Source organism: Stenella coeruleoalba, assembly GCF_951394435.1.
Source record: "Stenella coeruleoalba genome assembly, chromosome: X".
Classification (NCBI taxonomy): domain Eukaryota; kingdom Metazoa; phylum Chordata; class Mammalia; order Artiodactyla; family Delphinidae; genus Stenella; species Stenella coeruleoalba.
In genome coordinates this window covers 37,601,844-37,673,932 of record NC_137152.1, presented here as the reverse complement: position 1 = coordinate 37,673,932, position 72,089 = coordinate 37,601,844, and the positions used below count along the sequence as shown (strand labels likewise).

General features: G+C 41.1%; 2 protein-coding genes across 3 annotated transcripts; one reads left to right on the top strand and one right to left on the bottom strand.

Moving 5' to 3' along the window:
- Positions 1-29,100: 29,100 nt before the first annotated feature.
- LOC307180562 (sperm acrosome-associated protein 5-like) lies at positions 29,101-31,573 on the bottom strand (the record flags this gene model as incomplete). Its single annotated transcript, XM_079910948.1, has 4 exons — positions 31,380-31,573; positions 30,564-30,722; positions 29,234-29,316; positions 29,101-29,133 (listed from the first exon to the last, which is right to left on the bottom strand). The coding sequence occupies exons 1-4, from the start codon at positions 31,555-31,557 to the stop codon at positions 29,101-29,103; spliced, it is 453 nt and encodes a 150-aa protein (XP_079767074.1). The 5' UTR covers positions 31,558-31,573.
- A 5,019-nt stretch (positions 31,574-36,592) lies between these two features.
- ZNF182 (zinc finger protein 182) lies at positions 36,593-64,968 on the top strand. Of its 2 annotated transcripts, XM_079910485.1 has the most exons (6): positions 36,593-36,704; positions 36,920-37,105; positions 37,997-38,053; positions 57,602-57,728; positions 58,040-58,135; positions 62,177-64,968. In XM_079910485.1, exons 3-6 carry the CDS (start codon positions 38,039-38,041, stop codon positions 63,805-63,807), a joined length of 1,869 nt encoding a protein of 622 aa, XP_079766611.1. In that variant the 5' UTR covers positions 36,593-36,704; positions 36,920-37,105; positions 37,997-38,038; the 3' UTR covers positions 63,808-64,968. The 2 variants fall into 2 exon arrangements, with proteins under 2 accessions (XP_079766611.1, XP_079766612.1); XM_079910486.1 differs by lacking the exon at positions 36,593-36,704 and having other exon boundaries at positions 36,819-37,105.
- Positions 64,969-72,089: the final 7,121 nt, after the last annotated feature.

Here is a 72,089-nt window from a genome sequence, read left to right as displayed (position 1 = left end):
ACGTGCTAGAACCCAAAATTCTAATATCAGTGATTAAGAACTCATTGGAAGGCCTTAACTTTAGATTGAACACAGTAGAAAACAGGAATAATGAACTAGAAGACAGGACAATAGAAAATATACAAAAGTAGCAAAAGAGAAAAAAGAATAAAGTATAACAGTATAAAAGACATAAATGAAAGAGAGCTGTGGTGGAACAGCTCCTCCACAGTGCCCCGGTGACCTTGTATGTATCCACATAGGCCACATAGACAGGGTTGGAACTAGAGCTGAATCTATGTCTTGGAAGAATGACTGTATTGTTCCTAGAAAATGAGAGCATGAGAGGCTTGTGAGGAGCTCCTATAGGGTCATTTCCCACTTGCTTCCCTATCTCCTCTGGGAGGTCACTTCTCTCTTGCCGCAGGTTCTAATGAGGTATGAAGTTTTCTGCCTCACTCCCTTAAGGTAGAGCTGCAGGCTATAAAACTTCTTAGCTGCAGCATGGCTATAGATTTCTCAGTAACAGAGTGTCCTATCCTTCCTGTTGCAGTCATCAGGCCCCTTTGTTTTGGTGCTGCCCTGCACAGGGTCTTAGGGAGCTGTAATCTTTGGTTGATCCTTTTGTTTGCTGTCTAAGTAAGTAATAAACAGTCTGAATCTAGAAGGGGCTCATTGTTTCTTTACAGGCTGAATATGTCAGGGCTTGGCCTTGCCTTGCCTTGTGCTTGACAAGAGGATAGAGAGAATGGGGACAGAAGTAATATTTGTAGAAATATTGAGTATTTTCCAACACTAATGGAAGTCATCAGCCCACAGTTTCAGGAAGCACACCAAACCCTAAGTACTAAACACAAATAAAACTACATCTAAACACATCATACTCAAATTGATGAACCCCAAAGTTATAAAGAAAACCTTAGAAGCTGTCCTTAGAAAAAAGGACAAAGGAAAAACAGTAAGATGAATGGCTGTTTTTTTCAAGAGAAATTCTGGTAACCAGAAGAAAATGGAATGATATCATTGAAGTACTGAAAGGAAACAAAAATCTGCCAACTGAGAATTCTATACCCAATTCTATACCAGTAGTCCAAAAAGGCAAGTGAAATAAATACAAATATTTATTACAAAGCTTACTACAAAGCTAAGAGAATTCATCACCAGTAGACTTATACTACTAGAAATACTAAATATTAATGTTATTTAATCTGATCCCAAATGGAAGCAAGAAACATAGAAAGGAGTGAAGAAGCACAGAAAGGCTGAACATAAAAAAATGAAAAAATATATGCAAGGCAAACACTAATAGAAAGCTGTTGTAGCTATAATAATAGCAAAGAAAGTAGGCTGTAAGGTAGAAGTAATGCTAAAGATACAGCGGAAAATTTCATAATGATAAAAGGGTCAATTCAAGAGAAGATAGAACAATTCTAAAATTTTAATCTACCTGCATTATTAATTTTTGTTGCTGCTGTAACAAATTACCACAAACTTAGCTGCTTAAAGCAACACCCATTTATTACTTCACAGTTTCCATGGGGGCAGAAGTCCAGGCAAAGTGCGGTTAAGCTGGGTTCTCTTCTTAGGGTTTCATAAGGTTGAAATTATGGTGTTGGCAGTGCTGTGTACCTTTCTGGAGGCTCTAGGGAAGAATCTACTTCCAAAGTCATTCAGTTTGTTGTCATAATTCACTTCTTTTTCACATGGTCCCCTCCATCTTTAAGCTAACAATAGCATGGCAGCTTCTTTCTGTGCTTTGAATCTCTGACTTTCCCTTCTGCCTTCCTCTTCCACCCCCGCCCCCGGTATCTGCTTTTAAGGGCTCATGTAATTACGCTGGGCCCATATGGGTAATCTGAGATAATCTCTCTAAATTAAGATCAACTGATTAATAATCTTAATTACATCTGTAAAGTCCCTTTTGTCATGTAACAAAGCATTCACGTGCATGGCAACTCATCATATCATATTTAGTTTCTGGGGATTAGGACAGGATATCTTTGGGGGTCCATTATTCTGCCTACTACATCACCTAATAACATAGGTTCAAAATATATAAAGTGAAAGCTGATAGAATTACAAGATGAAATAGACAAATCCACAACATAGAGATTTTAACACACCTCTCTCAGTAATAGAATAAACAGGAAAAAAATCAGACATGTTATAGAAGAGTTGAACATCACAATTAACCAACTTCATATAATTGGCACAACTTCATATAATTACTACACCCAACAACTGAAGAATTTAGTCTTTTCAGGTGCACAAGGAACATTTATCCAAATAGAACCCATGTTGGGGACTTCCCTGGTGGCGCAGTGGTTAAGAATCTGCCTGCCAGTGCAGGGGACACAGGTTCAAGCCCTGGTCCGGGAAGATCCCACATGCCATGGAGCAACTAAGCCCGTGTGCCACAACTACTGAGCCTGTGCCCTAGAGCCCGCGAGCCACAACTACTGAAGCCTGTACACCTACAGCCCATGCTCCGCAGCAAGAGAAACCACCGCAATGAGAAGCCTGCGCACCGCAACGAAGAGTAGCCCCTGCTCGCTGCAACCAGAGAAAGCCTGTGTGCAGCAACGAAGACCGAACGCAGCCATAAATAAATAATAAATTTATTTTAAACAAAAAGAACCCATGTTGGTCCATAAAGAAAGTCTCAACAAATTTCAAAGGATGAAGTTATACAGTGTATATTCTCTGACCACAATGGAATTAAACTACATGTCTATAACAGATAACTAGAAAATCCTCAGATGTTTGAAAATAAGTCACGCTTATTACCCAACTGTGTGCTGCCAAAGGCCCTAGATCATGGACATGATTTCATTCGACTCCTCTCCGTTCTCCTAAAGGTGAGCCTTGGCTCCTTGAGGGCAGCCCAGCTGGGCCCTGCGTCCTCTCCCATCCCCCACAGCCAGCACGGAGTCCAGAACTACCGCTCCAAAAGTGTTTGCTTAAAATGGACAAACAAGCAGGGGCTGTGCCCACTGTGCAGATGAGGAAACTGAATTCCAGACAGGACAGGAGATTGCTCCCCCATCACGGCTTTTAGTAACAGAATGAGAAGGAGCCCAGGTTTCTTACCCTAGGGCAGGGCATGCTGTCTAAGAAAGGGGAGCATGTCTTATTTGTCTCTGTCACCCAGGCACCTAAGATGTTGTCTGACACGAACTAGATGCTTAGCAAATGTGGAATAAAATGAACGAATGGAGCTGGGTGGCATGCGATGTGGAGAGCCCTGGCCCCCCATTCTCGCTGCATCTACCACGGAGTCCCTGCGGATCACTTGAGCCACAGTCACACTGAGCTACTTGCTGTCCCCATCTGTGCCCTTCACTTCCCACCACTTGGCCTTTGTACTTGCTATTACTCTTCCCTGTCATCTGCCCCTGTTCCTCACAGTGCAAGACAGATGACACCAGTTCTGTAAAGTCTGGTCTTATCCTTCCTGGCAGAATAAACATAAACACACGCGCACACACACACACATTCTCTCCTGGGTTCCCAGCACACTCCGCCCTAGTAGCATACTGATTAAGCTGCACTATAATTCTTTGCTTGTGTGTCTGTCTCCTCCATCTTAGGACCCCTAGGTCTAAATACAGAGTTGGTGCAAAGTAGAGGCTTCTCATAAAAAATAAGAGCTTCTATGTATCAGATGGTGCTAGGCTCTGTGCTAAGTTCTTTCTATATGTCTCATAATCTTTGCAACAATCCTGTGAATCATATGTTATTTTTACCCCCACTTTAGAGATGAGGAAATCAAGTCACAGAAAAGTGATGTAACTTGCATAGGGACACCACCTACTGAGTAGCCAAGGAGGAACTCTAGCCCAGGTTGGTCTAGCAATCAGTAACATATGCTTAACCACACCATTAGGCTCTGCCCTGTGGGAGGGTTCCGGGCTGGATGCACAGGACCCAGGCCATGTGGACAAGAGGGCTTCTGCCACAGTGTTTTCCTGGTGACTCAGAGCTGGTGACAGAGTCCAGTAGGGCCGTGTGTGTCTTTAAATGGTGACTTTATAAACTCTCCTCTTCCCTTTCCACCTTCCTTTCCATCACCCACCCCCTCACCCTGGCCCAGAACAACTGACAGACCAGCTTATAACTCTCTCTATCAGGTCTGACTTGTTAGAAATATGACAAGGGAACCGAGATGTCTGTTGGTATGGGTACCTGTGGAGGAACTGGAGTTCTCAGTGAGGGTCGGAGCAGAGACCGAAAAAAGAGGAAGGAGGCAAAGATGAGAAGTAGATTAAGACAGAGACAGAGAGTGAGGACCAGAGGCAGGAAAAAGAGCAGACCCAGGGAGAGAAACAGAGACAGAGAGCGCAAGCTTGATATAGAGGTGGCAGAGATGAGAGGCAGAGTGAAAGAAATGATAAGAGATAAAAGGGAGAGAGGGATCCTGTGGTCCCCTCACCCCATTACATTCCCTATTACAGATGGGGAAACTGAGGGTCAGAGGGAATGACACTACTTCCTGGCAGATGTCTCTGTCACTTTTCTAAACACCATTCATTTAGTTCCTCTCGTGTCCCCAGATACATACGAATGCCTCCTGTGCTGGCCCTGAGCAGCACGAGTTGGACTGTAGTGGAGGGTTCAGGGGGATGCTCATCAGAAGAGCAAGAGGTAAGAGGAAATATCCACGCAGGATTGACCAGGGAAGGCTCCCTGGACAAGATACGACTGAAACTGGGCCACAACAAAAGGTTTATAAATGACTTTATTGAGGCATGATTTATGTACAATAAAACACATCCAGTTTGAAAAAAAACCCATGTAAATAACCCATGGATCAAGAACAAATCACAGTAGAAATTAGAAAATATCTTGGATCACATGATACCATCTCACTGATGTAGAAAAAACATTTGACAAAATCCAATATCCTTTCATGATAAAAACACTCAACAAACTAGGAATAGAAGGGAACTCCCTCAACCTGATAAAGGGCATTTATAGAATACCCACAGCTACTGTCGTACTCAATAGTGAGACTGAAAGCATTTCCCTAAGATCAGGAACAAGACAAGGAGGCCCACTTTTGCCACTTTTACTAAACATTGTATGTGAAGGTCTAGCCAGAGCAATTTTCAGTCAAGAAAAAGAAATAAAAGGCACCCAAATTGGAAAGGAAGTAGACCTATTTCTATTCCCAGATGTTATGACTTTATATATATGTGTGTGTGTGTATTCCTAAAGAATTCACAAAAAACCATTAGAGCTCATAACTAAATTCAGCAAAGTGGCAAAATACAAAATCAACATATAAGAATCACTTTTATTTCTATACAGTGGCAATGAACAATCTGAAAAGAAAATTAAGAAGCATAATTCTATTTATAATAGGATCATGTGGAGAAATAGGAGGATGTGGAGAAATTGGACACCTACAATGCTGATGTGGAATGTAAAATAGTGCAGCCACAGCAGAAAACAGTTTGGTTGTTCCTCAAAAAGTTAAACATAGAAATACCATATGATCCAACGATTCAACCCCTAGGTATATGCCCAATAAAACTGAAAACAGGAGTTCAAACAAAAATTTGTATACATATGTTCATAGCAGCACTATACACAACAGCTAAAAGGTGGAAACAACCCAAATATCTATCAACTGATGAGTAGATAAACCAAATGTTGTATAGCTCTACAATTTATCCATGAAAAGGAATGAATACTGATACCATGCCATCACATGGATGAATCTTGAAGACATTATGCTAAGTGAAGTAAGCCAGAAACAAAAGGCCACATAGTGTATGATTCTATTTATATGAAATATCCAGAATAGGCAAATCCATAGAGACAGAAAGTAGCTTAGTGGTAACCATGGGCTGGGGGCAGAGGGGAATGGGAAATGAGTGCTTAATGGATACGGGGTTTTCTTTGGGGCGATGAAGATGGTCTGGAACTAGATAGTGGTAATGGTTGCACAGCATTGTGAATGTACTAAATGACACTGAATTGTATACTTTAAAATGATTAAAATAGTAAATTTCATGTTATGTGTATTTTACCACAATAAAAAAGGTGTTAACTCTCTCTCCCTTTCTCAACCATTGTGGTGTGTGTGCAATTGATTCTGTTCCTCACCATGTCTTTCTTCTCACAGACTTTCAGGATCAAGTGATTCCCGGCCAAGAAACAGAAGCAGAATAGTCCCATTCCTCAATGGATTCGGATTAAACTGGTAATAAAATCAGCTACAACTTCAAGAGGAGACAGTGGAGAAGAACCAAGCTGGGTTCTTGGCACACATGAGATGGCACACATATTTATGCTATATCAAGGTCACTAGCATCTTATATCAAGCTGAAAACATCACTGCTCTCTGGACATTTGGACGTGTTTTATTAGAAAAGTGATTTTTCTCTTTGTTTCTATGTTCTCTTTGGTTCAGTAATAAATATGTGAGAACTTTTGTTTGAAAAAAAAGATATTAATATGAGGTACAGTGTGTGTGAATGGTGGCCATGAAGCAGAGTGAATGGAAGTGAATAAACAGTGTGATTGAATGGAGGAAATCTGGGGCACAGTGGGAGGGAGTAGATTTGAATGATTGGTAGAGGAAGGAGGAATGGAAGCCATGAGGGGCAGAGTGAGCTGGAATGGAGGTGACTGACAGTGTTGCACTTTATATCTGAGGGAGGCCTGTGCTTCTGGAAAGCAGTGATAGTGAAGAAATCCCCCTACCCTTTTGTGTTCCAGGAAAGGGAACTACAAAGGTCCCTGTATTAGTCGATTCAGGCTGCCATAACAAAATACCATAGACTGGGTGGCTTAAACAACAGAAATTTATTTCTCACAGTTCTGGAGGCTGGGAAGTCCAAGATCAAGGGGTGGTTGATTTGCTTCCTGGGGAGAGCTCTCTTCCTGGCTTACAGAGAGCCACCTTCTCACTATGTCCTCACACAGCCTCTTCTTTATGTAGTTTGCTTATAAGGGTGCAAATCCCATTCGACCTAAGCCCCACCCTGGTGAGCCATCATGATGGTTCATGATGCCATCGAACCCTAATTACCTCCCAAAGGCCCATTTCCAAATAATATCACATTGGGGGTTAGGGCTTTAACATATGAATTTTAGGAGGGACACAATTCAGTTCATAGCAGTCCCCAATGCTTCTGCATATTCCAAGATAAGACCTGTCCTCATCCTTCCTCATGACTCAACTATGACTCCTTTTTTACCTGCCTCTATAAAACCCCAGGTCCCCTTCCTTGCCTTTATCCCTATTGCAATAATCTCCTTCAGTATCACATGCATTTTGCCTTTCACATGCCCAAGTGGTAGAGTGTGATTAATATGGTAGAGTGTTTAAGGTTCAGAACCTGAGCACTGGTTTGTCCCCTGTTTGTTCCTCTAGGCCTCACAGAGGCCCAGAGCCCCTCGCCTGATACCAGAGCTCTGACCCTGGTATCTTGGTCACCCCTCATCTTTCTGGGGTAGATTCCCAGGAGGAGGATGTAAAGTGGGCCTGCTGGGTCACCATCAGGTCTGGATTCTCACCTAGTCTCCGATTAGGACCCCACCTTGCCCCAATTCTCCCTGGGCTTCTGTCTCCAACTCTCTCTGCACTTATGTTTACCAGTACCACTTTCTTCACACATCTCTTTCCCTGAGTACAGAATTGTACCCTGTACCCCCACCCACCATCTGCCCCAGTGGTACCTCTCACAGAGGAGTGTACCAACCCGGGCCTTCACCTCTCCTAGCCCAATAGTATCTATGCTTTCCTCCATCTCCCTAATGTTATCTTCTGGAGAGGACTACCACCCCATACTTTCTCCCCATCACCCCAGTGGTACCGATCTCTTAGGAAGAGCAACTGCGCATGAGCAGGAAGAGTGACAGACTGTACCGATGGTGGGGGTCAAGGGCCAAGAAAGTAGTTGTTGGAGGAAGTTGTGACTGATTCTGGAAACACCAGGCGGACCTCGCCAGAATAAGAATTCGGTTCTTAACATCAGAGCAGGGGATGAAGGACGATAGAGGGTTCACTCAGAATGGAAGTGAGACAGGGCTGGTGGTCTGCGGGCAGAGTGAAACGGGTGAGTGTGGGCTTTGTAAAGATGTGAATTTACTGGGTGATTATTTGGAGGGGTGGTCTGAGATGACTAATAAGAGTCTCCAGGGGTACATGATGAGAGGTCCGTAAGCTGAGTGATGGGGTCTATGGAGTCAGTGACTGGGGTTGTGGTGTCTGTGACGGGGGGCTGTGGGATGAATGATAGGGTCTGTAAGGTAACTGATGGGTGTGTGTGCGATGGTGCATTTGTGGGGTCTGTGATGGGGGAATCTGTAGGGTGAATGATGGGAATATTTGGAGTGATGGGTGGGTTCTGAAGGGTGTGTGATGGGGCGTGGGTCTCTGGAGTCAGTATTGGGTGAGAGTGAGTGTTGGGAGGTTTATGAGGTCTGTGATAGGGTGGTGCTGTTGAATGATGGGGATCTGTGGGAAAAACAAATGTTCTTTCCCATTTTTCCTGGCTACAGCACGGCCACTTTACCAGCTGGCATTTATGGATTTCTAGCCTGATGATTTGGTGAACTTTCGATATGGGTTTTCCATGCCATCCCCGACTCTTCTCTTTTCTTCTCCCCGCCTCTCAATAGATCTGCCTTTTTAGGCCACTGCCCTCGCTCCACAAGTCAGACATAACTAAGTTCCAGGTAAGTTGTTATTTGTTCCTCTTCCTGCGACCTAGGTTAGGACACTTAGAAGCAAGGAAGCAGTAGTAGTTAAGAGCACAGACGCTGGAGCCAAAATGTCCTTAATAGCTTTGTGAGCTTAGGCAAGTCTCTAACCTCTCTGTGCCTTAGTTTCCCTGTCTGTAAAATGGGGATGATGATGATGATGATGGTAATAATAATACCTACACCTTTATCATTGTTGTGAAGATCAATTGAATTAATATTAAGTGTTTAGAATAATGCCTGGCACACACATAATGAGCCTTATATCTTTAGTATATTATTACTTATACCATAAAATGTATCTGTATAAACACATAAAAAGTTAGGACTAGGGAAGTAGAGCAAAACTAAAGCAAAATTGAAATGTGTATATGTAGATCATAGGATCCTTCATAATTATGTTGAGCTATAGTTATTTTTCTGAGCTTTCTGGAAGCCATGACATAAAGGGAAGGAAACACAATCATTTGCTTTATTTATCTCACCCATATAGAGAAAGTGAGCCACTTCTCAGCAGCAAAGATTTCCTGACGTTGATGTTTCAAGACATTTCTCTGATGGGTTAGCCATGTCCTCATCAGCGATTCTGTGATAAATACAGGGATAGGATTGCTCTGTGTGTGGCATAACATATGTCTTCATGTCAGCCAAAGGTGTCCTGCTGAGGCAGAACTAAAGGGATGCACTTCTTCAGGAAACAAAAGCCATGACAGCACAAGGGGCTCTCTTATGTTCTGGCTCAATTCAGGGAGAAAACTGTGATGATCAGGAAGAATCAGTAAGCCCCATGCCTTTCAAATTATTTTCCAATACATTTTTTTCTCATCTAGGACTTCAGCACAGCCTGAGCAGCCCATAGGTCTGCCCTTCTCCTTTTCAAGCTTGGAATTCATGATGCCCCTGACTATATTCAGTTCTTTCCCTTCTGCCCTTTCAAAAAAATCTTTATTGTTTTGTCACTTTTTCCCCTCTCATATGTATCTCATGATATAGAAGTGGCACCATAACTTCAAATTCTTTTAGGAATGTACAACCTGAAAGGAGAAAATATCTCATGATCTCACTCATCCTAAATAACCAGTTCTATGGAATATTTGCTTAATTTCCATCTATATACCTCTCTCTCTCTCCCTTGTTCTTTATATTTACATACATATATAGTTAACATACGTCTTCCTTTTGCTAAATTTTGCTCATGATATACAAACTGTCTTGCAACTCCCTGTTTTTACTTTATGTAATAATCTTGATAATGGTAGTAATAGTAATGATAATGATAATACAGATGATGATCAGAATGATAATATTAGTGGCAGTAACAGGGGCTAACATATAAAGAGTCTACATTGCACCAGGCACTGTACTAAGCACTTTATATGCATGACCCCCTTAATCCTCACAATCACCCTAAGAAGTGAATACTATTAGTATTCACATCTTACAGATGAGGAAACTGAGTCCCAGAGTGCATAAGCAAGTGGCAGTGGGGTTGCACAGCTGGTCACCGGCATAGCTGAGATAGTCCCTACTCAATGAATACTTGTTGATAGAAGATATTTCACTTTTAGGACATAGCGATTATATTTTTATTGAAGTATAGTTGATTTACAATGTTGTGCTAATTTCTGCTGTACAACACAGTGATTCAGTTATACATATATATACATTATTTTTCATATCTTTTCCATTCTGGTTTATCAAAAGATATTGAATATACTGTAGTTCCCTGTGCTATACAGTAGGACCTTGTTGTTTATCCATTCTATGTATAATAGTTTGCATCTGTTAACTCCAGACTCCCAATCCATCCCTTCCTCGTCCCCCATCCCCCCTTAGCAAGCACAAATCTGTTCTTTAAGGGACATCTATTTTGTTTGCTCATGTTTGAATTCACTACATGGATCCAAAAGTCTACTTACTCCAATAAAAAAAAGTCAAACCATGCCTGTAGCTACCCTTTTACTTTGACATACAAATATTAGCAGTTAATATTTACTGAAAGCTTGTTATGTGCCAGGCAGTAAGAAGAGTAACTTTTATGATTAAGCTCATTTAATTCCCCCAATAATCCAATTTGTTAGGTATTACGATTACTTTTATTTATAGGTGAAGTTATCAAAGGTTAGATAAATTAATTAATCATGACATCTAATAAATGGGAATGCCAATATCTGAATTCAGTTCTCTCTGAGAGCAGAGCCTGAGTTCTTAAATACGAAACTATTTACCTTGCATCTTTACCTGGCAGGGAAGGCAAACAATACTTATTGATATCTCATGCTAGACATTGTGACAAATTCTTACACTTAAGACATTATATTTAAACCTTGCAACACCGTGTGTGCCAGGTATCACTGTTGCAATTTAAAAAATTCTTACTATCAAAGTAATTTGTGTTTAAACAAAAATTTGGAAGACTCAGGAGCTGAAAAGAGATTTTTAACAGCTGCATATTTTCCTCTTGTATGCGTATGACATGACTTATTAATCAGCCCCATTTTTGAGGACTTCTGTGTAATTTCTGTCACACCATGGCAGTGACCTTTCTTGTCATCTATCTTTATATACTGTGGTGAGCATTTCTAAAATTTCTGGTTCAAAAGCTGGGTACATTTTGAGTTTTCATATACATTGCCAAATTGCCTTTTGAAAAGTTAGTGCAAGTTTATACTTCCACTAATAATGAATAAAAATACCCTTCCTAATCCTTTTATCATGTTTTTAATCCTTGCCATTGGACAGTTGAAAATATCTCATTTCTTTTGTTTGTGTTTATTTAATTATCAGTTAAGGTTGAGTATCTTTTCATATTTTTTCCTTTTTATATTTATTTTGTGAGTTGTTCTTTTATATACATTGTCCTTTCTCCTGTGGGTTTTTTTTTTTTTGCGGTACACGGGCCTCTCACTGTTGTGGCCTCTCCCATTGTGGAGCACAGGCTCTGGACAGGCAGGCTCAGCGGCCATGGCTCACGGGCCCAGCTGCTCCGCGGCATGTGGGATCTTCCCGGACCGGGGCACGAACCCGTGTCCCCTGCATCAGCAGGTGGACTCTCAACCACTGCGCCACCAGGGAAGCCCTCCTGTGGGTTTTTAAATCTTTGTCTTACTATTTTAAAAACCTTTTATGGAAATATAACTTAGGTAAAAGTCTTTTGGGATGGACATTTTATTGAAGCATAGCATACAGAGAAAAGTATATAATGTATATATTTTCATGAATTTCTACAAATTGGAAACACCTGTGTAACCAGTACCTGACTCAAGAAACAGTAAATGACAAGCCACCCAGAAGCCTCCTTCATGCCCCTTTCAATTGCTATCCCCTGACTCATGGGTAACCACTATCTGATTTTCACCATCATAGATCATTTTTGCTTGTTCTTGAATGTCATATAAATGGAATCATATGTTATTATTCTTTGGGTTTGGCTTTTTTTCACTTATCATGATGTTTTTGAGACTCATTCTTGTTATTTTATATATCAGTAGTTTGTTTTCTTTCCATTACTGTGATTCTATTATATAAATATATTACAATTGTTTATCCATTCTACTGCTGCTGGATGTTTCCATTTTGGCTATTACAAATAATATTTCTATGAATATTCTTGTTTATATCTTGGTGAACATATGTGCTCATTTCTGTTGGATATTTACCTAGGAGTGGGATTGCTGGGTCCTAGGTTAGGGGTATGCTCAGCAATAGTAGATTGAGTTACAATGTTTTCCAAAGAGGCTGTACCATTCTACTCTCACCATATACGAGAGTTCCAGTTGTTTCACATCCTCACCAACATTTGGGTTTTTGGTCTTAATTTTAGCCATTCTGTTGGTATATAGTGGTATCTCATTGTGGTTTAAATTTGTAATTTCCCTGATAACTGATGATTTTGAGCACCTTTAAATATGTTAATTGGCTATTTATATATCATCTTTTGTGAAGTGTCTGTTCAAATCTTTTTCTATTGGATTGTTTATATTTATCTTACTGGGGGCTTCCCTGGTGGCACAGTGGTTAAGAATCGGCCTACTAATGCAGGGGACACGTGTTTGAGTCCTGGTCCAGGAAAATTCCACATGCTGTGGAGAAACTAAGCCCTTGCGCCACAACTACTGAGCCTTCCCTCTAGAGCCCTCGAGCCACAACTACTGAGCCCGTGTGCCACAACTACTGAAGCCCGCACGCCAAGAGCCCATGCTCTGCAACAAGAGAAGCCACCGCAATGAGAAACCCGTGCACCGCAAAGAAGAGTAGCCCCCACTCGCTGCAACTAGAGAAAGCCCGCGTGGAACAACGAAGACCCAATGCAGCCAAAACTAAATAAAGAAAATAAATAAATTTATTAAAAAATATATTTATCTTACTGATTTGTAGGAGTTCTTTATAGTTTCTATAGTATAAAAGTCCTTTGTTAGATACAGGTATTGCAAATATCTCAGAGAAGGCATCTTTGAAATGATTAAACAGTAGCTTTTCTCTTAAGAATATTCCCTTCTTAAAAAATATTATTTTAATTTTAGAACTTCCTTGGTGATCCAGTGGGTAAAACTCCACGCTCCCAAAGCAGGGGGCCCGGGTTCAATCCCTGGTCGGGGAACTAGATCCTATACGCCTTAATTAAGAGCCCTCATGCCACAACTAAGAAGTCCTCATGCTGCAACTAAGAAGTCAGCATGCCGCAACTAAGAAGTCCACATGCTGCAATGAAGATCCGGCATGCTGCAACTAAGACCTGTTGCAGAGAAGGGGAAGATGGTGGAAGAGTAAGACGCGGAGATCACCTTCCTCCCCACAGATACATCAGAAATACATCTACACGTGGAACAACTCCTACAGAACACCTACCGAACGCTGGCAGAAGACCTCAGACCTCCCAAAAGGCAAGAAACTCCCCACGTACCTGGGTAGGGCAAAAGAAAAAAGAATAAACAGAGACCAAAGATTAGGGATGGGACCTGCACCAGTGGGAGGGAGCTGTGAAGGAAGAAAGGTTTCCACACACTAGAAGCCCCTTCGCGGGTGGAGACTGCAGGTGGCGGAGGGGGGGAGCTTTGGAGCTACGGAGGAGAGCACAAAAACAGGGGTGCAGAGGGCAAAGCGGAGAGATTCCCGCAGAGAGGATTGGTGCCGACTGGCACTCACCAGCCCGGGAGGCTTGTCTGCTCACCCACCGGGGAGGGCGGGGCTGGGAGCTGAGACTCGGGCTTCGGTGGGAGTACAGGGAGAAGATTGGGGTTGGCGGCGTGAACACAGCCTGCAGGGGGTTAGTGCACCACGGCTAGCCAGGAGGGAGTCCCGGGAAAAGTCTGGACCTGCCAAAGAGGCAAGAGACTTTTTCTCACATCTGTTTCCTGGTGCGCGAGGAGAGGGGATTAAGAGCGCTGCTTAAAGGAGCTCCAGAGACGGGCGCAAGCCACAGCTAACAGCGCGGACCCCAGAGATGGGCATGAGATGCTAAGGCTGCTGCTGCCGCCACCAAGAAGCCTGTGTGCCAGCACAGGTCACTATCCATATCACCCTTCCGGGGGGGCCTGTGCAGCCCGCCACTGCCAGGGTCCCGGGATCCAGGGACAACTTCCCTGGGAGAATGCACGGCGCGCCTCAGGCTGACGCAATGTCACGCCAGCCTCTGCTGCCACAGGCTCGCCCCGAACCCCGTGCCCCTCCCTCCCCCCGGCCTGAGTGAGCCAGAGTCCCCGAATCAGCGGCTACTTTAACCCCGTCCTGTCTGAGCGAAGAACAGACGCCCTCCAGCGACCTACACGCAGAGGCAGGGCCAAATCCAAAGCTGAGCCCCGGGAGCTGTGCGAACAAAGAAGAGAAAGGGAAACCTCTCCCAGCAGCCTCAGGAGCAGCGGATTAAATCTCCACAATCAACTTGATGTACCCTGCATCTGTGGAATACATGAATAGACCACAAATCATCCCAAATTGAGGAGGTGGATTTTGAGAGCAAGATTTATTATTTTTCCCCTTCTCCTCTTTTTGTGAGTGTGTATGTGTATGCTTCTGTGTGAGATTTTGTCTGTATAGCTTTGCTTTCACCATTTGTCCTAGGGTTCTATCCGTCCATTTTTTGTTGTTGTTGTTGTTTTACACTTAAAAAATTTTTTTCTTAATAATTATTTTTTATTTTAATAACTTTATTTTATTTTATCTTACCTTATTATATTTTCTTTTATCCTCTTTCTTTCTTTCTTTCTACTTTTTCTCTTTTATTCTGAGCCATGTGGATGAAAGGCTCTTGGTGCTGCAGCCAGGAGTCAGAGCTGTGCCTCTGAGTTGGGAGAGCCAACTTCAGGACACTGGTCCACAAGAGACCTCCTAGATCCACGTAATATCAAATGGCGAAAATCTCCCAGAGATCTCCAGCTCAACACCAACAACCAGATTCACTCAATGACCAGCAATCTACAGTGCTGGACACCCTATGCCAAACAACTAGCAAGACAGGAACACAACCCCACCCATTAGCAGAGAGGTTGCCTAAAATCATAAGTCCACAGACACCCCAAAACACACCATCAGACATGGACCTTCCCACCAGAAAGACAGGATCCCGCCTAATCCACCAGAACACAGGCACTAGTCCCCTCCACCAGGAAGCCTACACAACCCACTGAACCAACTTTAGCCACTGGGGACAGACACCAAAAACAAAGGGAACTACGAACCTGCAGCCTGCAAAAATGAGACCCCAAACACAGTAAGATAAGCAAAATGAGAAGACAGAAAAACACACAGCAGATGAAGGAGCAAGATAAAAACCCACCAGACCTAACAAATGAAGAGGAAATAGGCAGTCTACCTGAAAAAGAATTCAGAATAATGATAGTAAAGATGATCCAAAATCTTGGAAATATAGAGAAAGTGCAAGGAATGTTTAACAAGGACCTAGAAGAACTAAAGATGAAACAAACAACAATGAACAACACAATAAATGAAATTAAAAATACTCTAGAAGGGACCAATAGCAGAATAACTGATGCAGAAGAACGGATAAGTGACCTGGAAGATAAAACAGTGGAAATAATTACTGCAGAGCAGAATAAAGAAAAAAGAATGAAAAGAACTGAGGACAGTCTCAGAGACCTCTGGGACAACATTAAACACACCAACAATCGAATTATAGGGGTTCCAGAAGAAGAAGAGAAAAAGAAAGGGGCTGAGAAAATATTTGAAGAGATTATAGTTGAAAACTTCCCTAATATGGGAAAGGAAATAGTTAATCAAGTCCAGGAAGCACAGAGAGTCCCATACAGGATAGATCCAAGGAGAAACATGCAAAGACACATATTAATCAAACTGTGAAAAATTAAATACAAAGAAAACATATTAAAAGAAGCAAGGGAAAAACAACAAATAACACACAAAGGAATCCCCATAAGGTTAACAGCTGATCTTTCAGCAGAAACTCTGCAAGCCAGAAGGGACTGGCAGGACATATTTAAAGTGATGAAGGAGAAAAACCTACAACCAAGATTACTCTACCCAGCAAGGATCTCATTCAGATTTGATGGAGAAATTAAAACCTTTACAGAGTAGCAAAAGCTGAGAGAGTTCAGCACCACCAAACCAGCTTTACAACAAAGCCTAAAGGATCTTCTCTAGGCAAGAAACACAAGAGAAGGAAAAGACCTACAATAACAAACCCAAAACAATTAAGAAAATGGGAATAGGAACGTACATCTCGATAATTACCTTAAATGTAAATGGATTAAATGCTCCCACCAAAAGACACAGACTGGCTGAATGGATACAAAAACAAGACTCATATATATGCTGTCTACAAGAGACCCACTTCAGACCTAGAGACACATACAGACTGAAAGTGAGGGGACGGATAAAGATATTCCATGCAAATGGAAATGAAAAGGAAGCTGGAGTAGCAATTCTCATATCCGACAAAATAGACTTTAAAATAAAGACTTTTAGAAGAGACAAAGAAGGACACTACATAATGATCAAGGGACCGATCCAAGAAGAAGATATAACAATTGTAAATATTTATGCACCCATCATAGGAGCACCTCAATACATAAGGCAAATACTAACAGCCATAAAAGGGGAAATCGACAGTAACACATTCATAGTAGGGGACTTTAACACCCCACTTTCACCAATGGACAGATCATCCAAAATCAAAATAAATAAGGAAACACAAGCTTTAAATTATACATTAAACAAGATGGACTTAATTGATATTTATAGGACATTCCATCCAGAAACAACAGAATACACATTTTTCTCAAGTGCTCATGGAACATTCTCCAGGATAGATCATATCTTGGGTCACAAATCAAGCCTTGTTAAATTTAAGTAAATTGAAATTGTATCAAGTATCTTTTCCGACCACAATGCTATGAGACTAGATATCAATTACAGGAAAAGATATGTAAAAAATACAAACATATGGAGGCTAAACAATACACTACTTAGTAACGAAGTGATCACTGAAGAAATCAAAGAGGAAATCAAAAATACCTAGAAACAATGCCAATGGAGACACGACGACCCAAAACCTATGGGATGCAGCAAAAGCAGTTCTAAGAGGGAAGTTTATAGCAATACAATCCTACCTTAAGAAACAGGAAACATCTCGAATAAACAACCTAACCTTGCACCTAAAGCAATTAGAGAAAGAAGAACAAAAAAACGCAAAGTTAGCAGAAGGAAAGAAATCATAAAAATCAGATCAGAAATAAATGAAAAAGAAATGAAGGAAATGAGAGCAAAGATCAATAAAACTAAAAGCTGGTTCTTTGAGAAAATAAACAAAATTGATAAACCGTTAGCCAGACTCATCAAGAAAAAACGGGAGAAGACTCAAATCAATAGAATTAGTAATGAAAAAGGAGAAGTAACAACTGACACTGCAGAAATACAAAAGATCATGAGAGATTACTACAAGCAACTCTATGCCAATAAAATGAACAACCTGGAAGAAATGGACAAATTCTTAGAAATGCACAACCTGCCAAGACTGAATCAGGAAGAAATAGAAAATATTAACAGACCAATCACAAGCACTGAAATTGAAACTGTGATTAAAATTCTTCCAACAAACAAAAGCCCAGGACCAGATGGCTTCACGGGCCAATTCTATCAAACATTTAGAGAAGAGCTAAGACCTATCCTTCTCAAACTCTTCCAAAATATAGCAGAGGGAGGAACACTCCCAAACTCATTCTACAAGGCCACCATCACCCTGATACCAAACCAGACAAGGATGTCGCAAAGAAAGAAAACTACAGGCCAACAACACTGATGAACCTAGATGCAAAAATCCTCAACAAAATACTAGCAAACAGAATCCGACAGCACATTAAGAGGATCATACACCATGATCAAGTGGGGTTTATTCCTGGAATGCAAGGATTCTTCAATATACGCAAATCAATCAATGTGATACACCATATTAACAAATTGAAGGAGAAAAACCATATGATCATCTCAACAGATGCAGAGAAAGCTTTTGACAAAATTCAACACCCATTTATAATAAAAACCTCCAGAAAGTAGGCATAGAAGGAACTTTCCTCAATATAATAAAGGCCATATATGACAAACCCACAGCCAACATCGTTCTCAATGGTGAAAATCTGAAAACATTTCCACTAAGATCAGGAACACCACAAGGTTGCACACTCTCACCACTCTTATTCAACATAGTTTTGGAAGTTTTAGCCACAGCAATCAGAGAAGAAAAGGAAATAAAAGGAATCCAAATCGGAAAAGAAGAAGTAAAGCTGTCACTGTTTGCAGATGACATGATACTATATAGAGAATCCTAAAGATGCTACCAGAAAATGACTAGAGCTAATCAATGAATTTGGTAAAGTAGCAGGATGCAAAATTAATGCACAGAAATCTCTGGTATTCCTATACACTAATGATGAAAAATCTGAAAGTGAAATAAAGAAAAGACTCCCATTTATCACTGCAAGAAAACGAAGAAAATATCTAGGAATTAACCTACCTAAGGAGACAAAAGACCTATATGCAGAAAATTATAAGACACTGATGAAAGAAATTAAAGATGACACAAATAGATGGAGAGATACACCATGTTCTTGGATTGGAGGAATCAACATTGTGAAAATGACTCTACTACCCAAAGCAATCTACAGATTCAATGCAATCCCTATCAAACTATCACTGGCATTTTTCACAGAACTAGAACAAAAAATTTCACAATTTGTATGGAAACATAAAAGACCCCGAATATCCAAAGGAGTATTGAGAACGAAAAATGGAGCTGGAGTAATGAGGCTCCCTGACTTCAGACTATACTACAAAGCTACAGTAATCAAGACAGTAACAGAAATATAGATCAATGGAACAGGATAGAAAGCCCAGAGATAAACCCATGCACATATGGTCACCTTATCTTTGATAAAGGAGGCAGGAATGTACAGTGGAGAAAGGACAGCCTCTTCAATACGTGGTGCTGGGAAAACTCGACAGGTACATGTAAAAGTGTGAGATTAGATCACTCCCTAACACCATACACAAAAATAAGCTCAAAATGGATTAAAGACCTAAATGTAAGGCCAGAAACTATCAAACTCTTAGAGGAAAACATAGGCAGAACACTCTATGACATAAATCACAGCAAGATCCTTTTTGACCCACCTCTTAGAGAAATGGAAATAAAAACAAAAGGGACCTAATGAAACTTCAAAGCTTTTGCACAGCAAAGGAAACCATAAACAAGACCAAAAGATAACCCTCAGAATGGGAGAAAATATTTGCAAATGAAGCAACTGACAAAGGATTAATCTCCAAAATTTACAAGCAGCTCATGCAGCTCAATAACAAAAAACCAAACAACCCAATCCAAAAATGGGCAGAAGACCTAAATAGACATTTCTCCAAAGAAGATATACAGAGTGCCAACAAACACATGAAAGAATGCTCAACATCATTAATCATTAGCGAAATGCAAATCAAAACTACAATGACATATCATCTCACACCAGTCAGAATGGCCATCATCAAAAAATCTAGAAACAATAAATGCTGGAGAGGGTGTGGAAAAAAGGGAACACTCTTGCACTGCTGGTGGGAATGTGAACTGGCACAGCCACTATGGAGAACAGTATGGAGGTTCCTTAAAATACTACAAATAGAACTACCATACGACCCAGGAATTCCACTACTGGGCATATACCCTGAGAAAACCATAATTCAGAAAGAGTCATGTACCAAAATGTTCATTGCAGCTCTATTTACAATAGCCAGGAGATGGAAACAACCTAAGTGTCCATCATCGGATGAATGGATAAAGAAGATGTGGCACATATATGCAATGGAATATTACTCAGCCATAAAAAGAAACGAATCTGAGCTATTTGTAATGAGGTGGATAGACCTAGAGTCTGTCATACAGAGTGAAGTAAGTCAGAAAGAGAAAGACAAATACGGTATGCTAACACATATATATGGAATTTAAGGGAAAAAAATGTCATGAAGAACCTAAGGGTAAGACAGGAATAAAGACACAGACCTACTAGAGAATGGACTTGAGGATATGGGGAGGGGGAAGGGTAAGCTGCGACAAAGCGAGAGAGTGGCATGGACATATATACACTAACAAACGTAAGGTAGATAGCTAGTGGGAAGCAGCCACATAGCACGGGGAGATCAGCTTGGTGCTTTGTGACGACCTGGAGGGGTGGGATAGGGAGGGTGGGTGGGAGGGAGACACAAGAGGTAAGAGATATGGGAACATATGTATATGTATAACTGATTCACTTTGTTATAAAGCAGAAACTAACACACCATTGTAAAGCAATTATACTCCAATAAAGATGTAAAAAATAAATAAATTAATTAAAAAATAGAAAAACTTAAAAAAAAAGATTCACCTCAGGGCTTTTTTAGTATCTGGATCCCCTTGGACAGCTGTTTGTTTGTTTACAGGTTATGAACGATTTTGTTGAAAGATGAGAAGAGGCCAGGGTGGGCCAAAGAGCCATTGCCACCGTGAACTAGAGATCAATTAAACCCAGAAACAGAGCTTTCTGGTGGAGAATCCAACCCCTTTTTTTCTGCCCCATATCTGGGAAGGAACTGTTAGGGAGCTAAGAAAAAGAGGAGACTAGCAAGGAAGCACGTGGTTTTTGTGTACTTCTGATAAAGCTGCCTTGGGTTCACACATGGCAAGGGAGGAGGGGCAGGGGAGGGGCTCCCACAGACCTCAGTGGGAGGCCTGGCCCTTAGACTGTACTTGGTGGCTGGGGCTTTGTTTTCACAGGACTGTGATGGGAGGAACTGTGACTTACAGATCTCTGTCAAGGCCCGGCTCTGCTGCTGCAGCTTCGGGACAAGGGCTCTTGTTTTGCTTCTAGTACACTCCCTAAGACAAGTCTTAAGCCAGAGAAGGGTCCCAAGGAAGCCCTGTCCTGGGAGCTCTTTAACTTACTGCAATTTACAGGTCTGATTTTTGGAGAAATCTGTACCTCCATTAAATAGATGGACCCCAAGACCATTAAAAACAAAAATGAGATATAGACCCATTTCACCTCCTCTCATTTCCTTGGAATTCTATGCCAGTTCTGCTCAACGAGGTCCAGGCCTGGGTCACTCCACCTCTTATGCCCCTGGAAAGCAGGCTGGTTTGAGGTTTAACTGTTCAAATGTTGCTTTTTGTTTCATTTAATGAAAATTTTAATTTTTCTGGCAATTACTGATCTGGTGTCAGTCCTTCATTCTACAGGCAATGATTTATGGCCAGAATACATAATGTGCTTTGACCCAAGGTTTTTAATACCCTTTACCACATTTAATTCCCTACTAGTCTGAGAATCAGAGCTGACAGGATTCACTTTCTGACAACTATAGCATCTTTTCAGTGGCACACAACCCCTTCTGAGTTTAACTTGTATCTGGACTATTTGGTACTAGCTCCAAATCCAAGGTACCTATTTGGCCAACAGAAGAGAAGGACCCTTTTTATGCTGATCACATGGCACCACTTTCACGTTCCAGGAGTGGCCTCTAAAAGCAGTTGAACCTGTTGACCAATTACTGCCTAGGAGAACAGCTAAATAGTAATTATGTCAAACCAAACTCTTGTCAGTTGCACTGTCATATGTAAATAGATAACACTAAACAATTTTAGCCAAAAGATTTCCCCATTCAGTTACACAGCGCTTCATCTGGAGGACAAATTATCTTAGAATCAAATCAGGTTGTAGTCCTTTTCAAAATTAAACATAACTCAGGAGCTAAGGTTCCTTAAGGGCAGAAATAAATGAGGTTTGGGGTAAATTTTTCCCTCAAAATACCCAGGTCAAAGTCTGTCCTTCTTGATTTTTTTAATGGGACAGAATTTGGGGAATTCAACAAAGTATTTCTTTAAATTCTGAAACAGATGAAGAGCTCAGAAATGAGGAACTCCTCTACGTTGTCCATAGATATTACTGAGTTTATTTTCCATGATTTTACTCAAGAGCATTTGCTGTGTAGGCATCCTTTTGACAAATTTCTTTAAGAGCTTAAAATTCTCCTCCCTCAAAAAAAAAAGTGCCTTTCTTTTGTGATAAAACTTGATCCTTGAGAACTTTGTAAATTGTCCTATTTCCTACCTTATCTGGGCAGCTAGAGGGTATAGTGCCTGCCTGGCGAGAGGAAGCCTGGGTGGCTAGGAGAAGGGGTGAGACGGAGGCTTTTTATTGTATGTATGTTTTAACTTTCAAATTTTGAAACTTCTGCATGTATCATCTATCTAAAAAATTAATGAACTTTAAATAAGATGGCATGATGATGGCAAAAAAAAAACTACAATGAGATATCATCTCACACCAGTCAGAATGGCCATCATCAAAAAATCTAGAAACAATAAATACTGGAGAGGGTGTGGAGAAATGGGAACACTCTTGCACTGCTTGTGGGAATGTGAACTGATACAGCCACTATGGAGAACAGTATGGAGGTTCCTTAAAAAACTACAAATAGAACTACCATATGACCCAGCAATCCCACTACTGGGCATATACCCTGAGAAAACCATAATTCAGAAGGACTCATGTACCAAAATGTTCATTGCTGCTCTATTTACAATAGCCAGGAGATGGAAACAACCTAAGTGTCCATCATCGGATGAATGGATAAAGAAGATGTGGCACATATATACAATGGAATATTACTCAGCCATAAAAAGAAACGAAATTGAATTATTTGTAGGGAGGTGGATGGACCAAGAGTCTGTCATACAGAGTGAAGTAAGTCAGAAAGAGAAAGACAAATACCATATGCTAACACATATATATGGAATCTAAGAAAAAACAATGTCATGAAGAACCTAGGGGTAAGACAGGAATAAAGACACAGACCTACTAGGGAATGGACTTGAGGATATGGGGAGGGGGAAGGGTAAGCTGTGACAAAGTGAGAGAGTGGCATGGACATATATACACTACCAAACGTAAAATAGATAGCTAGTGGGAAGCAGCCGCATAGCACAGGGAGATCAGCTGGGTGCTTTGTGACCACCTAGAGGGGTGGGAGGGAGGGAGACGCAAGAGGGAAGAGTTATGGGAACATATGTATATGTATAACTGATTCACTTTGTTTTAAAGTAGAAACTAACACACTATTGTAAAGCAATTATACTCCAATAAAGATGTAAAAAAAAAAAAAAAGAAACATATAGCCCAACTTCAATGCTTGAAGCTATTTAGGATCCTGCCATGAACAAATAAGTTGAAAAATAATAAGACAATAGGAAAAATTTGAACTCCGGAAAAAAAAAGAAAGACCTCGTGCAGCATACATAAATAAATAAATAAATAAATAATTTAAATAATATATTATTTTAATTTTTATCAAACTGATTGAATAGAAGTATGTAATTACAGGGATTGGTGTCATTCAAAGATGTGTCTGTGGACTTCACCCAGGAGGACTGGAATCATCTGGACCCTACTCAGAGAACCCTGTACAAAGATATGATGCTGGAGAACTATAGCCATTTGGTCTCTGTGTGTGAGTACAGATTCCCTGAGTAATTCATAGTGTACCCAATAGAACAACTTTCCATCTCTGAAGTGTAGTAATACTTTGACCTCAAGTGCCAGGAACTAAAGATTCTTATTTTTATTTATTGATGTATAGTTGATTTACAATGTTGTGTTAGTTTCTGGTGTACAGCAAAGTGATTAAGTTATATATACATATATATATATATATTCTTTTTCATCTTCTTTTCCATCGTGTTTATTTTTTTTTTTTTTCATTTTTTTGGCTGTGCCACGCGGCATATGGGATCTTAGTTCCCTGACCAGGGATTGAACCTGCGTCCCCTGCAGTGGAAGCGTGGAGTCTTAAACATTGGACCACGAGGGAAGTCCCTCCATTATGGTTTATTACAGTATATTGAATATAGTTCTCTGTGCTATACAGTACGTCCTTGTTGTTTATCTATTTTACATATAGTAATTTGTATCTGCTAATCCCAAACTCCTAATTTATCCCTCTCCCACTCCCTTTCCCCTTTGGTAACCATAAGATTCTTTAAAAATTTTTTTTTATAGAAGTATAGTTGATTTACAATATTGTATTTGTTTCAGGTGTATAGCAAGGTGATTCAGTTATATATATACATATATTTTTTGAGATTCTTTTCCATTATAGGTTATTATAAGATATTGAATATAGTTCCCTGTGTTATACAGTAAATCCTTGTTGCTTATCTTTTTTATGTATGGTAGTTTGTATCTATTAATCCCATACACCTAATTTATCCCTCCTCCCCCCTCTTTCCCCTTTGAACCATAAGTTTGTTTTCTATGTCTGTGAGTCTATTTCTGAGGAACTAAAGATTCTTAATTGCTCTTAGACTGAACAAGGTGTTTGTATTTTCACCTCTCATGTGAAACTTATGCTTATTAAAATGTACCTTACTAATTACTTTGAGGTCCTGAAGCCCACACAGATGTGCCCAAGTCTTGTATCATTTCCCATTACAGGGTATCCTGTTACTGAAGTAGATATGATTACCTCTTTGGAGAAGAGAGGACTTTGGATCATAGAGAGAGAAATCTCAAGTTCGAGTTGTACAGGTAAATAAGAAATGAATAGGTGGGAGATGATGAGGGTAAGACTCCAGTGTGTCAGTGAGTGCCAGACATCTCTTAAAGCTCAGAAATATCTTCCTAAAGCATATGAACTTTTCTTTTCTAACTCCAAATTGTTAGTTTTGTGAGTTACTGTCTCATGGTAATCTTGGAATGAGATGGAGAGGAACTTGACTATAATTGGCCTTGTCCTTCTGCTTCTTCCCTTGGTCACCTCAGTTATTTTCAGCCTTCCTGAAAGGCTCTTTCCATCCTATTTTGAGTCCCCTCCCTCCAAATCCTAGATCTGATACCATTTCAAAAAATCCTTTTTTCCTACTCAGTGGCTACCTAAACCTATTTTCACTTTCTCTCCTTTTCTTAAACAATCAAAGTCACTTATATTTATTGTTACTCTCCTGTTCCAATATCTATTAGAGCAATTTGAGCTTTTTCCCCCTTAAGCTCAGCATATAGGAGAGACATGTGCTTCGAATTTCTTTCTGACTGGTATCTAGTCAAAAGAAAATAAAAGTCAACCCTACAAAGGTCTGCTTCTGACAAAAGGTGTATTCACACGGTATGGTTTATTATTCTTCTTTCTAGAAGTCTGGCAAGTTGACCAGCTGGAGAGGTACCAGAAAAACCAAAATAGACACCTGAGGCAAGCTATATCCATTAATGAGAAAAATTTGACTAAGGATAGAGGTCACGAATATAATGGATTTGTAAACCCACTTGCTCAGAGCACAGGGGTGGTTTCTTCATTACACACTCCTTATATATATGACTCAGAAAAGTTTTCAAGATAATTAGGGTTTACTCGGTCATAATAGAGGCTTTGCAGCTCAGAATGTTATGAATGTAATGGATGTGGAAAATTATTAATTCATGGCAGGCTTGAGAAAAATAATGGAATGAAATCCCATGACCATAATGTGGGTGGGAAAGGTCATAAGCATAACCCATTCTTTGTTCAGCATAATATAACTCAAGCTGGAGAGAAAATCTGTTAATTTCCTGAGTGTAGAAAAACTTTCAGCAAGAATTCACTCCTTATTGCTCATCAGATCACTCATGTAGGAGAAAAACCCTACAGATGTACAGAATACAGAAAAGCCTTCAACAAGAAGGCACGCTTCAGTGTATATCAGAAGTACAATGCACAAAAGAGAGAAACTCTTTGAATGTAATGAATGTGGCAAATCCTTCAGAGAGAAATCAGCACTGCATATACATCAGAGAACGCACACAGGTGATAAACCATATACATGCAACAAATATGGCAAAGCCTTCCAAGAAAAGACAAAGCTCATTATATATCAGAGAACTCACACAGAAGAGAAATCCTGTGAATGTAATGAATGTGTGAGAACCTTCAATCAAAAGGTACATATCAGGGCTTCCCTGGTGGCGCAGTGGTTGAGAGTCCACCTGCCGATGCAGGGGACACGGGTTCGTGCCCCGGTCTGGGAAGATCCCACATGCCATGGAGCGGCTGGGCCCGTGAGCCATGGCCGCTGAGCCTGCCTGTCCGGAGCCTGTGCTCCGCAACAGGAGAGGCCGCAACAGTGAGAGGCCCGCGTACCACAAAATAAAAAACAACAAAACAAACAAAAAACAGGTACATATCAGAGAACACACACAGGAGAGAAACCCTATGAATGTTAATGAATGTGGCAAATCCTTCAGAGAGAAATCAAAATCGCGTAGACATCAAAGAACTCATACAGGAGAGAAACCTGATGTGTGTTCAGACTGTGGAGGAGCCTTCACCCTTAAGCTGAATCTCAGTGCTCATCAAAGAATTCATACAGTAGAAAAAAACTATGGATGTACTGTATGTGGGAAAGTCTTCTCCCTGAAGTACTATCTTGTGTTACATTGGAGAGCTCATACAGGAGAAAAATTTGAGAAATCCTATGAATGCAATGAATGTGATAAAGTTTTCTTCCAGTAGTCATATCTCATTATTCATTTGAGAGTTCACACAGGGGAGAAACACTATGAGTGTAATGTATGTGAGAAATCTTTCTCCCTGAAATCATATCTCGTTATACATCAAAGAACTCACACACGAGAGAAACCCTATAAATGTGATAAGTGTAGTAGAGCCTTCAGAGAGAAGTCAAAACTCACTCTACATCGAAGAACCCACATAGGCGAGAAACCCTATGGCTTTCCTGAATATAAGAAAAACCTTCCAGAAGTTAAAGTTCATCATGGATTAAAGAACTCAGAGAAAAGAGAAACTTTGCAAAAGAACTGAAAATGGAAAATCCTTCATAAAAAAGTGAAAGGAAAAGAAAAAGGTGAGGTGAAAGGATCATGCCTTAGCTAAGGTGGTCAGGGAAGGTCTTTCTAAAAATAAGGAGCCAGCCATACTGGGAGTAAGAACATTCCAGGCATAAAGAATAGCAAGAGCCAAGATCCTGGTGCAAAATACTTGGCCTCTGTAGTTGTTATCATGGGTGTATAGTGAATGACTATTTTACATCAGAGAGGTTGTTCAAGACTGCAGTCCTTTGAAGCCTTGAATATATGAAAGCCAAACCTCATGGTAAATCTGGGCACAGGTATCAAGAGAAACCCAATTTAATTGATTTCGATAAACATAGTCCCATGGCAATGATATTAAGGGAAATATTCCAGATTTAATATCAAACTCTCATAGAAAAAAACCTAATACAGTCTATTATGAAGAACAGCTGCTTTCACATCTTCCATAATGGGGAATAAGTGCTATCTACCGAAAAAAGAGTTTATCAAATGATATAAAATTAGAGGTTTAAAGATAACCACTAAAGGAATAACAATGATAAATATACTATAAATGTTGTAAATTATTAGAAAGGATGCATAATCAGAAAAATGTAAAGGAAACACTAGGGCATCAAATCCAGTTTTCAGAAGTAGCAACAGTTGATAATGCCAATATTCTTGCCCCAACCTATTCTACGTTCAAGATTTTGGCTTCTTCTTTGTGTGGACCTTCCCCCTGTCTGAGCTAGATCATGCAGTCTTCCCAGAAGTACTATGAGCTACCTGATAGGCTTTTAGGAGATCTGCTTTTTACTTAAATTCACCAGAGTTTATTTATGCTGCTTTTGATAAATAACTATCTCATTCAGAAATTGGTATCCAGAGTGATGATACCTTTAACGGACCCCAGGGAAATGCAAGATTTGGTTATCTAGGCTGGTTGGGACTGAAGGCAGGGGAAATCCACGTGGCATTAAGGAAGGGGGTTCTGGCATTCCTTGGCATGCAGTGGCAGATAACTGCTTTAATGATCATCTGTGCTTATCTGGATGAAGTCAACACTGAAAACAAGGCTTTGGGTAGTTGAATATCCACCCCAACCAAAGAGTACAGAGGACATGAGGGACTGCTTCCTCACGGGGGTGGCTGCTTCCAATGGGGCTGGTCAGCACAAAGAGAAAGAATGGCAAGTTCAAATTCCGAAATTCTCTGCTCAAGACATAGACCGAAACCTGGGGATTCTGTAAAGATAATTATTACCTTGTGCATCCATTGAATTCCTGGCCTAAATTTCCAGTTTGTCATTTGAAACTTTGGTTACAGATCATGAAAGAAGGAGTTGGGGGCTGAGAGTTAGAATGGTAATAATGTGGGAGGATGTGGGAGAATGTGAATACTTTAAAATCCTAATTCCCACTGAGCTTTCTCTGTAAGCTGAAACCAATTCCATTTTCCCCTGAAGAGACTGTATCTACCTTAATTAAAGACCCTGTAGTTACTTCAACTGAGAGTGATACTTTTTAAGGGAAGCCAATTTTCATACCTCCCCACCTCACCCTTCTATTTCCAGACCTAGAATTGTCTTGTGTACTAAACACTTTATGTGCTTTACAAACATTAATTCATTTAATTCTCTCAACAACCCATGAGATAGTTACTACCATTATCATCCTCATTTTGCAGATGAGGAAACTGAGGCACAAAGAAATTAAGTGCCTTACCCAAGGCAACTTGGGGACAGTAAGTTGTAGAGATTGTTTCTGAACCCAGGAGAACCTATGCTCTTAATCACTACATTATCCTCCACCCCCACCCTGAGTGAGCTTGTGTCCCCTGATTACAGCTTTGAATATATGGAGGGAGTGATTGAATAGGGGTATCTTCAGGCATTGGAAAAATGAAGAGAGTCAGACATCAGGGGTCTCTTGAATTGTTTATAGATATCATCCTTTATTAAATCCACAAAAGAAAGGACAGAAAGGAAAATGAAATCTCTGTCTCTGGGAAGCTGAGTCATGAATTAATTTCTGTTGTGTAAGGTTTTGCATACATATGACACCCCTTGAGCCATTCAGATAAATCATGGCCAGAATAGTGCTGGCTCCAAGAATCCCTGGGAAATGAAGGGAGAGAGGGAGGATGAAGTGGACAGGCTGATGGGGTGGTAGTGCCACTATCCCGGCTGCCCAGAGTCCAAGACATCCCCATGAGACTTCCCAGGTATTCATACTGTTTTGTGAGGACACTATCTGCTTGGCACACATGATATCATCCAGAATATGGCGGTTGAACAGTTCTAGGAGGAAGAGAGGGATATAGTAATCTGGTGTATTGGGGACAGGGTGACAGTGTATGAAGGGACAAGGGGTTCTGGGTTTCTTGGGGCCTGAATAACTTCAACCACTATATTGCCTGATTTTAGATGACCTTGATTCACTTATTAGCTGGCTATGAATTACATCAACTGCCATGTTGACTGGTTCTGTACAACCTTAACTCATTGACTGATCCTGAGTGATCTTGACTGTCATGTTTGTTGGTTATGAATAACCTCAACCACCATATTGGCTGGTCCTGGACAACCTCAGACTCCATGTTGGCCAGTTCCAGATGACTTCAACTGTCATTTTGTGTGGTTATGAATGATCTCAAATGCAATGGCTGTTGGCTGGCTGGAAAGCCACTTCACTGCAAGGTTGGTCAGTCCTGGGGACTCTTCAAACACTATGTTGTCAGGTCCTGGATAACATCAACACCCATTTTTACTAGTTACAAGTGACCTCAGTCTCTATGTTGGCTAGTCCTGTTCAATGTCAGCTACCATGGTGCCTGGTCCTAGATGACATCAACTGCTATGGTGGCTAGACGAGGATGACCTTAACTGCCATTCTGACTAGTTAATGATCTCAACCACTATGTTGACTAGTCCTGGATAACCTCAGCCTTCAAGCTGGCAAGTCCTGGGTGATCTCTTCTGTCACTGTGGCAGGACTTGGACAACTTCAACCTCCACTTGGGCTGGTCCCAAATAACCACAGTCTCCATTTTGGCCTATCTTGGACAACCTCAAACACCATTTTGGCCAACCCTGAACAACTTCTACTGCTATTCAATTTTGTCCTCAACAATACCACACTCTCGTCTGGAAAATTCTCTCCTTTCTGCACAGAGGTACCTTGTTTCTGTTCCTACAGACAGATATCTGCTTCTTCCTTCAGGGCCTGGACAGCCCCAACCCCAAATCAGGACAGTTTCCCCCTCCATTCCACTTGGAGCTAAGTGTATTGTTTCCTGAGTCCTAGAAAATGGCAGTCTCCATTCTAGGTGAGGTTTGGGAGCTCTGAGTCCTCCTTACCTAGAAAACATCTCAGTGCAGTCTGGGTAACGATACAGGCTGGTGTCTGTAACAGCCCAGGCAAGTCTGCTCCTTTCCCTATCATTTTTCTGCTTGTTACTCAAGGCTATGGCTTAGACAGTCTTGCCCTCTGCGTGTTGGGGAGTGAGGCCAGGCAGGGCTTCAAGGTGTCCTCAATGCTGCCTCACCATGACACTCCATGTGACAGAGGTTCTGGGTAGGTGTAACACCACTGTCACACCACCAGGTGGAGTTCAGCTGGAAAATGCCATATGCACTGCTGCCGTCAGGATTGTGGTCCACGAAGGAGGTGTCAAAGCCACTTTCATAGTGTGCCATGCACAGCACTGGGGCAGGGAGGGGGGAGGTAGCAGATGGGCATGGGTCTTGGGAATAGGGGAGAGGGTAGGATGAGGGAATGGGGCAGGGATGGGTTTGTGTTTGTTTGTTTGCTTTTTTGTTTTTTGGGTTTTTTTGCGGTACGCGGGCCTCTCACTGTTGTGGCCTCTCCCGTTGCAGAGCACAGGCTCCGGACGCGCAGGCTCAGCGGCCATGGCTCACGGGCCCAGCCGCTCCGCGGCATGTGGGATCCTCCCAGACCGGGGCACGAACCCGCATCCCCTGCATCGGTAGGTGGACTCTCAACCACTGCGCCACCAGGGAAGCCCCCAGGGATGGTTTTCATCTTAGTTGTTGGGGGTGAATTCTTGGTTTGGGGTTGATGTTGGTGATTCTGGTGAGATACCAGTAATGGTGGTGGTGATGGTATCCATAGTGATAACAGCAGTGATGACATTGATGGTAGTGATGGTGGTGTTAGTAGAGATGAGGGTAAATGGTTGTGAAGGCAATGATGATGAAACTAGAGTTAGTTAAAGTACTCATCATAGTCAGAGGGTGACTGAGAGGATCATTCCCTAGCCTGGGAGGTAACAAATGGCAATGGGGGAGGGCTTGGGTCTGAGTGTGGTGGGCGGCTCGTGGCATGGGGTGACGAGTCTCACAGCCTCCAATGGTGTAGCCCTTGAAGCCATTGAGGCCCACCTCCTCCAGCTTCATTGCCAGGTCGCAGCGTTGGAAGATCTTGGCATCCACAGTGGCAGGCATCAGCATGGCCAGGGTCACCACCATAGTGTCCCAGGCCTGCATTATGACATGCATAAGCCCTCCTAACTGACCCATTGCTTCAGACTCACCCTTCAGTGCTCAGAACTAAGGGTATGCTGGAATTTTGGGCTCTGTGAAGATCTAAGTGACAGATTCTGGAACAGAGAAGCCAGAGGGTTGGGCATCTCACCATCTTCCCCTGTGCTAGCTCTGTTAAAGACAGAAACAAAGAAAAAGAAAGATACTAATGTATACACAGAGGTGGAAGGAGACAAGGACAGGGAGAAACCCAGAGATATCAGAAAGGGATGCAGGGAGAGAGGGGCTTGGGACACAAAAAGGACAGACAGGTCCCAGGTACTAGACCTCACACTCAGCCCACATTCCCCTACATTCCTTAACACTGTCCCACTCTACTCCCATTAATCATGCTCTACCACTTGGTTACCTCCATTTCCACTCATTCTGCCCCTCATCACCTCCATTTCCCCCACTCTGCTGAGTAGTCAGCTCTGGTCACTACACCATGCCTACTACCACCTCGGATTCCTCATGCTTTATAAAATATGACCACTGTGCTCTCCCCTTTGTTCCACATTACTTCTATTCACCTCCTTCACCTCTCTTCACTTAGTGTGCTCGTTCCACCCTCATTTACTGGAATCTGCCCCATGTTACACCCATTTAATCAGACTCTGCCCCACATTACATATTACATATACATGTTCACTCTACTGCTTTTTCACCCCCGTTCTCATTCTACGTTTTATTCCCTCGTCCACTTACACTGCCTCTTATCCACCTATATTCATTCACACTGGGCCTCGTGTTACTGCAATTCCCTAACCCTCTACTTACTCTTACCCAAGCTCTCTCACATCCTATTCCTTCTTCACCTCCATTCACTCCCACTCAGACTCTCATTTCCTACTTCCACCTTCACTGCCTGACACCGCATCAAATGACTCCCATCCGCTCTCACGTGGCCCATCCTTCACCTTTGTTCATTGACTCTGGGCCTCATTCCCTCCCTCATTCACTCTATTTCTGCCCCTTCTTCACTTCTATTCTCTCAAGCGCTTCTCCCATATTACCTGCATTTCCTGAAACTGTATTACTCCCAAACACTAGCCCAAGTTATCCACACATACTCACTCTACACTTGGTCACCTCCATTCTTTCTCAATCTTCACCGCCTCCCATTATCTCATTCATTTAAAGTCACTCCCGATGTAACCCCTGTTTCCACTCATCACTCTTGTTCTGCTCCCGATTCATTTTGAGTTGCTCCCACTCTGCCTCGCGGTACCCTCATTCAGTCACACTCCGCCTCGGATTTACCACTTTTTGCTCACATTGGGCTCCATTTCCCCCACTTTACTCACCTTGGGCTATGTGACCTTCATCCCCTCTCCCCTTGCCTCACAATACCCAATTACTCACCTTCTTCTGCTCTTTACTTCCATCCCCTCTCACTGTGCCCAACATTACCTCCATTCACGCACATGCTTTTGCTCATTCACCTGGGCTGATTCCCACTGGGATCTCTGCACATTACTGGAATGCTGCCCCGCATACCTACCCCATCTAATCCCAGTCTGCCTCTTATTCACCTCTGGTCGCTCTCCTCCCTCGTAGTATCCCCACTCAAACAAACTCGACTCGATTCACTTATTCACATTCTACCTTGTATTCATTTCTGTTTCCTCTTATTCTGCCCCTTGTGTCCCCCATTCTTCCCTCTGTGCCTCACATGACTTCCATTCACTGCTACTTTCTCCCTAAATTCACCTCTCCTTACTCATATTGTGCTCCATAAACCATCATTCATTTACACTTCAATCCTTAGTACTCATATCAACTTGCACTCTCATGCTTTATCAACCCCATTCACATTCACCACCTTTCATTGCCCCATTCACTCACAGTCCACTCCATCTTTCACTTTTTGCCACTTAGACGGTGCCTCATTTCCCCATCACTTACTCAGTCTCATCCATAAGCTTAAATTGATTCAAAATTGAATGCGTAGGGCTTCCCTGGTGGTGCAGTGGTTGAGAGTCCGCCTGCCGATGCAGGGGACATGGGTTCGTGCCCCGGTCCGGGAAGATCCCACATGCCACGGAGCGGCTGGGCCCGTGAGCCATGGCCGCTGAGCCTGCGCGTCCGGAGCCTGTGCTTCGCAACGGGAGAGGCCACAACAGTGAGAGGCCCGCGTACCGCAAAAAAAAAAAAAAAAAAAAAAAAAAAAATTGAATGCGTAGTTATTTCCTCACTCTGTCCCACACTACCCACATTCACTCCACTCTACTGCTCATTCACCTCCCTGCCATCCCCCTTTGTCTCTCCTTGCCCCCATTCATTCCCAATTTGTCCTTCATTCACCATTATTCACCGCCCCCTGCCCTCACTGGTCCCACATGTCTCTGTTTAGTGACACATCTGCCAAGACAGAAAAGTCTGATGTATTGTTCAGGATTCAGTTTGGCTGCACATACCAGTACCACCCTAAATACCAATAGCTTCAAGAGGATGGAAGGGGATTCCTCTCTTGGAGGGCTAGAGTGGCAGCTCCAAGCTCACCAGAGAGCTGGCTGCTCGTATGCTGTAGCTCTGCCAAACTCACCTGCTACCTCATGGTCCAAAATGATTGCTCACCATTGGCAACACTTCCACAGTTTTGAGAAAATGTATCTTAAGAGCAGTTTTAATGACTCACCAGCGAGGTGGGGGTGGCCTTTGGGTTGGAGTGTCACATCGTGCAGATTCTGTGGTGGGACCAGCTACCTGTCAGCTTTCCACACCCCTTCACCTAGCTACCTGCTGCTTAGGCCACTGAATGAGTTTGTACCTGTAGGGACTGATGGTAGAGGATGCCCAGGACAGAGAGTGGGCATCCTAGCTCCACAGCAGAAAATCTGGTTTCACATAGCTTGTGGATATGCACTGTGAACCCTGGGACAGTTTCTGCAGGGCTGTATCACTGGCTCAGAATATTTTTGGAGCTGGAAATCACTGTACCCCAACACCCACCAACCCTATAGGATTTCCCCCTCCACACAGGGGTGTGTGTATATATATGTGTGTACAAGGTGGTGGAGAAGTTATGTTTACAGGATGGAAGAGGCCAGACTGACAGGGGCCCTAAAGGTCCAGCCCCTCCTATTTTCCACATCCTAAATTCATTAAGAGAGTTGACAAGTTTTGTACCCAGGAGGTACAGATCCTTAAGAGAGCAAGAGACCTGAGTTACTTCCCTGCTTTCTCTCTTTGCTTTGTCTGCTAGGAAGCTCCATCTATATTCCTGCCCCCCCCCAAAAAAAATTCCTTGCCTGGTTTTAATGGTTCTGGAATGAACACCCTCAGATATTTTCTGGAAGTTCTGTGGGATACTGAATAAACAAAAGAAGAGTATTATTGGGTAGAAGTTAAGGATCTGATCTTGGGAACCTGTGTGACTTTGGGCAAGTTACTTATTCTCTCTGGGACTCAGTTTCCTCACCTAACAAGACGGGTGGGACCACAGGATTGTTCACAGAAAGTGGGGACTATCTGAGGCAGGTCATGTCATGTGCTTCACACAGTGCCTGGCACACAGGAGATACTGAGCTAGGTCTGAGCCTCCATTATCACTTGCTGGGCCTGTTGGCAGGAGCCTCCTTATTGTTCTCCCTGTTTTCGCCCTTGCCCTCTGCAATCTGTCATCCACAAAGCAGCCTGCAGGTCATCTTTTTATTTTTTTCTTCTTATTAAAAAAAGTTTTATACATACACACATCTAATTTTATTTTAATCATCATCATCAGTTACACAGCACTTGCTGTGTTCCAGGCATTGTTCTAAGCCATTTACAATTATCAGCTCATTTGTCACCACAGTCCTAACGAGGTAGGTGCTGTCATTATCCCCCATTTTATAGATGAGGAAATTCAGCACAGAGGAGTTGAGTCCTGCCATAGATTACACAGCTGGTAGGTGGGAGTTTGCAACCAGGCTGTCTCCATCACGTTTGTTTGTTTGGTTGGTTCTGTTTTCTCTCCTGCAGTATTCCCAATATGTAGAACACTACCTGGCATATGGGAGGTGCTTAAGCAAATTTCTGCGGAGCTCATGTCCTAGTGGTACAAGACAGGCAATAAACAAGAGTCTAATCTACGTGTATTTTTAAAGTTAATATATAATGCTGGATTGCTTCAGACTGGTGTTTTAAAAATCTGATCCCCCTTAATGGCATCCCATTATGTCAGAATGAGACATGAGCTCTGTCCCTGGCAGAGGAGGCCCTACAGCATCTGGCACCCACTCACTTCTCCCTTGCCCACACCTTCTATATGCCCAACACACTGACACTGTTTCTGTTCCTCCAACGTGCCAAACCAGGTCCTACTTCAGGGCCTTTTTAACAGCTGCGCCCTCCACCACAAAGCTCTTTGCTTCAAATATTTGTGCGGCCGGCTCCTTTTGACCAGCGTAACTGTCACCCCCGACAAAAGGAGATCGTCCCTGCCCATCCTGAGACAACAACATTGTCAGTCACTACTTAACACATCCCCTTCATCCCGGTGTGTGTGTGTACTAGGTGGCCATTTATTTATTCTTCAGCTTCTTGTTTGTCTGCACACCGTCCTTCAAACGCTAGGCTGTAAACTCCCAGCCTTAGCCACTGGATGGAGCCAGTGACCTCTCCCTACCTCCTAGCCTTTGTGCATGCTGAGCAATTCCGCCACGCATCCCGACTTCCTATTCAATTACACCTGCAAACCCGATACTGCCCTCCAGGTTCAAGACATGAAATTCCTGCCTGCTAGCATTCTCCTTAATTGGGCCCTTTCCCTCCCTCCATAAGGAAACCGATCTTTGGAGTCTTAGGAATGACGGCCTCGGCAAATCAAAGTAAGCACCTGTTCTACACTGCCGCCCTCGAAGGGAAGAGACGCAGTGGGCGCGGCCATCGTTTCAGAGCAGTGACGTCACCGGAGCGGCCATCTCCCCTCTGCGCCTGCGCTGCAGCCCCGTCGCATTCGCGTCCGGCAGGCGGGAGGGGTCCCCATGTTGACTATTGGTGTACGCGGGCTCAAAGCCCCCACTGAGCGTGCGCACACCGGCCGCTACAGCCCTCTGGGCTGCGGAGCCGGAGTTGGTCCCAAAGCGGAAGTGCTTCTTGGGGCCAGTTTTCGTAACGGTCTCCTCTGCAGCGAGCACAAAATCTGTGTCGAGAGAGAGGTTGAGGGGGCGAGTAGTAGGGGTGATGGGCTGAGTGATGGGGAGTTCTGGGGGACGAATGAAGCGGGTGTTGGGGGGGTCACTGATGTGGGAGGTTGTGGGGTGGACCGAGAGGTCAGCGAATGAGGGTTTGTGGGCTCAATGGTAGACAAAGTTATGGGGCTAGTCGGGGTTGAATTGGGCATATTAAACGTTGACTTTTACACATTTTCCAGCACAGTGACCTGCGCTAAGGGTTCATACGCACCCCTCAAGCTCCTCCTTAGGCGCCCCCGCCTCTCCCTCTGTTCCTCTCCCCTTGCCCGAGCCCCGAGGTAGGGGCCTTGTGTGAATGCTCCAGCTGAAGTGAATCTGCACCCGAAGGCTTCCTTTTGGCTCCTGGGCAAGACGTCCCCAGTGAGGTGAGGAGAAGCAAGAAGAGGCACCAGAGAGAACTCACCTGATTAGGGGCCTCGCGCAGAGCCTGGGGCTTGGGAGGCGTGGGCAGGGTCTGGTGTTGTGGGGTCAGGCGGGGTGGGGGTGGGGATGGGGCTTAAAACGCCTGGGAATAATAGTGTTAAAGTTCAGTGGGGTTTTTTGGCATTTAACACGTAAGTAACACATTTGCATTATAGATTGATTAGAAAATAGAAAAGAAAATAAAAAAGAACTAATTTTAGCCCCCTCTGTTTAAATGTTCATTCTTTAGACACTTTTTAGTGTGTATAAGGGATATGCATTTTTAAACATTTAACGTATGGTTTTAAAATGGGTTCCTTAAGTTTGATAACCTGCCTTTGTTTTCATTTAGAAGTTACTGCGATTCAGCTTAAAGATTTATTCTGTAACATTTAAAAAACTTGTAATTTAGATATATGTACAGAAAATACACAGATAATAAGTGTACAGTACCATACAACATTATTTTCAGTAGCTACATAGAATTTAATCCCTTGTATTTCCTTATTAATCCCATATCATGGGTCATAGAGGATCGTTTAAGTTTGGCATTGTTAAAGTCAATGCTGAGATGAAGGTACTTAAAGAGAAATTATGATACATTATTTCATTAAGGAAAATACCTAGAAATACAATTTCTGAGTCAGTACACAAGTATGTATAGAAGAAAACCTTTTGTGTTAGATGTTCACATGAGGAAAATACTCAAGAATACACAAGTGGTTGTTAAAACCACATGGTCGCTCAGACTTCCACAGAGCAGCTTCATGTGAGGGGATTTCTAGGCCGATAATTCTGGGCACTGGAAGCCTGATGGGGTCTCTCATATGCTCTCCACTTCTCCACTCTTTTAGCTCAGGCTTCACACATCTGTCTTTTCCCAAGAAGAGCAGGAAATGGCCAAAGCCCAGGTAAGGATATTGTGTGTTCCTTCTTTTATTTTACCATGAATGTGATGAGTGATGTAGGAATCTCAGACATAAAAGAAAATTATTTATAAATAAGCATTAGAATCAGGGAAAATGAGACAGCAGCAAGGCCAGGTTAGAATGTAGACAAATGACTTAGGGCAACAGACAGTTACGCAGTACAATATTAGTTGAGTTGCAAATTTCTCTTTGAGCCTCTGGCAGCCAGAGGTAGTCTGGCTCACTTTACTCATCAAGGAGAGAACACATCAAGCCCTCAGGGAAGTAAAGGTTTCCTGCAATTGCCTTTCAAGGCATTTCTTTGCTGAATCTTCGTGTGAATGGTGGAATTGTCGTCAATCACAGCCTAATGATAAATGCAGTCTCTGGTTTCCTGCAGATATTCCTTATAGCATTCTTCAGTGAGCTGGAGACATAATATCTAGATGTAATTTGGGAATGAAATATCTTAGGGAATTTGTTTGTCTTCCAAATGATTTTGCTGAAGTAATTTTCTCAGTTGGACTTTTGATTCTCATTTGGCCAGGGACAAAGTCCTGTAGGCACCCACAGCCCACCATCTTTTTTCTTTCACTTAAATTTTTTTTATTTTTAAAATTAGTGTACTGTAAAATTGATTTTGTTGTTCAGGTCGATAAATGTTAACACCTGTGTAGATTGTTATAACTAATCTATGGGATAGAGAATAGTTTCATCCCGCCAAAGAGCTGCCTCATGCAACCCCTTTCAGTCATATCCTCCCCTCCCTGTAACCTCAGGCAACCACAGACCTGTTCTGTGTCACTAGAGTTTTATCTCTTCAGGAATGTCATATAAATGGTATCATACAGTATATAACTTTCCTTTTTTCAAATTAAACTTTCTTTTGCAACAATTGATTGACATGCAGTTGTAAAAATAATACAGAGAGATCTTTACCCAGTTTGCATCAATGGTAGCATCTTGCAAAATTATAGCACAATGTCACAACCAGGATATTCACATTGATATGGTTAAGACACAGTTCCATCACCACAAGGATCCCTTATGTTACCCTTTTAGCCACATCAATCCCTTTCCCCCCCTCACCCTATGCCTAGACTTCTAGCAATTACTGATCTGTTCTCCATTTCTAGAATTTTGTCATTTCAAGAATGTGATATAAATCAAAGCACATAGTCTGTAACCTTTGAGATTGGATTTATTTTCACTCAGTATGATTCCCTGGAGATTCAGCCAAGTTGTGTGTGTCCATAGTTCTTTGCTTTTTAGTGCTGAGTGGCATTCCATGATGTAGATGTACCACAGCTTATTTATCCATTTTCCTTTTGAAAGACATTTGAATTATTTTCAGTTTTTGGCAGTTGTGAGTAGAGCTACTTTAAACATTCATATACAGGTTTTTGTGTGAACATATGTTTTCATTTCTCTAGAGTAAATATTGGATTGCTGGGTCATGTGGTAAGTGTATGGCTTAACTTTTTAGGAATCTGCCAAATTGTTTTCTAGGATGGTTGAATTATTTTTCATTTCCACCAGTAATGTTTAAGAATTCCAATTGCTTCACATTTTTGCCAGCACTTGGTATTGTCAGTACCGTTGACACTTGAATAACGCTGGGGTTAGGGGCACTGACTCCCCCAGTAGTTGAAAATCCACCTACAGTCGGCCCTCTGTATGTGTGTTTCCAACTAACTTGCAGATCGTGTAGTACTGTAGTATGCATTTACTGAAAAAAATCCACATATAAGTGGACCCATGCAGCTCAAACCCATGTTGTTCAAGGGTCAACTGCGTTTTTAATTTTACTCATTCTAGTGTGTAGTGTTATCTCATAATGGCTTTAATTTGCATTGCCCTAATGGCCAATGATGTTGAATATCTTTATAAATACTTATTTACTTTTTACATATCCTCTTTGGCAAAGTGTCCAATCAGGTCTTCTGCCCATTTTTAAATTGGATTGTTTGTTTTATCACTATTGAGGTTTTTAAAAATTAATTAATTTATTTATTTTTGGTTGGGTCTTCGTTGCTGTGGGCGGGCTTTCTCTAGTTGTGGCGAGCGGGGGCTACTCTTCGTTGCGGTGCGCGGGCCGCTCACTGTTGTGGTCTCTCCTGTTGCGGAGCACAGGCTCTGGATGCGCAGGCTCAGCGGCCGTGGCTCACGGGCCCAGCCGCTCCGTGGCATGTGGGATCTTCCCGGACCGGGGCAGGAACCCGTGTCCCCTGCATCAGCAGGTGGACTCTCAACCACTGCACACCAGGGAAGCCCTATTTTTAATTTTTTCAAGAACCTCTATACTGTTTTCCCTAATGGCTGCACCAATTTACATTATCACTAACAGTGCACAAGGATTCCCTTTTCTCCACATCCTTGCTGACACTTGCTATTGCTTGTCTCTTTGATAATGGCCATTCTGACAGGTGTGAGATGATAACTCATTGTAGTTTTGATTTGCATTTCTCTGATGATTAATGATGTTGAGCATTCTTTCATGTGTTTGCTGGCAATCTGTATATCTTCTTTGGAGAAATGTCTATTTAGGTCTTCTGCCCAATTTTGGATTCTGTTGTTTGTTTTTTTGATATTGAGCTGCATGAGCTGCTTGTAAATTTTGGAGATTAATCCTTTGTCAGTTGCTTCATTTGCAAATATTTTCTCCCATTCTGAGGGTTGTCTTTTGGTCTTGTTTATGGTTTCCTTTGCTGTGCAAAAGCTTTGAAGTTTCATTAGGTCCCATTTGTTTATTTTTGTTTTTATTTCCATTTCTCTAAGAGGTGGGTCAAAAAGGATCTTGCTGTGATTTATGTCATAAGTGTTCTGCCTTTGTTTTCTTCTAAGACTTTGATAGTTTCTGGCCTTACATTTAGGTCTTTAATCCATTTTGAGCTTATTTTTGTGTACACTGTTAGGGAGTGTTCTAACCTCATACTTTTACAGGTACCTGTCCAGTTTTCCCAGCACCACTTATTGAAGAGGCTGTCTTTTCTCCACTGTATATTCTTGCCTCCTTTATCAAAGATAAGGTGACCATATGTGCGTGGGTTTATCTCTGGGCTTTCTATCCTGTTCCGTTGATCTATATTTCTGTTTTTGTGCGAGGACCATACTGTCTTGATTACTGTAGCTTTCTAGTATAGTCTGAAGTCAGGGAGCCTGATTCCTCCAGCTCCATTTATCGTTCTCAAGATTGCTTTGGCTATTCGGGGTCTTTTGTGTTTCCATACAAATTGTGAAATTTTTGGTTCTAGTTCTGTGAAAAATGCCATTGGTAGTTTGATAGGGATTGCATTGAATCTGTAGATTGCTTTGGGTAGTAGAGTCATTTTCACAATGTTGATTCTTCCAATCCAAGAACATGGTGTATCTCTCCATCTATTTGTATCATCTTTAATTTCTTTCATCAGTGTCTTATAATTTTCTGCATACAGGTCTTTTGTCTCCTTAGGTAGGTTAATTCCTAGATATTTTATTCTTTTTCTTGCAATGGTAAATGGGAGTGTTTTCTTAATTTCAGTTTCAGATTTTTCATCATTAGTGTATAGGAATGCCAGGGATTTCTGTGCATTAATTTTGTATCCTGCTACTTTACCAGATTCATTAATTAGCTCTAGTAGTTTTCTGGTAGCATCTTTAGGATTCTCTATATATAGTATCATGTCATCTGCAAACAGTGACAGCTTTACTTCTTCTTTTCTGATTTGGATTCCTTTTATTTCTTTTTCTTCTCTGATTGCTGTGGCTAAAACTTCCAAAACTATGTCGAGTAAGAGTGGTGAGAGTGGGCAACCTTGTCTTGTTCCTGATCTTTGTGGAAATGCTTTCAGTTTTCCACCATTGAGGATGATGTTGGCTGTGAGTTTGTCATATATGGCCTTTATTATGTTGAGGAAAGTTCCCTCTATGCCTACTTTCTGCAGTGTTTTTATCATAAATGGGTGTTGAATTTTGTCGAAAGCTTTGTATGCATCTGTTGAGATGATCATATGGTTTTTCTCCTTCAATTTGTTAATATGGTGTATCACATTGATTGATTTGCATATATTGAAGAATCCTGGCATTCCTGGAATAAACCCCATTTGATCATGGTGTATGATCCTCTTAATGTGCTGTTGGATTCTGTTTGCTAGTATTTTGTTGAGGATATTTGCATCTATGTTCATCAGTGTTATTGGCCTGTAGTTTTCTTTCTTTGCGACATCTTCGTCTGGTTTTGGTATCAGGGTGATGGTGGCCTCGTAGAATGAGTTTGGGAGTGTTCCTCCCTCTGCTATATTTTGGAAGAGCTTGAGAAGGATAGGTGTTCGCTTTTCTCTAAATGTTTGATAGAATTCGCCCGTGAAGCCATCTGGTCCTGGGCTTTTGTTTGTTGGAAGATTTTTAATCACAGTTTCAATTTCAGTGCTTGTGACTGGTCTCTTCATATTTTCTATTTCTTCCTGATTCAGTCTTGGCAGGTTGTGCATTTCTAAGAATTTGGCCATTTCGTCCGGGTTGTCCATTTTATTGGCATAGAGTTGCTTGTAGTAATCTCTCATGATGTTTTGTATTTCTGCAGTGTCAGTTGTTACTTTTTCTTTTTCATTTCTAATTCTATTGATTTGAGTCTTCTCCCTTTTTTTCTTGATGAGTCTGGCTAACGGTTTATCAATTTTGTTTCTCTTCTCAAGGAACCAGCTTTTAGTTTTATTGATCTTTGCTATCGTTTCCTTCATTTCTTTTTCATTTATTTCTGATCTGACCTTTATGCTTTCTTTCCTTCTGCTAACTTTGGGGTTTTTTTGTTCTTCTTTCTTTAAGTGCTTTAGGTGCAAGGTTAGGTTGTTTATTCGAGATGTTTCCTGTTTCTTAAGGTAGGATTGTATTGCTATAAACTTCCCTCTTAGAACTGCTTTTGCTGCATCCCATAGGTTTTGGGTTGTCGTGTCTCCTCTGTCATTTGTTTCTAGGTATTTTTTGATTTCCTCTTTGATTTCTTCAGTGATCACTCTGTTATGAAGTAGTGTATTGTTTAGCCTCCATATGTTTGTATTTTTTACAGATCTTTTCCTGTAATTGATATCTAGTCTCATAACGTTGTGGTTGGAAAAGATACTTGATACAATTTCAATTTTCTTAAGTTTACCAAGGCTTGATTTGTGACCCAAGATATGATCTATCCTGGAGAATGTTCCATGAGCACTTGAGGAAAATGTGTATTCTGTTGTTTTTGGATGGAATGTCCTATAAATATCAATTAAGTCCATCTTGTTTAATGTATCATGTAAAGCTTGTGTTTCCTTATTTATTTTCATTTTGGATGATCTGTCCATTGGTGAAAGTGGGGTGTTAAAGTCCCCTACGATGAATGTGTTACTGTTGATTTCCCCTTTTATGGCTGTTAGTATTTGACTTATGTATTGAGGTGTTCTATGCTGGGTGCATAAATATTTACAATTGTTATATCTTCTTCTTGGATCGATCCCTTGATCATTATGTAGTGTCCTTCTTTGTCTCTTTTAATAGTCCTTATTTTAAAGTCTATTTTGTCTGATATGAGAATTGCTACTCCAGCTTTCTTTTGGTTTCCATTTGCATGGAATATCTTTTTCCATCCCCTTACTTTCAGTCTGTATGTGTCTCTAGGTCTGAAGTGGGTCTCTTGTAGACAGCATATATATGGGTCTTGCTTTTGTATCCATCAGCCAGTCTGTGTCTTTTGGTGGGAGCATTTAATCCATTTAAATTTAAAGTAATTATCAGTATGTATGTTCCTATTCCCATTTTCTTAATTGTTCTGGGTTTGTTATTGTAGGTCTTTTCCTTCTGTTATGTTTCCTGCCTAGGGAAGTTCCTTTAGCATTTGTTGTAAAGCTGGTTTGGTGGTGCTGAACTCTCTCAGCTTTTGCTGCTCTGTAAAGTTTTTAATTTCTCCATCAAATCTGAATGAGATCCTTGCTGGGTAGAGTAATCTTGGTTGTAGGTTTTTCTCCCTCATCACTTTAAATATGTCCTGCCAGTCCCTTCTGGCTTGCAGAGTTTCTGCTGAAAGATCAGCCGTTAACCTTATGGGGATTCCCTTGTGTGTTATTTGTTGTTTTTCCCTTGCTGCTTTTAATATGTTTTCTTTGTATTTAATTTTTTTTTTTTTTTGCGGTACGCGGGCCTCTCGCTGTTGTGGCCTCTCCCGTTGTGGAGCACAGACTCCGGACATGCAGGCTCAGCGGCCGTGGCTCACGGGCTCAGCCACTCCGCGGCATGTGGGATCTTCCTGGGCCGGGGCACGAACCCTTGTCCCCTGCATCGGCAGGCAGACTCTCAACCACTGCGCCACCAGGGAAGCCCTGTATTTAATTTTTGACAGTTTGATTAATATGTGTCTTGGTGTGTTTCTCCTTGGATTTATCCTGTATGGGACTCTCTGTGCTTCCTGGACTTGGTTAACTGTTTCCTTTCCCGTATTAGGGAAGTTTTCAACTATAATCTCTGCAAATATTTTCTCAGTCCCTTTCTTTTTCTCTTCTTCTTCTGGGACCCGTATAATTCGAATGTTGGTGCGTTCAGTGTTGTCCCAGAGGTCTCTGAGATTTTCCTCAGTTCTTTTCATTGTTTATTCTTTATTCTGCTCTGCAGTAGTTATTTCCACTATTTTATCTTCCAGGTTACTTATCCATTCTTCTGCCTCAGGTATTCTGCTATTGATCCCATCTAGAGTTGGTTTTGTTTTTTTTTTTTGTTTTTTTTTGCGGTATGCGGGCCTCTCACTGTTGTGGCCTCTCCTGTTGCAGAGCACAGGCTCCAGACGTGAAGGCTCAGCATCCATGGCTCATGGGCCCAGCCGCTCTGCGGCATGTGGGATCTTCCCAGACCGGGGCACAAACCCGTGTCCCCTGCATCAGCAGGCGGACTCTCAACCACTGCGCCACCAGGGAAGCCCTAGAGTATTTTTAATTTCATTTATTGTTTTGTTTATCGTTGCTTGTTTCCTCTTTAGTTCTTCTAGGACCTTGTTAAATGTTTCTTGTATTTTCTCTATTCTATTTCCAAGATTTTGGATCATCTTCACTATTGTTATTCTGAATTCTTTTTCAGGTAGACTGTCTATTTCCTCTTCATTTGTTAGGTCTGGTGGGTTTTTATCTTGCTCCTTCATCTGCTGTGTGTTTTTCTGTCTTCTCATTTTGCTTATCTTACTGTGTTTGGGGTCTCATTTTTGCAGGCTGCAGGTTCGTAGTTCCCTTTGTTTTCTGTGTCTGTCCCCAGTGGCTAAAGTTGGTTCAGTGGGTTGTGTAGGCTTCCTGGCGGAGGGGACTAGTGCCTGTGTTCTGGTGGGTGAGGCGGGATCTTGTCTTTCTGGTGGGTAGTTCCACATCTGGTGGTGTGTTTTGGGGTGTCTGTGGCCTTATTATGATTTTAGGCAGCCTCCCTGCTAATGGGTGGGGTTGTGTTCCTGTGTTGCTAGTTGTTTGGCATAGGGTGTCCAGCACTGTAGCTTGCTGGTCGTTGAGTGAAGCTGGGTGTTGGTGTTGAGATGGAGATCTCTGGGAGATTTGCACTGTTTGATATTACATGGATCTGGGAGGTCTCTTGTGGACCAGTGTCCTGAAGTTGGCTCTCCCACCTCAGAGGCAGAGCACTGACTCTTGGTTGCAGCATCAAGAGCCATTCATCCACACGGCTCAGAATAAAAGGGAGAAAAAGTAGAAAGAAAGAAAGAAAAGAAAGAAAGAAAGAAAGGAAGGAAGGAAGGAAGGAAGGAAGAAAGAGAAAGAAAGAGGATAAAATAAAATAAAATAAAGTAATTAAAATAAAAGATAATTATTAAGAAAAAAAATTTTTAAGTAAAAAAAAAACAAAAAATGGATGGACAGAACCCTAGGACAAATGGTGGAAGCAAAGCTATACAGACAAAATCTCATACAGAAGCATACACATACACAGAAAAAGAGGAAAAGGGGAAAAAATCATAAATCTTCCTCTCAGAGTCCACCTCCTCAATTTGGGATGATTCGTTGTCTATTCAGGTATTCCACAGATGCAGGGTACATCAAGTTGATTGTGGAGATTTAATCCACTGCTCCTGAGGCTGCTGGGAGAAATTTCCCTTTCTCTTCTTTGTTCGCTCAGCTCCCGGGGCTCTGCTTTGGATTTGGCACTGCCTCTGCATATAGGTCGCCGGAGGGCGTCTATTCTTCGCTCAGACAGGACGGGGTTAAAGGTGCCGCTGATTCAGGGGCTCTGGCTCACTCAGACCGGGGGGGAGGGAGGGGCATGGGTGCAGGGCAATCCTGTGACGGCAGAGGCCGGTCTGACGTTGCACCGGCCTGAGGCGCACCATGCATTCTCCCGGGGACGTTGTCCCTGGATCACGGGACCCTGGCAGTGGCGGGCTGCACAGGCTCCCGTTAGGGGAGGTGGGGATAGTGACCTGTACTCGCACACAGGCTTCTTGGTGGTGGCAGCAGTGGCCTTAGCGTCTCATGCCCGTCTCTGGGGTCTGTGCTGATAGCCGTGGCTCGCGCCCGTCTCTGGAGGTCCTTTAAACGGCGCTCTGAATCTCCTCTTCTCGCGCACCAGGAAACAAAGAGGGAAGAAAATGTTTCTTGCCTCTTCGGCAGGTCCAGACCTTTTCCTGGACTCCCTTCCGGTTAGTGCACTGAAGGGGTGCACTAACCCCTTCAGGCTGTGTTCGCGTCGCCAACCCCGGTCCTCTCCCTGGGATCCGATCTCCGAAGCCGAAGCCTCAGCTCCCAGCCCCTGCCCGCCCCGGCGGGTGAGCAGAGATAGCTCTCGGGTTGGTGAGTGCCAGTTGGCACCGCTCCTCTGTGCGGGAATCTCTCCGCTTTGCCCTCCGCACCCCTGTGGCTGTGATCTCCTCCGTGACTCCGAAGCTCCCCCCTCCGCCACCCGCAGTTTGCCTGTGAAGGGCCTTCCTAGTGTGTGGAAACCTTTCCTCCTTCATAGCTCCCTCCCACTGGTGTGGGCCCCGTCCCTATTCTTTTGTCTCTGTTTATTCTTTTTTCTTTTGCCCTACCCAGGTACGTGGGGAGTTTCTTGCCTTTTGGGAGGTCTGAGGTCTTCTGCCAGCCTTGAGTAGGTGTACTGTAGGAGTTGTTCCACGTGTAGATGTATTTCTGGTGTATCTGTGGGGAGGAAGGTGATCTCCGCATCTTACTCTTCCGCCATCTTCCTAGCCTCCTTATCACATTTTCTTAATCCATTGATCCAGCCATGGACACTTAGGTTGAGTCCTTGTCTTGGCTATTGGAAATAATGCTGCAGTGAACATGAAGGTGCAAATATCTTTTCCAGTCAGTGTTTTTGTTTCCTTTTGAATAAATACCCAGAAGTGGAATTGCTGGATCATATGGTATTTTATTTTTAATTGTTTTTTTTTTGCGGTACGCGGGCCTCTCACTGTTGTGGCCTCTCCCATTGTGCAGCACAGCCTCCGGACACACAGGCTTAGTGGCCATGGCTCACGGGCCTAGCCGCGCCGTGGCATGTGGTATCCTTCCGGGCCGGGGCACGAACCCGTGTCCCCTGCATCGGCAGGCAGACTCTCAACCACTGCGCCAGCAGGGAAGCCCTATTTTTAATTTTCTGAAGGACCTATATACTGTTTTCCCTAATGGCTGCACCAATTTACATTCTCACTAACAGTGCACAAGGATTCCCTTTTCTCCACATCCTTGCTGACACTTGCTATTGCTTGTCTCTTTGATAATGGCCATTCTGACAGGTGTGAGATGATAGGTCATTGTAGTTTTGATTTGCATTTCTCTGATGATTAGCGCATCTTCTAATGTTCCTGTTGGCCATCTGTATGTATTCTTTGGAAAAATGTCTATTCAGGTCCTCTGCTTTTTTTTTTTTTTTTTTGCGGTACGCGGGCATCTCACTGTTGTGGCCTCTCCCTTTGTGGAGCACAGGCTCCAGACGTGCAGGCTCAGCGGCCATGGCTCACAGGCCCAGCCGCTCTGCGGCATGTGGGATCTTCCCAGACCGGGGCACGAACCCATGTCCCCTGCATCGGCAGGCGGACTCTCAACCACTGCGCCACCAGGGAAACCCCCTCTGCTTATTTTTTAATTGGGTTGTTCGTTTTTTTGATACTGAGTTATGTGAGTTCTTTATATATTTTGGGTATTAACCCCTTATCAATTATATGATTTGCAGATGTTTTCTCCTATCTGGTAGGTTGCCTTTTCATTTTGTTGATGGATTCCTTTGGTGTACTGAAGCTCTTTTTTTTCAATGTAGTCCTATTTGTTGAGTTTTGCTTTTGTTGCCTTGCTTTTGGTGTCAAATCCAAAAAAAAATCATTACCGAGACCAGTGTCAAGGAGCTTACTACCTATGTTTTATTCTAGGAATTTTATGGTTTGGGGTCTTATGTTCAAGTCTTTAATCCATTTTGAGTTAATTTTTGCACATAGTATAAGATAGTGCTCCAGTTTCATTCTTTTGCATGTGGCTGTCCAGTTTTTCCAACACAGTTTATTTTAGAATTTATTGAAGAGGCTGTCTTTTCCCCATTGTATAGTCTTGGCTCCTTTGTCATAAATTAATTGACCATTTATGCATGGGATTATTTCTGGGCCTTCTATTCTGTTCCATTGATCTATGTTCTGTTTTTATGCAAGTACCATACTATTTTGATTACTATAGCTTTGTAATATAGTTTGAAATTAGGGTGTGTGATGCTGCCAGCTTTGTTGTCCTTTCTCAAGATTGCTTTGTCTATTCAGGGTCTTTTGTGATTTCATACGAACTTTGGATTGTTCTGTTTATGTGACTCGTTCATTTTTATAGCTGTATAGTATTCTATTAGTGGATGTACCAGTTTGTTCAACCATTCTCCTATATACATGTGAATTTTGGTTGTTTCAGTATTTTGTAATTAAGAATAATGCTGGGGCTTCCCTGGTGGCACAGTGGTTGAGAGTCCGCCTGCCGATGCAGGGAACACGGGTTCATGCCCCGGTCCGGGAAGATCCCACATGCCGCGGAGTGGCTGGGCCCGTGAGCTATGGCCGCTGAGCCTGTGCGTCTGGAGCCTGTGCTCTGCAATGGGAGAGGGCCACAACAGTGAGAGGCCCGCGTACCGCAAAAAAAAAAAAAATAATAATGCTGAAATGAAATATATTGTGCATATATTGTTTCCTTTTTGTGCAAGTATATCTTCTATGTAAATTCCTACAAGTGGCATTGATAGGTCAAAGGGTAAACACAATTTATTAGATATTGCTAAATTCCCTTCCATAAGGGTTGTACTGTTTAACATTCCCACCAACAATGTGTGATAGTACCTATTTCTCTATGGCTGTACCAACAGAGTATATTGTCTGGCTTTTAAGTTTTTCTAATCTGCTAGGTAAGAAAAGGTATGTCTGTATAGTTTTAATTAGCATTACTATTATTATGAGTAAAGTTGAATGTAATTTCATATATTTAAGAGCCATTTACAGGAGTTTCCTGGCGATCCAGTGGTTAGGACTCGGCGCTTTCACTGCCATGGCCCCAGGTTCAGTTCCTAGTTGGCGAACTAAGATCCTGCAAGCTCATAGTGCAGCCAAAAAATAAATAAAATATCTATAAGAGCCATTTTTATATCTCTTGTTAATTGTCTTATATTTTTTGTCTAATTTTCTATCACATATTTGTTCTTCTTTTCCCTTTGATTTTTAAGAGTTCTTTATATATTAAGGATATTAATCTTTATCTGTGATATATGTTACAACAATCTTTATTTGTGATATATGTTGCAACAGATTTCCCCCACTGGTTTGTCATTTGTCTTTGGACTTACCAAAGTGTTTTTATATTTTTGTGGTTGTATTTATTAATCTTTTATTACATCTGAATTTTTATTCATAGTTAGAAAGTCTTTCCCTCCATTCAGGTTATATGGACATTCACCCATGCTTTCTTCTAGTACTTTGTTTGGTTTCCGTTTTTTACATTTAGCCCCCGATCCATTTGGTGTTTATACTTGTGTATGTAATGAGGTATGGATCCAATTTAGCCTTTCCCAAATTGCTTTCCAGTTGACCCAGCACCACTTATTAAAAAGTGTGTCTTTCACCCTGTGCTTTAAGAGAATGCCTGTATCAGAGTATGTTCTGGTATTTGGTAGGGCTACTCCCTTCCTCACAGTTTTTCTTTTCCAGACTTTTCTAGCTATTGTTGCACATTTATTTTTTGATATGATCTTTAGTACTACCTTGTTTAGTACCATTAAAAAGCTTGTTTTTTAAATTGGGATCACATGAAATTTATAAAATAACTTAGGGATAACTACATGTTTGTGACTTTCTGTCATTCTATCTATGAAGAGTTGGACAACTCTGAAGTTAGAGGGAACTGTCCCAATAAGAGACCACCCTCACTTCTGACACCAATTACAAGTTTGGGGGTCCCCAAGGTCACCCTTGGGTTTGACAGTTCACTGGAGGGACTCACAGAACTCACTGAAAACGGTTATACTCATGGTTATGGCTTTTTACAGGGGAAGGATACAGATTGGAACCTGCCAAGGGAAGAAGTACATAGGGCAGAGCCCCAGAAAGTACCAAACATGGAGCTTCCATTTTTCTCTCCCCATGGAGTCAGGGTGCATGACTTTGTGTGGTTGGCATTGATGTGTGATAGTACACATGGAGTTCTGTCAACCAGGGAAGTTCTTGTGATCCTTGGTGTTCAGAGTTTTTTGTTTGTTTGTTTGTAAACATTTACTTATTTATTTATTTTGGCTGCACCAGGTCTTAGTTGTGGCACTCGGGATCTTCACTGCCGCATGCAGGATCTTTTAGTTGCAGCCTGCAGGATCTTTAGTTGCGGCATGTGGGATCTAGTTCCAAGACCAGGGATCGAACCTGGGTCCCCTGTATTGGGAGCGTGGAGCCTTAGCCATTGGACCACCAGGGAAGTCCCCCAGAGTTTTTAATTAGGGCTTCATTTTATAGGCATGATTGTCCATGTGGCTGCTGTCTGTCTCCAGCCCCTCTGGGAGTGACCCAAAGCCCCCACCCTAAATCATGTGGTTGATCTTTCTGGTGTGGCCAGCCCCCACCTAAACTTACATCGTTATGCTATTCATGGTGACTCAAGGCCCCTATGTAAAACTTCCTTCCTTCCTTCCTTCCTTCCTTCCTACCTTCCTCCCTCCCTCCCTCCCTCCCTCCCTCCTTCCCTCCCTCCCTCCCTCCCTCCCTCCCTCTCTCTCTCTCTCCCTCCCTCCCTCCCTCCCTTCCTTCCTATCTGGTTATTTTAAGGAAATTACCATTTATTCTAATCTTTACTGTTTTTTTTTAAATTGGGATTGGGTATTGAATTCTGTTTCAATATTTTTGTATCAGCATTTCTTATATTAATTAGATTAATCATGTAAGTTTTCTCTTTAGGTCTGTTTAATGGTGATTTATGTTAATGAATCTTCTAATATTGAACTATCATTGTATGCCTGGAATAAATTTTAATTGGTCATGTGGATCTATTCCTTTTGCTTATACAGTTGACCCTTGGACAACATGGGTTTGAACTGTTTGGGTCCACTTATATGTGGATGTTTTTCAATAGTAAATACTTCAGTACTACACAGTCCAGGTTTGGTGAATCCACAGATGTGGAAAACCACTGATATGGAGGGCTGACTATAAGTTATACGTAGATTAACCCCCATGTTGTTCAAGGGTTAACTGTATTTTATTTAGGATTTTTTGCACTGTTGTTCATAAGTGAGATTAGTCTGCATTTTCCTATTTTGTACAACCTTAAATGAGTTTATGTGTCAAATTTATACTCAGTTCTCGTACAAATTTGGAAGCTTTTCATTTTTCTATGCTCAGGAAGAATTAGAGCAGTTAGAGTCTTCTAAGGTCTCTTGTGAGCATGAGTCTTATCCTGGGCATATGTGTGGCTTTCTACATTCCCCTGTACATGGGTGCTTTTGAATGTCCTAATTTCCCAAAGGATCCCCCCCCCAGTATTTCCTCTCAGGCCTTAGGCAGTCTGTTGTCTGTCTGGACTGTAATCTTTTGCCCCAGGCATCTTTGGATTGTTAGTTTGCCTTGCAGCCTTTAAGAGCAATGCCTACTGCTTTCTGGCCTGAGTTCAGAGTTAGGTGAAACAGAGAGGAGCACCTTGCATCAGTCTTTCTGGTAGCCCCAGACAGGTTAGAACAGACACACACTAATTTGTGAATAAGGTCTGCTCTGCTTCCTTTAGAATTAGGGGTTGGGGGTCCCACATGGGGAACATTGGCTGCTGCTGCTTCAAGACTGTTGTCTCTTAGGAGACGGGCAAGTAAAGATGCCATGAAGTCTTCCTGATGTCTTTTATTTATTTATTTATTTTTGGCGGTACGCGGGCCTCTCACTGCTGTGGCCTCTCCCGTTGCGGAGCACAGGCTCAGCGGCCATGGCTCACAGGCCCAGCTGCTCCGCGGCATGTGGGATCCTCCTGGACTGGGGCATGAACCTGCGTCCCCTGCATCGGCAGGCGGACTCTCAACCACTGCGCCACCAGGGAAGCCCTCCTGATGTCTTTTAAGTTGCCTTTTTCTTGATTCCATGTGGTTACTGCAAACCTTTGTTTTCCAGAGTTTTGACAAAGTTGGGTCTGACACTTTTTTGCTTTTTAATTTTCATTTTTGGGGTGGTAGTGGGAGAGAAGCTAAGGGCTGGGAGCTGCCTACTCTGTCATTTTGCTAATGCCATTGTGGGGTGAATTTCTTATCACCTGAAATATTTTCTCATTTTCTGTTGTTCTCAAGCTTTGAATGGATGCACACTGTTTTCATCTTTTTAAGGACTGTTGGAGGTTGTGGTGACTTTCACGATTCTTGGCTCAAGAGCCCCCTCTTTTGTCAGTGAGGCAAACTGCAGTTCCCTTAATGGAGACTTTCTTTTGGCACTGTGGAGGGGCCCCTTGTGTGTGCTCTGACTTGTTTTAGTTTGTTTAGGTCATTTTTTGTCTCACATGACCTTCAGTTTCCCCCTCTAGCTTTTCCCCTTTACAACCCAATCTCCACATGGTTCTTCCTCATTCCTTTTTATCATCTGCTCCCTTGGAGGTGATGCTTTTTTGTGACTGCCACCTTGGGTCCCATATACCGTTCTTATAGCTGGTGCTGTGACTGATCTAGCCCACTTTTCAGTGTTTTTATACTTATGGTAGATTTTCTCTTTCTAAGCTTTGATTTCAGCTCATTCTTAGGTTCTCTGCTCCCCTCTCTGTTCTCTTGACTGTTTTCTTCATACCCTTCTCACACTCCAGAAAGGTTTGTGGCAGTAATTTGAAAGCCAGCTGAGCTGGAATTTGGTATTTGTTTTTCAATCATAGGTAATTAGAAATGTGTATAGTACTCTCTATTTTCTATTATAAGTTATACTGAAGGTATAGGTTATGTGTAGTTTTATTTGTTCTTCATATTGATCTGTATAGTTGTTTGGAGGATATGTGAAGAGATTTGGATTTAACTACTTCACCTTTAACAGGTGAAGTTATTCCAAATTACCTGGAGGAACCTTAATTTTTTTAATAAAAAATTAAGGTATAATCTGTATACAGTAAAATAGGCCTTCAGTGTACAGTTCTGCATCTTTTGGCAAACTCTGCAAGTTTTGACACTGCCACAATGAAGATGTAGAACAGTTCTATCGCCTCCCAATACAGTTGACCCTTGGAAACTCGGGGGTTAGTGGTTCCAGCTCCCTGCACAGTTGAAAATTTACGTATAACTTTGGACTCCGTCAAAATTTAACTGCTAATAGCCTAGTGTTGACCAAAAGCTTTACCAATAACATAAACAGTCTATTAACACATATTTTGTATGTTATATGTATTAAATACTGTATTCTTACAATAAAGTAAGCTAGAGATAAGGAAATGTCATTAAGAAAATCATAAGGAAGAGAAAATACATGTTCAGTACTGCACTGTATTTGTCGATACTTAAGTTTGTGTCGTCTGTTTACAAGATGAATCACGTCTGTCAGTACCTACATTAATATTGTCTTATATGATACAAAATACTGTAGATGTTATACAGATTATTAACACGATATCAACAATGAAAAGATAATATGAAAAATTCATATTTATTTACAGTTATAACGATTTATACATTGATAACGAAGCAGCAATATGATTGCTTTATGGTAGCATAGTGTAGTCGATATGATTGCTTCATGGTAGCTTAGCCTATATACTAATGAATGGTTATATAATTTTATGGCATACAGTATTACAGTCATATTCATAATACAGTATTGGAAACATTGTTATATTTTTTAAAAACCCACTTACCTGTGATGATAGGCTGATAAGCAGTTTCTCCAATTATGAGAGACAAGGGCATACTGTATGGTAATAAAATTCTTTGAAAGCAAAGTTATAAAATAGTAGGAAAACTAACACATTATTAATTTTATATAAATATCACCATATGCCTATGTAAGGATAGAATAGTATCTACATATATTTTATGCTTTCATGACATTCCTAAATTTTTCTTAATATTTTCAATATTTCTAGGCTATGCAATTCATCTGTGAGTTTTTTCAAATTGTTGCAAATCTCCAAAAATTTTTCCAATATATTTACTGAAAGAAATCTGCATATAAGTGGACCCATGTAGTTCAAATCTGTGTTGTCAGATTGTCAATCTGTGTTGTCAAGGGTCAACTGTATTTCCCCTTTGTAGTCAACCCCTGGCCGCACCCTGGCCCCTTGTAATCACTGATATATTTTTGGTCTCTATAGTTTTGCCTTTCCCATGTTATATAAATGGAATAATACAGTATGTAGCTTGTTGAGTCTGGCTTCTTTCACTTAGGGTAATACATTTGAGGTTCACCCATGTTGTTGCATGTATCATTAGTTCTTTCAGTTTTCTTGTTGAGTAGTATTACATTGTATAGATTACAGTTTGTTTTTCACTCACTGGTTGAAAAACATTTGGGTTGTTTCCATATTTTGGTGATTACAAATATACCTGCTATATAAATGTTCATGTACAGGTTTTTGGGTTTACATAAGTTTTCTTTCCACTTGGGTAAATATACCTGTGAGTGGGATTGCAGGTCCTATGGGAGTATATGCTTAACTTCATAAGAAACTAGAAAACTGTTCCAAAGTGGCTGTTCCATTTGCATCCCTATCTATGATAAATGAGACTTCCAGTTGTTCCACATCACCAGCACTTGGCATTGTCAGTTTCTTTTCCCATTCTGATACGTATGTAGTGGTAGCTCATTGTGGTTTTGATTTGTAGTTTCCTCATGGCTAATGATGTTGAGCATCTTTGTATGTGCTTATTTCCCATTTATATATCTTTGGTAAAGTATGTCTCTTTTGCTTTTTTTTTTTTTCAGTTTTGAGAGTTCTAGTTCTTATGTATTCTCAATACAGCTTCTTTGTCGGGTATATGATTTGTAAATATTTTCTCCTGTTCCATGGCTTTTTATTCTTTTAACAGTGTCTTTTGAATTTTGGTGTCACATCAAAGAAATACTTGGTAAACCTAAGGTTAAAAAGATTTTCTCTTATATTTTCTTCTAAAAATTTTATAGGTTTAGATTTTACATGTAGGTCTGTGATCCATTTTGAGTTAATTTTTATATATGTTGGAGATATGGATTGAAGTTCTTTTTTTATTTTTATTTTTTGGCATATGGATATCCAGTTGTTCCAACACCATTTGTTGAACTGGGAACTCCCATTTTCCATTAAAGTGCCTTTGCATTTGTCAAAAATAATTTTAAGTATAAAGATATAAAGCACCTTTAATTATAACATACATGAAGTACAGTTTATAAGTGTACAGCTTGATGAATTATCACAAAGTGGACACACTGTGGAGCCACCCCCAGGTCAACGTGAAGATTATAACATAAATCACGACCTAAATTCCCCTTCATGCCCTCTTTCAATCAATATCAGCCTCAAATGTAATCACTCTCCTAACTTCTGACATCATGGATTAGGCTTGCCTGTTCTCTTACTGTATATAAATAGAATTATGCAGTATGTGCTCTTTTGTGGCTGGATTCTTTTGCTCATTAGTACAATTGTGACATTCATCTATGTTGGATATGCAGCTGTAGTTCATTGCTTTTCATTACCACATAGTATTCCTTTGAAAGATTGTGCCACAATTTACCTACTGTATTTTTGAGGGACATTTGGATTTTTCCCACAACTTAGTATTAGAAATAGTGCTTCTGTGAACATCCTACTTGTTTTCTAGAGCACACGTGCATGATTTTCTCTAAAGTGTGCACCTAAGAGTAGAATTTCTGGGTCATAGTGTTTGCAAATCATTAACTTTAGTAAATAATGCCAAACTGTTTTCCCAAGCAGTTATACCAGTTTTTAACATTCCTACTAACAGCGTGTGCGAGTTCCCATTTCAACACAATCTTATGGCATTTTATTTATCTATTTATTTATTTATTTTTGCAGTGCGCGGGCCTCTCACTGTTGTGGCCTCTCCCGTTGCGGAGCACAGGCTCCAGACGCGCAGGCTCAGCGGCCATGGCTCATGGGCCCAGCCGCTCCGCGGCATGTGGGATCTTCCCGGACCAGGGCACGAACCCGTGTCCCCTGCATCGGCAGGCGGACTCTCAACCACTGCACCACCAGGGAAGCCACATCTTATGGCATTTTAGTCATATAATTATAATGTTTCTGGTGGGTGCCAAGTGGTGTCTCAATGTGGCTTAAATTTTCATTTACCTGAGTGCTAACAGGGTTGGGTATATTTTCTTATGTTCATAGAACATATGTCCATATGTTTATTTTTTCCTTTTAGTGAAGTATGTATTCACATCTCTTGTCTATTTTTCTGCATTGTTTGTATGTGTCTTTTGATTTGTAGGGGTTATTTTATATGTTCCAGATCAGAACGCTTTATCACTTATGAAAGCTGCCGATAATCTCCCCATCTATAGGTTGCCTTTACTGCTGTATTTTTAATCTTGTAACATGTATGTCTTTTCCTTTATGAGTAGTGCTTTTCGTGTCTTGTTTTTGAATGTTTTCCCTACACCAAGCTTATGAAAACATTTTCCTATATTATTTTCCAGACACTTCATCGTGTTACCTTTCACATTAGATTTACAAATTACCTGTAGCAGATTTTTGTATATAGTGAGAGTTAGGGGGTTAAATGTCATGTTTGTCCCCATATAGACATCTGGTAACCCATCCACATTTACTTGAAAATATCATCCTGTCACTACTGTTTTGCAGTTTCAACTTTATCATAACTCAGGTGTCCGTACATATTTGGATTATCTTTTTAGTTCTACTGGACTATATGTCTATCCATCTATCCTTGTGCTAATGCCACATTGTCTTAAATATTCTGTTATTTAATATAATAGTTTCTCTACCATGACTTGTGATTTTTTTTTTTTCCCACAGAGTAGGTCACTAACTTGATAGGCATCCTGTATTAAATTATCATCATGAACTGGAAACCCAGTCAGAAGTTCCCCTACATTCATTCCATCCTTATCACCCAGTGGTAAGCATATTAGAATAAAAGAATGTGCAATTATAGGGACTCATGACATTTGAGGATGTGGCTGTGGATTTCACCCAGGAGGAGTGGCAATACCTGAACCCTCCACAGAGGAACCTGTACAGAGATGTGATGCTGGAGACCTACAGCAACCTGGTCTCTGTGGGTAAGAATGGCTTTCTCAGGTAATTTTGCTGTTTATGATTATTCTGTCCAATAGAACGCCTTTCCTTTCTCAAGTTTGGAAACTTCCAAGGCCTCTGAACTGATTGAAGAGTTTGTTATTAAATTCCATGGATCAGAGTTCCTTTTCCCCCTTTGCTTTCCTGACAAGGTGTTTATGAACTCAAAACTCAGCTGAATTGGTTTGACGACCATTGTGTCAAGTGATATATCGCTTGTACTGCCCCAAACTCCACCTTCCTTTTTCTCAGAGGCTCTGAAGACCAAGGAGGTATTGCTATCATTTCTCATTAGCAGGGCAGCAGGTTACCAAACCAGATCTCATCCTTAAATTGGAGGTAGAAGAGCCATGCCTGCCAGAAGGAAAAATCCCAATTTGGAGCTTTCCAGGTAAGTGGGATTGACTCAGGCTATGGGGACAGGAGGTCCCAGCTTGTCAGTCAGGGGTGAGGACCTGTGAAAGGACTTTCAGGAATATCTCAGGAATGGTTGTTGGAGGACAGGGACATGAACACCTAAGACACCCCCTCCCCTATCCTACACCCACCAGACCACTCTCCTTAGGTTGGTGCTCACCAATAAGTTTCTGCACAGCTCCATTTCCCTGTATAAAGTTGTCTTGTAAATGACAGTCCGCTGGCCCCACGCCCTGCCAGTTCTATCGTTCTTACCTCCCACTACTCATCTGAAGCCAGGCCCAAATGAGTCACAGGCCTAGGCACTAATGCTCTAATCCCAGATTGGGTTACCTGATTCCATCCAGTTTAGACATTCCTATGAGATTTGTTCTCCTAAAGCATCTTGATTCTCTCTTTAACAACAGCTTTATTAAGATATAATTAACATACAATAAAATTCACTCTTTTGAAGTGAAACTCAAAAACTCAGGATGTTTATTATATTCACAGAATATACTGTCTAACCATCACCACTATCTAATTCTAGAACATTATCATCACCCTCCAAAGAAACTCCTATCCCTTATCAGTCACTCTCCATTCCCCAACCCCCATCCCCTGGCAAGCACTAATCTACTTTCTATCTCTATAGTTTTGCCTATTCTGGACATTTCTTGTAAATGGAACCATACAAAATGTGGAATTTTATGTCTGGTTTCTTTCATTTGGCATGTTTTCAAGGTTTGTCCATATTGTAGCATGTGTCATCATTTTTTATGGTGGAATGATATTTCATTGTATGGATATTCCACATTTTGTTTATCCATTCATCTGTTGATGGACATTTAGGTTATTTCCACTTTTTGGGTATTATAGATAATGCTGCTATGAACATTCATGTAGAAGTTTTGAAATGTACATTTTCATTTCTTTTGAGAACATACATAGGAGTGGAGTTGTTAGACCATGTGATAGCTGTTTGTGTTAAAATTTTGTGGAACTGCCAAACTGTGTGAATATCCTGTTCCTCCAAAATTTTTACCCGGTGGTTTTAACATTCACTGATGATTCTTGCCTGAATCAATTATTACTAAGATGGTTAGAAAAATGGTGCATTTTCTATCATTCCTTCTACATTTGTAAGTTGGCATTTTTCTGTAAAGAACTTTCCTTCTTTATTGATTAGCTGGAATACTTCAATAAAGAGGGATTGCCCTCCATCTATTACAGTTGACCCTTGAACAACACAGGTTTGAACTGTGCAAGTCCACTTATATGCGTTTTTCAATGGTAATGGTACAGTGCTAGATGATCTGCAGTTGGTTAAATCCACGGATGTGGGACCGCAGACTAGGAGGAGAAACTACCTATATGGAGGGCCAACTATAAGTTACAATTGGATTTTCAACTGTGCAGAAGGTCAGTGCCCCTAACCCCTGCATTGTTCAAGGGTCAACTGTATTTGGTTATATATGAGTTACATGTATTTTTTCCATTTCTTTATCAGTTTTCAAAATGAGTTGGTTTTGTAGCATCATTCAAAGCCTAGTATGTCTTTTTGGAGTATCATTTATGGACTTATGGATTTAAACACTTTTATGTTTTGATCCATTGCCTTATCCTTTTTATAAATCAAACTGCTCTATCTCTGGCCAGTGGAAACCCCTTCAAGTTGGGTCCCTAGGCTTTGGTAGCTTCCTTGCTTTCTGTTGTTACAAGATGTTCCAGGCTCATATTATACAGTTCCTTTCTCTGCCCTGGAATCAGCCATTTCTCCAAGGAGCCTTGGTTCTTTTTAGTAGTAAATAATGTTTTGTGACCACAGTTTGGATGTTAGGGAATTGTTTCTCAGGCCTTTTCATTGACATAGCTAGGAACTACGTAAACAAAGATTTTTAAGAGAAAGACATGTATTCAAATGTATATTTCCAAATCAAATTCTGGACTTAAAGGTTTTTAATTTATTAATCTTACATCTGATGGTAATATTGTTAATATTATTCTGAGATTGCTGAATGTGTATAGTGGGTTGAATCAATTGAGGTAATCATGTTGGTGCCATTGAGAATCAAGACTTTTTAGCATGGTTGTTAGGAAATACAGATGAGGGGATATTTATTACTATTAGGGAATCCTTTTATTTTCAATTTTGCTTTATGAGTATATAAAATATTTGCAAAATATTAACTTGGTTCCAAAATCAAACCTAGAAAATAAAATCAAACCTAGAAAACAAGGTATATTCAAAGAAGTCCAGCCTCTTTCCCTCTCCATCCTACTCTCTCTCTTCCTTCCCCCATAGGTAACCATTTGTTAAAATTTAAAGATTTATCCTTCCATTGTTTTTTATAGTATGAGCCTATATTATTTTAAATATATACTTATATATTTGTTTCCTCCTTAGAAAAATGTTAGCCTACTGTGCTTATTTTTATACACCTTCTTTATTCAGTTAATTCAAGAACATGTTAAATATACTGAGATAGTCCTTACTTCTTTTTATAGTAAATGTAGTGACTCAATCATAATAGTAGTAGCTGTATTGTAATAGTGGTAGTTGTTATTCTAGTAAACATTTGAAGTGCTGTCCATAAACATTACATTTCGGTGGGCACTGTTATAATTCCTGTTTTCCAGGTGTGAAAGTAAGATGCAAATAGATTAGCTAATATGCCTAAGGTCACAGAACATGTAAAAGTCTGATCCAGGATTTGATCCTGGCCTAGAGAACTTATGACCCTAGCCACATGTGCTATGTTGCTTCTTAACCACCTAAGGAGGTCCAGATTCAGTAGATCCTTGGTGGAGCTTGGGTCCCATCGAATGTATTTTGTAAAAGCTTTTCTTATGATTATGATATTCACTCTCAGTTAAGAACTAGTGCTTTACTATGGAAAGAAAGGAAGTCATAGGAAGAGAAGCCACAGCTGCATGATCCCTTTTAAAATTCAGTATTACTCTCAAATGTTGTTATTAAATCTAAGTGGTAATATGAGTAGTTATTGTACTCTTCTTTCAACTTTTCTGTATGTTTGAAATTTTTCATATAAAATTTTAGGAAAAGGTGAGAAGAAAATTAAACTACAAAAAATAAAAATTCAGTGTATGTGCAAAAAGTATTTACTGTCCAGGATACCATTGGTTTTAAGACACACCACTGAGAAATAAAATTTTCCAGCGATTTATGACATGTCATTGATTGTAAGGTGAATCTGGATTCAGAGGTTTTAAAATGTGGAATAATATGCATCTTATAATTGATGAAGTATGGTATATTAAAGGCAAGGCCTTGCAATTTTAACTGTCTAAATGAGTGGTACAGATAACTGACTACTTTAGAAGTTAATGAAAGTTAAAGTTATTGAGGAAGATCAGATTAAGCTTTTTTGAAAAGACTGAACTGCTTCTTGAAAGTTATCTAGATTCTGAATATAGCAAAATATGGAGGACGGGGCTATGTGAGTGACGGAACATGAGGAAGGGTTTGGAGTTAATAATAGACGGAGTTTTTAGTGGAATTAGTGTAGACAGAAGCAGAAGGTGGTGTTGAAGAACTGTGAATGCAAACTTGGATGAATACAAAGGTGAATCCAAATTGGGCAAGGATATTTAGGTTTCTTTGTTTTTGTAAGGCTAATTATTCTAGATATTTCTCTCATTTACTGAGAATGTGGGCTTCAGGATTGTTGTAAGATTTGAGTCCACAAGTCACAGTGTTGTATTTCTGTCTAGGTGGAAATAATGTAAGTCAGGAACAGTTAAGAGTTCATATGATAAATAAAGGGTGATAATATCTCCAGAGTGATGTAAAAGTAGAGGTAAGAAAGACTGAGATGTTAGGGTAAGATTGTTTTGGGTAACAAAAAGGCTAGCAGGTGGGAGTTTAGTAAAAGAACAGGATTTGATGGCTGTGATTCTCCAGGAACTCATAAAATGAGATACCAGTATCAGCTTTCATATGGTAGGGCATTTCTAAAGAAGGTCCATTCCATAATGTCAAAGTATAAAGATGGTGTATTGTACTTCTTTCTAGAAGAAGCCTGCCAGGTTGATGAACAGTTTGAGAGACAGCATCAGGATGACCAAGATAAATATCTGATGCAAGTTGGATTCCCTGACAGGAAAACAATTACCACCAAGAGTGGCCTTGACTATAATGAATTCGGAAACATACTTCATCTGAATACAAACCTTGTTGCTTCAATACAAAGGCCCCATAAATTTGAGTCATTTGGATATAATATGGTAGATAATTTAGACTTATTTAGTAGAAGCTCTGCAGGAAAGAAGCATGATAATGAATGTGCAAAATTATTCTTCCATACTGAGTATGAGAAAACAACTCCTGGAGTAAAACCCTATGGATATAAAGAGTGTGGGAAGACCCTCAGGCAAAAGAAAGGTCTTAGTCTACATCAGAGAATTAAAAATGGAGAGAAACCCTTTGAATGTACTGCATGTAGGAAAACCTTCAGCAAGAAGTCACACCTCATTGTACATTGGAGGACTCATACAGGAGAGAAACCCTTTGGATGTACAGAATGTGGAAAAGCCTTTAGCCAAAAATCTCAGCTCATTATACACCTGAGAACTCATACAGGAGAGAGGCCCTTTGAGTGTCCAGAATGTGGAAAAGCCTTCAGGGAAAAGTCAACTGTCATTATACATTACAGGACTCATACGGGAGAGAAACCTTATGAATGTAATGAATGTGGAAAAGCCTTCACTCAGAAGTCAAACCTCATTGTCCATCAGAAAACCCACACAGGAGAAAAAACTTACGAATGCACCAAATGTGGGGAATCTTTCATACAGAAGCTTGATCTAATTATACATCATAGTACTCATACAGGAAAGAAACCCCATGAATGTAATGAGTGTAAGAAAACTTTCAGTGATAAGTCAACTCTCATTATACATCAAAGAACTCATACGGGAGAGAAACCTCATAAATGTATGGAATGTGGGAAGTCTTTCAACGAGAAGTCAACCCTCATTGTGCATCAGCGAACTCATACGGGAGAGAAACCCTATGAATGTGATGTGTGTGGGAAAACCTTCACCCAAAAGTCAAACCTTGGTGTACATCAAAGAACTCATTCAGGAGAGAAACCCTTTGAATGTAATGAATGTGAGAAAGCATTCTCTCAGAAATCCTATCTCATGCTACACCAGAGAGGTCATACAGGAGAGAAGCCCTATGAATGCAATGAATGTGAAAAAGCATTTTCCCAGAAATCATATCTCATTATACATCAAAGAACGCATACAGAAGAAAAACCCTATAAATGTAATGAATGTGGCAAAGCCTTCAGAGAAAAGTCGAAGCTCATTATACATCAGAGAATCCATACAGGAGAGAAGCCCTATGAATGTCCTGTATGTTGGAAAGCTTTCAGCCAGAAGTCACAGCTCATAATACATCAGCGAACACACACAGGAGAGAAACCCTATGCGTGCACAGAGTGTGGCAAAGCCTTCAGAGAAAAATCAACATTCACTGTACATCAGAGAACTCATACTGGAGAGAAACCCTATAAGTGTACAGAATGTGGGAAAGCCTTTACTCAAAAGTCAAATCTTATTGTACATCAGAGAACACATACAGGAAAGAAAGCCCATGGGAAAGGCCATACCCGGAAGTCTAAGCTCATTGCACATTAGAGAGTCAACAATGCAGTTATCTTCACTGAAGGAAAGTTTTGTCAGTTTAAGTAAACGTTTTAAAAGTATGTTCTGACTTCTGGTTTAAATATGGGGAGTAAAGTCAGCCTTTTTTTCTTTCCATCTCAGTCTTCGCCCAAAACTACTAGGAGAAAAAGAAGTGGACGTGTAATCTCTGTATCTGACAAAATTAGGAGATCGCTGAAACCCTGATGAGAGGGCTGCCAGAGGCAGAGGAAATCAAGCACCAGTGCAAGGAGATTTCAAAGGCTAGAGAGGAGTGGTCAAGGCTGCAGATGTGAGATAGCACTGGTAAGGACTGTTAGCCAAGTTTTAGGCTGAGTGCAAGACCAAATAGATACATAACAATGGTAACAGAGAGCATGGGCAGGTGGGACGTTTCCTAGACCCATTTGGAGTCTCAGGAGAGACAGGCAGGGGCCTCAACAAGGAATTGCTCAGACAAGCCATATTTGCAGAAAGTAGTCTATACTCATGAGAGGAGCAGTTGGCAGGGGCTGGGGAAAGAGAAGGGAGTGTTCTTGTGAAGAACCCAACAGCTGCCCCTATTTACTGACTCTGGAAAGTCAAGTCTGAAAAACCTACCAAATGCAAAAGTAATTCCAGTTAGAAAAACTCTGATCTGCCTAGAATGTGGCCCCATTTCTTCCCTTACATGAACTTCCAGCAAACAAGTACAGGAAAAACTCTTATTCAATGAGGAATGATTCCAAGGCAATCAAAACCATAAATGTACATGGCTTTTGAGCCGGCAATTCCACTTCTAGGAATGTATATACTCATGCATGTACAAAATGATGAACACACAGAGGTATTCAGTGATGCACTGTTTGTGAAAACAAAAGATTGGAAGCTTTCCACATGGCTCCTGAAATCATGGAATGTTCGCACAGCAACCTTTTAGGTAGACAAAAAAGAAAAATGGTTAAAGAGAACTTGGACAACATTTGTGTAGTGATGTGGGATGACCTCCAATATACATTATTAGAAAAGCAAGGTGCAGGATACTGAGGATAATATGCTACCATTTGTAAGTAAAAAGGAGAACGAATGGTGAATACATAATTGAGTGTATATGCATAAACTATCTCTGGAAAGATATACGAGAAGCTGGGAACCCTGATTACCTCTGGGAAAGGGAAGGGGAAGTGGGTGGCTGGAGGGAAGGAATGGGAGGGAGACAACTGTATATCCTTTCAGAACTTTTGAAAATTGTACTATGTGGATGTACTACCTTTTCAAAAAATAAAACTTTTTAAAAAGCATATTTTCTATTACTATTCTAATGAAGTCAGATTCTAGATGCAGGATTTCATAACATTTAGTATAGATATGCTCAATGTGGAGTTTCATTTTTTTAGAGTGAGTAAATTGAATTATCAGTCAGACAAAACAGATATCCAGCCAGTTCCAAAGGCACACAAGCATTGCTTTCTTGAGGTTGCCAAATAAAGTGATTCTAAGGTCAGCTGGGACTGCATTATGTAGATCTACAATAATTGAGACTGGAACACATTTCTTATTTAGTATGCACAGTGACATCTGTGAAAATATCCTGTACTAAAGCCTGCCAATGCCTTTCTATATCTTAAAACGACTTAAATTACTTCATTCATGCATGTGTATGTATTCTTTTTACAAGAGATATAAAGCATAAATCCACAGAGAGGTTGAATAACTTGCCCCCCAAATCACACCTCTGCTGGTGACATTTTCCAAGGTGAGAGACAGATTGAAAGCCATGATCTTAATGGATACAGCCAAAGTCCATGTAATAGCACTTTTGCTCCAGAAGGAGAGGTCCCACTGTATGGATGACCATATTTGTGGCCCTCACCCTATTGTGGTTTTTCACTGAGGCCATCTCTGTGGTGGAATCAAGCTTAGTAGACGCAAACTATTACATTGAGAATGGATAAACAGCAAGGTCTTACTGTATAGCACAGGGAACTATATTCAATATCCTGTGATACACCATAATGGAAAAGAATATGAAAAATAATGTATATATGTATAACTGAATCACTTTGCTGTATAGCAGAAATTAACATGACATTGTACATCAATTATACTTCAATAAAATTGAAAAACAAAAGAAACATTTCATCCTCCTGCTGATAGAGAATATTCCTGGGGTTTCAGGCCCATCAAAGGTCACCCTTAAGTGGGATGGGGATGGGCGATCAGATCTGCCATTTCAGGTTGATCTTGGACTCCTGCTTCCTGGGGCCCAGATGGCAGTCTGATGTGATGGCCATGTGTGTAAGCAGAGGTGAGTGAGGCAGGGACCCAGAGGGGAAGGGGTGGAAATCTCCAGCAATAGATGTGAATAGCAAAGTGGATCTGGGGGTCATCATTGATAAGAAAGTAGTAGTTAGAGAAAAAATGTGTCTTTGTGGCATTTTACAGCTGCTGTATGAATTTAGGAGAAATAGTATTTCCTGTTAACTTGCAATTGTCTTTATCTGTACCTGTTATGCAGTGCTGCCTTTTTCTTTCTCACTCTGAGCTGATTTTCACTCTTTCTGTCCCAGAGAAGTTTTTACTCTTCACTACCCCTTTTGGCCAAGGGCAGGTGAGTTCAACTATAGAATATTATTCTGGAAAATTCACATCTTCGCCATTGTCTCGGTTACATTGATCTAAAGACGGTTTGGAGAACGTAATCTGTAGTTGGACAAATGTCCATTCTTCACATTCCTTCAAAAGCACCTTAGTGTTGCATCATCAGAAAGGACAGTGGCTGCACAGTAGCATTTAGGACTCTGGAGGTCCCACATTTAAACACTGTAACACGAACACTAGGGGAATGATTATACTAAGATTGTGTAGTACACTCCTAAGTCAAGAGCCAAGTTTACCCAAGTAAAGGAAAAGAGCAGATCCCATTCCTAATCTGAAGAGTATGCAGAAGCAGATATTGGTGGACTAGCAAAAATATCAGATACATTGATTTGCTTGTTTGTTTCTCTGATATTTTTAGTAATGTTAAAGGTCCCAGAGAACCTATTGGAATATAGGTACAACATTCTTCCACCTTGAGAGGCCAATATTATATCTAGAGTGGCTGTATGTTCAACCACTGCTTGTCTGATTTCATGAACCTCTCCTGCAAGGAGTTCTATAGCCTTAGTGACCTTGTCTAGTTTTCCTGCTGTTCTCTGAACAATAGTATATAGAATTTCACCCACTTTTCTGGCCTTTACAAAGTGTGGAAAGAAGAGACTTGGTGACAGAAAAAGGCAGTCCAAAATTCCTCTGGAGTAAAGTCTTTGGACTCAAATCAAGGTCTAGTCTCTCTCCTTCTGGAATCAAATTATCTAAAGACTTCTTTCTCTGAAAAGGAAACTTATTGAAGCAAAAGAAACTCTGGGTGATATTAGGGGCTCTTTTGAAGGTAGGCATTAATTTACCAAGATAACAGATGCTGTGCAATTTGCAGTTAATAGTCAGGCATTTATGTTACAAATCCAATACAGTTCTGTCAGGGGCCACCAACTGATCTGTCTTTGGTCAAGATAACCCCTATGGGGTTGTCAAATGGTATTGTTTTGCAGCATTTGACAAGAGTGGTCCCATGCCAAGCATTGACAATTTTAGTAATAGAGACTATTGAGTAGATCTAAGTCAAAAGAACTGGGGCTGCACCTATATAATATGCTTTTTGGTAAGTTGTGTATATGTAAGACAGCCTCATTGCTGTGGCTAGGACATATAGATCAATGGAACATAATAGAGAACCCAGAAATAAACCCACACACCTACAGTCAATCTTCGACAAAGGAGACAAGAATATACAGTGGAGAAAAGACAGTCTCTTCAGCAAGTAGTGTTGGGAAAGCCGGGCAGCTGCATATAAATCAGTGAAGTCAGAACGCTCCCTCACGCCATATACAGAAATAAACTCAAAATGGCTTAAAGACTTAAATATAAGACATGATACCATAAAACTCCTAGAAGAGAAAATAGGCAAAACATTCTCTGACATAAATCGTAGCAATATTTTCTTAGGTCAGTCTCCCAAGGCAAAAGAAATCAAAACAAAAATAAACAAATGGGACCTAATCAAACTTATAAGATTTTGCACATCAAAGGAAACCATAAACAAAATGAAAAGACAACCTATGGACTGGGAGAAAATATTTTGCAAACAATGCTATCTTTAAAAAAATTTTAAATATAGTGATTCACATTTTTAAAGGTTATGCTCCATTTATAGTTATTATTAAATATTGGCTATATTCCCTGTGTTGTACAATACATCCTTGTAGCTTATTTTATACCTAATAGTTTGTACCTCTTAATCCCCTACCCCTATAGTGCCCCTCCTCAGATCTGTACTATTTTTATTTTGCACTTATAACATCACGGTATGAGAGTGACTGTGTTCCCACTCATCAACCTTTTTTTTTTTTTTGCCATTGTCATAGGTAAAGGATAATAACTCGATGTGGTTTAAATATGTTTGAGTTATCTATAGCTGAGTAACAAATTATTCACAATTTAGTGGCTTAAAACAGCAAATAGTTATTATATCACAGTTTCTGTGGGCCATGAATCTGGGATTGGCACAGCTGGGTGCTTCTGACTCAAGATCTCTCAAGAGGGTGCAGTCAGGATGTCACCTTGGGATACAGTCATCTGAAGGATCCACTTTTAAGCTAATTCACATGGCTGCTGGACTGAGGGCCTCAGTTCCTTGTGGGCTGATGGACTATGGACCTCAGTCTGCCACACCACGTGGGCCTCACAATAGGGCTGCTCAAAATATGGAATTTTTTTTTTTGCCAGTGTAAGTTATCCAAGATAGAGAGAGTGCCCAACATAGAAGCCACAGTCTTTTCATATTGGAAGTGATATCCCATCACTTTTGCTGTATTCTTGTTAGAAGTGAATCAATACATCTAGCCTCACTCAGGGGGAAGGGATTACACAAGGGAGTGAACAGAAAGTGGCTATCATTGGGGCCATTTAGAAGCTGACTACTACAATACATATTGGTCTACCTAGTGCTGGTGAAGATGTGGAGCAACTGGAGCTCCCATAAATTCCTGGTGGAAGTGTGAAATGGTATAACTACCTTGGAAAACAGTTCAACAGTTTCTTATAAAGCATATACTTACTATATGACAAACAGTTCTAAATTCTACATCTAAGATGTTTTTGATCATGATCATTCAACTTTTATTTAGCCATTTATGCTGAAATAAGTTTAGACACAGAAAAGTTGAAAAAAATAGCACAAAGTTCTTATATTCCCTTTGTCCACTTTCTTCTCATGTTAACATAACCATGATATAATTATGAAAACTAAAAACTAACATTAGAACAATATGATTAACTGACCTACAGACTTTATTCATCAGATTTTACCAGTTTTTCCACTAATGTCCTTTTTTAGTTCCAGAATCCAATCCAAGATACCACATGGCATTTAGTTTTCATGTCTTTTTAGCCTCCTCCAATCTGTGGAAGTCCCTTAGTCTTTTCTTGTCTTTCATGACCTTGACACTTTAAAGAGTACTAATCAGTTATTTTGTAGAATGTTCCTCAATCTGAGTTTGTCTTGTGTTTTCTTATTATTAGGTCGAAGTTACACATTTTTGAGTACTACAGAAGTGATATACCCTTCCCAGGGCTATATATCAGGGGGCACATAATGTCTATGTTATTTCCTGGTGATGTTAAACCTTTTTTTTCAGATTTCATAGCTTGTATATCTATTTAGCTCTTATGAAAACAGTGGAAACACTGCACAAAATGAACTCAACTGTTTTTATTTCCCTTCTTGATACATGCACATTCTCTACCTTAGGCTTACTGATGAGCAAGGAAGGACTGAAAGGAAGAGGAATTCTATGTTGCCTGATCTTTCTTTCCTTTTATATCATTCTCAGTGTAAAGAGCTGGCTCACACAGGGAAGTAATACAAGTGAAAAAGGACATGCCAGAGTTCTTTGGGGTTTTGAGTTTCTTAGAATGCTATTGCAAGCTTTGTTCATTCAGAGCAAGTTCTGGTTCAAATGGAAAGTGTGGCCTCTTGGGTAGGGTTTCCAGAGTTAGCAAATAAAAATAGACAAATCTGGATCTCAGATAAACAATAAATCATTTCTTAGTATAAGTTTGTCCCAAGTATTTCATAGGACATATCATAACTTGGGGCTGTCAGTGCCCCCTTCTTCCTCAGTCATAGATGTAAGATTACTTTTTAAAAAATTGTGGCAAAATACATGTAACATAAAATTTACCATGTTAATCCCCCATTTTTTTGGCCGTGCTGTGCACTTGAGGGATCTTAGTTCCTGGACTGGGGATTGAACCCGCACCCTCAGCAGTGAAAGCACAGAGTCCTAACCACTGGACCGCGAGGAAATTCCCAATATTAACCCAATTTTTTTTGCCAGTCTGCCTGCTTTTATTTTTTATTTTATTTTTTTATTGGAGTATAGTTGCTTTACACTGCTGTGTCAGTTTCTGCTGTACAGCCAATATTAGCCCATTTTTAAGCGTACAGTTCAGTGGCATTAACTACATTCCCATTCTTGTGCCACCATGGTGATGTTAACCTTGATTGGTTAACCCAGTGGTGTCTGCCAGGTTTCTCCACTCTAATTTTACTATTTTCCCTTTGTAATTAACAAATATCTTGGGAAAAATATGTTGAGACTATGCAAATACATTGTTTCCTATCAAATTTTCACCTACTAATTTTAGCACCCGTGGATGGATCTTGTCTGCAACATTTTTTACTGTGGTGTTCTAAAAAAAACAGTGCTTTTATACTCCCCTCATTCCTTTTGCCTTTATTAATTAGAATTATTCTGTAAGTAAGAGTTGTCCCTTTCCCCCATCTATTTATTTATATCAACTTGTACTCATATTTATTTTATTCTATGGGTTATAATCTAATAATATGGTTATTTATCTTCTGTCTCAAATTGTTCCACCTTTGGCCATTGCAAGCAGACTCAGGTTGGCTATGGTGCCCTTTTGGTATGCCCGCATCTTTTTTTTGAGTACTTCCTTACTTCCTGGAACTACAAGTTTCTCCACCTCATTTTGTATTTTCCCTGCCCCAGTTCAACTAGTTCAAGGAGCTCTGGTTCCTTTTATTAGAAAATGATATTTAGAAACCTAGATCTGGTTGCTGTGTATGTTCATTGGTACTCATTGGGTTATTATTTCTTCTAGGCCCTCTTAGCTAACTTGGAGGCTTGGAAATACAGTGAGCCCTCCATATCTGTGGGTTCTGCATCGGCAGATACAGAGGGCCAACTGTAAGGGACCTAAGCATCCTCAGATTTTGGTACCTGCAGGAGTCCTGTAAGCAATCCCCATGGTTACCCAGGGAGGACTGTATATGAATGTATATTAACTCAAGCTACACACATTTTCTTTTTCTTCTTCCATCCCTCCCTCCCTCCCTCCTTTCCTCCTTCCCTCCCCCCACTTCCTTCCTTCCTCCCTCATTCCTCCTTTCTCCTTCCTCCTTCCCTTCCTCTCTCTCAGAAATTTTTTGGCATTTAGTATATTCACAATGTTGAGCAACCATCACCACTATCTAGTTCCACAATATTTTTTTTGTTTTTGCGGTACGCAGGCCTCTTATTGTTGTGGCCTCTCCCGTTGCAGAGCACTGGTTCTGGACTCGCAGGCTCAGCGGGCATGGCTCACGGGCCCAGCCGCTCTGCGGCATGTGGGATCTTCCCGGACCAGGGCTCGAACCCACGTCCCCTGCATCGGCAGGCAGACTCTCAACCACTGCGCCACCAGGGAAGCCCATCCACAATATTTTTGTCACCTCAAAAAGAAACCTCCTGGGGCTTCTCCGATGGGTCAGTGGTTAAGAATCCGCCTGCCAATGCAGGGGACATGGGTTTGAACCTTGGTCTGGGAAGATCCCACATGCCGCGGAGTAACTAAGCCCGTGCGCCACAACTACTGAGCCTGCGCTCTAGAGCCGGCGAGCCACAACTACTGAAGCCCGTGCCTAGAGCCTATGCTCTGCAACAAGAGAAGCCACCACAATGGGAAGCCCGCCCACCACAATGAAGGGTAGCCCACACTCGCCACAACTAGAGAAAGCCCGCATGCAGCAACAAAGACCCAATGCAGCCAAAAATAAATTAAAAATAAATTAAAAATTAAACTTCTTAAAAAAAAAAAGGTCCTACCCATTAAGAATCACCCCTCAGCCCACTCTCCCACAACCCCTGGCAACCACTACCACTTTCTGTTTCTACAGATATGCCTGTTATGGA

Excerpts from the sequence above, each read along its gene's own strand:
- ZNF182 (XM_079910485.1), top strand. Across the intron at positions 57,729-58,039 it reads CAGCAACCTGGTCTCTGTGG|CAGGGCAGCAGGTTACCAAA; the intron begins GTAAGAATGGCT and ends ATTTCTCATTAG. Across the intron at positions 58,136-62,176 it reads CCCAATTTGGAGCTTTCCAG|AAGAAGCCTGCCAGGTTGAT; the intron begins GTAAGTGGGATT and ends ACTTCTTTCTAG.